Source organism: Lactuca serriola, chromosome 2, assembly GCF_051521515.1.
Source record: "Lactuca serriola cultivar US96UC23 chromosome 2, Lser_US96UC23_V15, whole genome shotgun sequence".
In the NCBI taxonomy this organism is placed as follows: domain Eukaryota; kingdom Viridiplantae; phylum Streptophyta; class Magnoliopsida; order Asterales; family Asteraceae; genus Lactuca; species Lactuca serriola.
Genome location: NC_136409.1, coordinates 185,547,292 through 185,619,380, shown reverse-complemented (window position 1 = coordinate 185,619,380; position 72,089 = coordinate 185,547,292). Strand labels below are relative to the sequence as shown.

The 72,089-nt window shown below is 35.9% G+C and overlaps 3 protein-coding genes across 10 annotated transcripts; 2 read left to right on the top strand and 1 right to left on the bottom strand.

Annotated features, from left to right (window-relative positions):
* Window positions 1-32,511: 32,511 nt before the first annotated feature.
* BARD1 (breast cancer associated RING 1) lies at window positions 32,512-36,060 on the top strand. The gene is made up of 12 exons (XM_079025760.1): window positions 32,512-32,795; window positions 32,896-32,949; window positions 33,043-33,113; window positions 33,435-33,530; window positions 33,610-34,118; window positions 34,218-34,318; window positions 34,418-34,604; window positions 34,693-34,775; window positions 34,883-34,973; window positions 35,054-35,219; window positions 35,306-35,424; window positions 35,497-36,060. Exons 1-12 carry the CDS (start codon window positions 32,716-32,718, stop codon window positions 35,848-35,850), a joined length of 1,911 nt encoding a protein of 636 aa, XP_078881886.1. The 5' UTR covers window positions 32,512-32,715; the 3' UTR covers window positions 35,851-36,060.
* A 16,798-nt stretch (window positions 36,061-52,858) lies between these two features.
* LOC145089852 (uncharacterized) lies at window positions 52,859-54,364 on the bottom strand. The gene is made up of 3 exons (XM_079028244.1): window positions 54,263-54,364; window positions 53,593-53,838; window positions 52,859-53,206 (listed from the first exon to the last, which is right to left on the bottom strand). Exons 1-3 carry the CDS (start codon window positions 54,362-54,364, stop codon window positions 52,859-52,861), a joined length of 696 nt encoding a protein of 231 aa, XP_078884370.1.
* A 2,013-nt stretch (window positions 54,365-56,377) lies between these two features.
* Window positions 56,378-64,518, top strand: LOC145087716 (BRCA1-associated RING domain protein 1-like). Of its 8 annotated transcripts, XR_013700863.1 has the most exons (13): window positions 56,378-56,530; window positions 56,703-56,770; window positions 57,222-57,375; window positions 57,480-57,668; window positions 57,965-58,288; window positions 58,380-58,480; window positions 58,563-58,746; window positions 58,822-58,913; window positions 58,980-59,070; window positions 59,163-59,328; window positions 59,398-59,516; window positions 61,401-63,710; window positions 63,925-64,056. XR_013700863.1 is itself a non-coding variant. In XM_079025753.1 (12 exons), the coding sequence occupies exons 4-12, from the start codon at window positions 57,495-57,497 to the stop codon at window positions 64,288-64,290; spliced, it is 1,617 nt and encodes a 538-aa protein (XP_078881879.1). In that variant the 5' UTR covers window positions 56,379-56,530; window positions 56,703-56,770; window positions 57,222-57,375; window positions 57,480-57,494; the 3' UTR covers window positions 64,291-64,518. The 8 variants fall into 8 exon arrangements, 7 of the variants coding, with proteins under 7 accessions (XP_078881879.1, XP_078881885.1, XP_078881884.1 ...); XM_079025753.1 differs by lacking the exon at window positions 61,401-63,710 and having other exon boundaries at window positions 56,379-56,530; window positions 63,925-64,518; XM_079025759.1 differs by lacking the exon at window positions 63,925-64,056 and having other exon boundaries at window positions 56,379-56,530; window positions 61,398-61,529.
* Window positions 64,519-72,089: the final 7,571 nt, after the last annotated feature.

Sequence of the window (72,089 nt, the reverse complement as noted above, 5' to 3'; positions counted from 1 at the left end):
GTGTAAAATAAACTTAATATATTTGATTAATGTTGTAGTAATTGAAACGAGTTTTCCGAATATATATAGAACGCCCAAATCTGACTTCGTATGAGGAAGTTATGATTTATCGAAGTTCCGGCTTAGCGATATACAGCCTGTTTTACTCGATTTGAGATCGAGCGGTTGTTAGCCGAAGCAATCTAAATGAGAATCGAAGATCTCATTGTTGGTATTGAAACGATAAAAAGTTAGGCGAGAACGGACGTCAAACGAAGAAGTTATGAATTTATAACGAAAATTTCTGTCCCGGCCTATTAAAAATAAATAATAAAAATAAAGTCAAAATTTGCCAACGAAGTCTAAACGAAAGTCGTAGAGCGTGGTCTCACCTTCGCGTGGATATAAAGAACGTCGAAAACGGAATTCGTATGAAGAAGTTATGAATTTCCGAAGTTTATTAATCATTTTGTATTTATATTTAAATCAAAATTCGGAAGCATTATCCGAAGGAGTCACCGATCTGATCCGAGGTACGCCCCGCGTACTCGAGTACGCCCCGCGTACTCCGAGGGATGTCGACACTAGCACTCGAGCACTTCGGATACGTAAGCAATGACGTTTTGGGCAGTACGCCCCGCGTAACGCAGTACGCCCCGCGTACTCCGAGGCTCCAGCCTCCTATAAATAGGAACCGAAGGCAGCCGACCCAATTGCCAATTTCTTCTCTTCTCTCTCCCGTTTTGCATCGTTTTGCGTGCCATAAATACCCCGAAGCCCCGGTATCATACTCTAGCCCCGAGGCAAGTCCCGAGATCCCAAAGATCCCGAAAAGTGCGATTCCCGAGTCGAAGCTCTGCCCGCGAGAAGTTCGATTTTTGAGAAGATCTTCCAGATCTGCTGTGGATTACTACTTCTATAAGCCGTAGTGCTGTCCGATCATCTTCTGATCAAGTGAGTGTGTAGTTATTTCTTCTAATACAATAATACGAAGTATTTTATATAAAAATACGTGCTATGTGTATATATTTGGTTGTGTTATGTGTGAATGTGTATTCACTCTCTTCTATCTTATAGATCTGCTTATTTCTTTATGAGATATGTGTTATGTGTGTGTGTGCCTCATCTGTTATGTGATATATGTGTTGATTAAAGCATGCTATACAGGTTTTCTTTAAACTATGTATACAAATGTATATTTTTATCTACTAATATGTTGGGTAGAACATGGGTAGACAGTTGGTGTGTAATAAACAGATGAGAGGCCTCGTTGTTGTTTGATTGAGTCATCTAGCGGAGTTTAGATGACGACCACTGGCTATTCTAGACAGTCTTGTGGAAACATTAGCAGGTTCGCCACCTGTAGGTGTTAATGGACTTGGGTGTTCATTCGCTGTACTCCATCCCCCTCATGGTTGCCTTATTTGACTTATATTGCTGAGGTACCCCCGAAGCATGTGTTGTCGCCCCGATGAAATATTCTTAGACTAGGTCCCTTATGTTAGTTGTTTTAGGGACATTAAAGTGAGAATAACGGGAATGGGTAATTGGGTTATTGTTGGTTGGTGAAAATTAAATATGATATTTATTGTGGGTTGAAAACCCTATATGCTCACCAGGCTCCCAAGCCTGACCCACTCAGTTTTAAATTGTATTACAGGTAGTGGCGGAAGGGCATGAGATGGATGAACCATCAAGTTGTTTTGTTTACAAGTCTGCATATGTTTATATTTGTTATATGACTTGTAATGTATTCGTTTATGCTTATTGGTCTGTATCGGAACATGACACCCCGAGTTTTGATTATAATGAAAATACATTTCTTTTATGAAATGCTTCGGTAAACAATGTTTTATCATGTTTTGTTTTTGGGAACAAATTCCGCAACCCTTTCAAATCAAAAGGATTTACTCTGAAAATATTTAAAAGCATAAATGAAAAATCGGTCTTTTCTGGCCGAGATTTTGGGGATGTCACAGTTGGTATCAGAGCATTAGTTTAAGCGAACTAGGAATTTGTTGGATTTCTAGACTTAAACTTAGAATGCTAAGTGAAGTTTTGAGATGCGTGTCTGTTATGTTTTAGACACGAGCACTAGTTTATTTTAGGAAAGTTGCCTAAAATGCTTTATGTGCTAAATGTTATATGTTGCCATATATGATATTATTTGTTCGGATCTATGGTCTGTTGCCGACCGGATCTAGAAACCTTATGTGTGTAGGATTCTAAGCGTACGTCTACGATATTAGAACTAGCATGTAAACGTTTCGGAGTGATAAGGATGATTTGAATATCTACCATGATTGAGGATCTAATTTCACCTTATTCGGTGTGTAGATCAAAATGGTGAGAACAAGAAGTGGAGTTGGAAATGCTGACGAAAACAGGAATCAACCACCAGTGATTGAGCCAATACCTGTCGTAGCAGCAGCACCTGAGCCAATAACCATGGCTGGTGTGCAATTGATGATTCAGACGATGTTGGATCGTCAGATGGATGAAACTAGACGGTTGCTTCAACAAAATCGTGAAGAACTGTCGATTCGTGTGGAAGAGCCTGAACTGAATGAAGGGCACTCAGAAGGTGGAAACTTCAGTGGGTCTGTTGGTCCAGCCAACCCACCGATAGTTAGGCAAGATAACCATGAAGGAAGGAATGATGGAATGGGATGCAAGTACAAGGACTTTTTGACTTGCAAACCATCGACCTTCAATGGAAAGGAGGATCCGATTGGGGTTATGGATTGGATCTCCGAAATGGAGTTAGCCTTTATGACATGTGGCTGTAGAGGCAAGTTGCAGACTATCTATGCCGTGCGACAATTCCGAGGTGGAGCCGTTCATTGGTGGAACACTCTAGGGAAGACCTTAAGCCCTAACGAGCCACTGCAATTGTCATGGGCAGAGTTCTTGGTGCAGTTCAAGCGCAAGTTCTGCTCGGCTCAAAATCTGTTGGAGTTGGAGAACAAGTTTTTGACATTGACGAAGGGTAGCATGTCAGTGGATGAGTACACCAATAACTTCACCGATAAGATGGAGTTTGCCTTGCGTATCGTTCCAGACGAGCTGACAAAGGTGGATCGGTATGCGAAGGGACTTCCATGGGAATACGAGGTGCCGGTACGTCAGGCACTTACTCTAGAGGCAGCTATCTGGGCTGCCAAGTCTGTGGAGAACATGATAAAGGGAAGAACCACCGACAAGGTTGAGGTTGGTGAGAAAAGAAAGTTTGAGGGAACATCTGGTTCCGGTAAAAGAAGCAAATTTTCGAAATCTGGTTCGAAAAAGTTTGGAGGAAAAGGAGGCGAAGCGAAGTGGTGTGATAAGTGTAAGAAAAAGCACTTTGGGAAATGTAGCGAGGATGTGACCTGCTACAAGTGTGGAAAGGTTGGACATTTTGCCAATGAATGTCCGAACAACAAAAGGATGTGTTTTGGTTGTAATGAAGAGGGGCATATTTTGAAAGACTGTCCGAAGAAGAAGGAGGCAGCTAGGCCCAACATTCCACCAAAGCCGAAGGCGAGAGCCTTCCAGATGACACTTGAGGCTGCTAAAGATGAAGCTGATGTCGCTTCAGGTACCTTTCTCGTAAACGAATTACCTGCTCATATATTGTTTGATTCTGGAGCCAACTACTCCTTTATTTCGCATGAGTTTGGTAGAAAGCTAGCTTTGCCTATTGATAGACTAGATGATGCTTTATTAGTCGAAGTAGCTAGTGGCAAGTTTGTACCTGTTAGCCATCGTATGAAAAAAAGTCTTGATCGACCTTAATGGGAATAAGTTTCTCGAGGAATTATTGCCTATCGAACTAAATGGTTTCGACATCGTCTTGGGAATGGATTGGCTTAGCGCCAATGATGCCGAAATTTTGTGCAAGAAGAAGATAGTTAAAGTAAACCCGCCTGGAAAAGATTCGTTTATGGTGTATGGGGACAAACGCAGAGTGAATTCTGGAATCATTTCTCTAATGAAAGCCAGAAAGTGTTTGACCAAGGGATGTACATCATATTTAGCATTTGTGATTGATGCTAAGAAGGAAAAGAAGGTGATGCAGAGCATTCCAGTGGTGTGTGATTTTCCGGAAGTGTTCCCCGAGGATCTTCCTGGATTACCACCTGATAGACAAGTGGAGTTCAGAATAGACTTGTTACCAGGAACCACGCCAATTGCAAAAGCACCTTATCGATTAGCACCGACGGAGATGAAGGAGCTGATGATGCAACTTCAGGAGTTGTTGGACAAAGGTTTCATTAGACCTAGTTCATCGCCCTGGGGAGCTCCGGTGTTATTTGTAAAGAAGAAAGATGGAAGTATGAGAATGTGCATCGATTACAGAGAGCTGAACAAGGCAACAATAAAGAATAGATATCCGTTGCCGAGGATTGATGACCTGTTTGATCAATTGCAAGGTTCGAGCTATTTCTCGAAGATCGATCTTAGGTCAGGATATCATCAGCTAAAAGTAAGAGAGCAAGATATCGAGAAGACTGCATTCAGAACTAGATATGGACACTACGAGTTCTTGGTTATGTCGTTTGGACTAACCAATGCTCCAGCAGCGTTCATGGATTTGATGAATAGGGTTTGTAATCCTTTCCTTGATAAATCCGTGATAGTGTTCATAGACGACATTCTGATCTACTCGAAAAGCCAGGAGGAGCATGGAAGGCACTTGCGAGAAGTGTTAGAAGTTTTGAAGAAGGAGAAGCTTTATGCGAAGTTCTCCAAATGTGATTTTTGGATTCGTGAGGTCCAATTCTTGGGTCACGTGGTCAACCAAGAAGGGATAATGGTTGATCCAGCGAAGATCGAAGCTGTGACGAAGTGGGAACAACCGAAAAGTCCCACAGAGATTCGAAGCTTTTTAGGATTAGCCGGATATTACCGAAGGTTTATCCAAGGTTTTTCTTCGATTGCTACTCCATTAACAGCATTGACCCACAAAGGAGCAACTTATGCTTGGAGTGAGAAGCATAAAGAAGCATTCGAGAAGTTAAAGAAGAAGCTATGCGAGGCACCGATACTTTCTCTACCCGATGGAGTTGAAGACTTCGCTGTTTATAGCGACGCGTCTGGTGTTGGATTGGGTTGTGTTTTGACCCAAAGAGAAAAGGTGATAGCATATGCGTCTCGACAGTTGAAAGAGCATGAAAAGAATTACCCGACTCATGATTTGGAGTTGGCAGCGGTAGTTTTCGCTCTGAAAATATGGAGGCATTACCTCTATGGCACGAAGTGCAAACTTTTCACTGATCATAAGAGTCTCCAATACCTCTTTAATCAGAAAGAATTGAATATGAGGCAGCGACGCTGGCTAGAATTACTTAAAGACTACGACTGCGAGATACTTTACCACCCCGGTAAAGCTAATGTTGTTGCTGATGCTCTCAGTCGGAAGGTCAATCTTGAAAGGAAGAGGCCAAGAGCGTTGAAAATTGAAGTTGTCTCGACTATTGTGGAAAGTATAAAGAAAGCTCAAGAGGAAGCTTCTGAGAAAAATGACCGAAAGGAGGAACGTTTGGGTAAAACGTTGGTGTTTGGTACTAACGGTCATGGACTGAAGGTATTCCAAGATCGTATTTGGGTACCTAAGTCAGGAGGAATTAGGGATCTTCTGATGGAAGAAGCTCACAAGACCATGTACTCGATTCATCCGGGTAGCACTAAAATGTATAGGGACCTAAAACCCTACTACTGGTGGCCGACGATGAAGCTTGATGTTGCAAAGTATGTGGCCGAGTGTGTGACTTGTGCGAGAGTCAAGACACAACATCAGAAACCGTACGGGAGTTTAGAACCTTTGCCTGTGCCTATGGGTAAGTGGGAAGACATTGCTATGGATTTTGTCACTAAACTGCCCAGAACAAAGAATGGTCACGACATGATTTGGGTGGTCGTTGATCGATTCACTAAGAGTGCGCATTTCATAGCGGCCAGGGAGAAATGGTCTATGGAGAAGCTTGCGAATTCTTACGTGAAGGAAATTGTGAGGCTTCACGGTGTTCCGTTAACGATTGTATCGGATCGTGATAGCCGTTTCACCTCAAGGTTTTGGAAAAGTCTACAAGAGGAAATGGGTACCAAGTTATGTTTAAGCACAGCTTACCATCCGCAGACTGATGGTCAGAGTGAAAGAACAATACAAACACTTGAAGATATGCTGAGAGCATGTACCTTGGAATTCCTAGGTAATTGGGATGAATATTTACCATTGGTAGAATTTTCCTATAATAATAGTTTTCACTCGAGCATTAAGATGGCACCTTATCAAGCTTTGTATGGACAGAAGTGTCGTACGCCGTCTTGTTGGCTTGAGGCTGGGGAAAAGCAGTTTATGGGACCGGAGATGGTTCATCAAACTGCTGAAAAGTTGAAAATAATTAGGGAAAGAATGTTAGCAGCTCAAGATCGTCAAAAGAGCTATGCTGACAAGAAGCGAAGACCGATGACTTTTGAGGTTGGAGATTCGGTTTTGCTTAAAGTCTCGCCGTGGAAGGGACTTATAAGATTTGGTAAAAGGGGAAAGTTGAGTCCAAGGTTTATTGGACCTTTTAAAGTCCTTCAGAGGATTGGGAATCAAGCTTACAAGCTCGAATTACCCGAAGAGCTGAATGGAATTCACAACACTTTTCATGTGTGTTATTTGAGGAAGTTCACGGGAGAAGTTCCCGATATAATTCCAATTTCTGAATTGAGAATTGATGAGAACAAAAGGTTGATTGAAGAACCAGAGGCAATTGTTGACCGAAAGACTAAGAAGTTGCGACGCAAAATGGTTGGGTTAGTGCTTGTCCGATGGAAACACACGAATGGGCCGAATCTCACCTGGGAGACGGAGAGTGACATGTTGAGTCGCTATCCGCATTTGTTTGTTGATGTGTGATTCCGGGGACGGAATCATTCTAAGGTGGAGAGAATTGTAACGCCTGTGTTTCCGGGCTTGCCATTTGTAGCAATGTAATAGTCTAGGTTGACCTTTGTAACCCATTTTGAAGTAATAAGATTGTATTATTTGAGTATTATGTGTTTTGTGCTTAATTGCTTAATTATATGGTTTGATTAATTAAGAATAAAAATAAGCGTCGAAATTTAAGTGTAAAATAAACTTAATATATTTGATTAATGTTGTAGTAATTGAAACGAGTTTTCCGAATATATATAGAACGCCCAAATCTGACTTCGTATGAGGAAGTTATGATTTATCGAAGTTCCGGCTTAGCGATATACAGCCTGTTTTACTCGATTTGAGATCGAGCGGTTGTTAGCCGAAGCAATCTAAATGAGAATCGAAGATCTCATTGTTGGTATTGAAACGATAAAAAGTTAGGCGAGAACGGACGTCAAACGAAGAAGTTATGAATTTATAACGAAAATTTCTGTCCCGGCCTATTAAAAATAAATAATAAAAATAAAGTCAAAATTTGCCAACGAAGTCTAAACGAAAGTCGTAGAGCGTGGTCTCACCTTCGCGTGGATATAAAGAACGTCGAAAACGGAATTCGTATGAAGAAGTTATGAATTTCCGAAGTTTATTAATCATTTTGTATTTATATTTAAATCAAAATTCGGAAGCATTATCCGAAGGAGTCACCGATCTGATCCGAGGTACGCCCCGCGTACTCGAGTACGCCCCGCGTACTCCGAGGGATGTCGACACTAGCACTCGAGCACTTCGGATACGTAAGCAATGACGTTTTGGGCAGTACGCCCCGCGTAACGCAGTACGCCCCGCGTACTCCGAGGCTCCAGCCTCCTATAAATAGGAACCGAAGGCAGCCGACCCAATTGCCAATTTCTTCTCTTCTCTCTCCCGTTTTGCATCGTTTTGCGTGCCATAAATACCCCGAAGCCCCGGTATCATACTCTAGCCCCGAGGCAAGTCCCGAGATCCCGAAGATCCCGAAAAGTGCGGTTCCCGAGTCGAAGCTCTGCCCGCGAGAAGTTCGATTTTTGAGAAGATCTTCCAGATCTGCTGTGGATTACTACTTCTATAAGCCGTAGTGTTGTCCGATCATCTTCTGATCAAGTGAGTGTGTAGTTATTTCTTCTAATACAATAATACGAAGTATTTTATATAAAAATACGTGCTATGTGTATATATTTGGTTGTGTTATGTGTGAATGTGTATTCACTCTCTTCTATCTTATAGATCTGCTTATTTCTTTATGAGATATGTGTTATGTGTGTGTGTGCCTCATCTGTTATGTGATATATGTGTTGATTAAAGCATGCTATACAGGTTTTCTTTAAACTATGTATACAAATGTATATTTTTATCTACTAATATGTTGGGTAGAACATGGGTAGACAGTTGGTGTGTAATAAACAGATGAGAGGCCTCGTTGTTGTTTGATTGAGTCATCTAGCGGAGTTTAGATGACGACCACTGGCTATTCTAGACAGTCTTGTGGAAACATTAGCAGGTTCGCCACCTGTAGGTGTTAATGGACTTGGGTGTTCATTCGCTGTACTCCATCCCCCTCATGGTTGCCTTATTTGACTTATATTGCTGAGGTACCCCCGAAGCATGTGTTGTCGCCCCGATGAAATATTCTTAGACTAGGTCCCTTATGTTAGTTGTTTTAGGGACATTAAAGTGAGAATAACGGGAATGGGTAATTGGGTTATTGTTGGTTGGTGAAAATTAAATATGATATTTATTGTGGGTTGAAAACCCTATATGCTCACCAGGCTCCCAAGCCTGACCCACTCAGTTTTAAATTGTATTACAGGTAGTGGCGGAAGGGCATGAGATGGATGAACCATCAAGTTGTTTTGTTTACAAGTCTGCATATGTTTATATTTGTTATATGACTTGTAATGTATTCGTTTATGCTTATTGGTCTGTATCGGAACATGACACCCCGAGTTTTGATTATAATGAAAATACATTTCTTTTATGAAATGCTTCGGTAAACAATGTTTTATCATGTTTTGTTTTTGGGAACAAATTCCGCAACTCTTTCAAATCAAAAGGATTTACTCTGAAAATATTTAAAAGCATAAATGAAAAATCGGTCTTTTCTGGCCGAGATTTTGGGGATGTCACAGTAACTACGCACTCACACATATAAACAACAATATACTTAATACACTCGAACCATACTTGTATTATTATCGTGTTTATGAAAGGTAGTATACACTAACTTGATCAGAAGATGATCGGACAACACTACGACTTGCAGAAGTAGTAATCCTCAGCAGATCTGGAAGATCTCTACAAAAATCGAACTTCTCGCGGGCAAAGCTTCGGCTCGGGAACCGCACTTCTCGGGATCTTCGGGATCTCGGGACTTGCTTCGGGGCTCGAGAATAATACCGGGGCTTCAGGGTATTTCTGGCACGCAAAACGATGCAAAACGGGAGAGAGAAGAGAGAAAAATAGCAAAGGAGTCGGCTGCCCTCGCATCCTATTTATAGGAGGCTGGAGCCTCGGAGTACGCGGGGCGTACTGCCTCAGAAACGTCACTGCTTACGCATCCGAAGTCCTCGAGTGCGAGTGTCGACATCCTCGATGTACGCGGGGCGTACTTCGGATCAGATCGGTGACTCCTTCGGATAATCATCCGAATTAAAGATTAAATTTAAATACAAATTATTTAATAAACTTCGGAAATTCATATCTTCTTCATACGAACTCCGTTTTCGACGTTCTTTATATCTACGCGAAGGTGAGACTACGCTCTACAACTTTCGTTTAGACTCCGTCGGCTAATTTTAACTTTATTTTTATTATTTGTTTTTAATAGGCCGGGACAGAAAAACTTCGTTATAAATTCATAACTTCTTCGTTTGACGTCCGTTCTCGCCTAACTTTTAATCGCTTCGATACCAACAACGAGACCTTCGATCCTCGTTTAGATTACTTCGGCTAAAAACTGCTCGATCTCAAATCGAGTATTTCAGGCTGCATACTACTAAGCCGAAACTTCAGAAAATCATAACTTCCTCATACGAAGTCAGATTTGGGCGTTCTATGTATATTCGGAAACCTCGTTTCAACTACTACAACATTGTCCAAAGATATTAAGTTTATTTTATACTTAAATTTTGACGCTTATTTTTATTCTTAATTAATCAAACCACATAATTAAGCAATTAAGCACAAAACACATAATACTCAAATAATACACCCTTATTATTTCAAAACGGGTTACAAAGGTTAACCTAGACTATTGCATTGCTAAAAATGGCAAGCCCGGAAACACAGGCGTTACATGATTTCCAGATCCCATGGCGTGGCAATCCTTTCTCCACGCCGTGGCGATCCTAAAACACATAAATCGAGCCGAAAATTAACCCTAATGACATATCTTTAACCCTAATTCGTTCCCTACTATTATATACCTTAGAAGAGCCGTTTTGAGAGTCTAAAAGGCGGGTGGAGGAGCGAAGATTTGAAGGATTCAAGAGCAAATTCACATTGGGAGTCATTCGATTTTCTTTTTTGGTCACAATTAGTATTCCAATTATGTTCCCTTTGTTTTTACTTTATGAATTTAGGTGTTAAAACCTTTTGCTTTCATTCATGGTTAGATGAATCATAATATTTTGGATTAATTGCATATTTGGTTTGTTTATTCTTATTTATTTATTTATTTTTGCAAGTTTAATTGAAGATCCATATGTGTTAAAGAGCGTTGCTTGATTACCTATTGATGAGTTTATTTGATTCGAAGAACAATCCAGTTATATATTCTTGAATCATAGTTGATTTATAACCATAAGATAATTGTGAGTAGTGTCGGATCAAAACCTAGGGTTAGGTTAATAAAGTTATGAACTTTAATGTGTGTGTAACATCCTTATGTCAAAGTAATTTCAGTTTCAACCCTATGGTGAATAATATTGCATTTTGACCATTGGGTTTAAGGAAGGTTGCTATATTGGCCCATTATAGCAATATGGTAATTTGGTCTAAGTGTAGTATGTTGAGTGTACATTGTGTACACTAGGCATACTAGATCACGCCCTAGTACGTTGGGCATACACCTCGTACTCGTACACGGGGCGTACGTGAAGAATGTGCAAACCCTAAATTTTAGGGTTTGGTCCATATTTAAACCCCATTATTGCCTCATGTCTTATTTCTTCATCAGCCTCACTCTGTGAAAAACTACCCCAAGAAAACCCTAAGTGAGAAGAGTGCATTTTGAGCCCATTGGAGTGTTTTGGAGGTGTTCTTGAAAAAGAAGAAGAAGGTGGTGATAAGAGCTTGGAGCTTGGAAGCATCTTGGATCTAGATTTCCTTCTTGTCAGTAACCTCTAGGAGGTATAAAGTTTGCAACTTAGTCACTCCATCTTGTAGATCAAGACATTTCTTCCTCTAAGACACTTTTTGTCCCAAATATGGTGATTCTTGTGACATCCCGAATTTCACGGCCAGAAAAGACCGATTTGTTTATGCTTTGTTTTTTAAAATCAGAGTAATCTTTTACATAAAGCAGTTGCAGAATTTGTTCCCAAAACAAAATATGATAAAACTTTATCAAAACATTTCTCAAAGAGAAAGTACTTTTCATTAAATAATAAAATCTCGGGATGTCATGTTCCGATACAGACCAAAAGCGTAAACAGTATAAAATAGACCTTACAACAGTTATTTATAACTACTAATCTATAATCCAAAATCTCTCATCAAGTCCACCAACTTATACTCTTGTGCCATTACCTATAATGCAAAGAAAACTGAGTGGGTTAGGCTTGAGACCCTGGTGAGCATATAGGGTTTTCAACCCTCAATAATATAATTTTTATATTTAATCATCAAACAATCAACCCAATTACCCATCCCCATTATCTTCTTTATTTCTTAAGGGTTTACCCTAAGAACCAATTATCCTTCATTCATTCATTCCTAAGGATTTACCTAAGGAATTGGCACGAAGTCCATTGCTGCCAAAGTTTATCTATACGGTACTAAATTCATAGCTACCAAGGTTCATCTATACGGTACTAAATCCATAGCTACCAAGGTTCTTCTATACGGTACTAAATCCATAGCTACCAAGGTTCTTCTATACGGTACTAAATCCATAGCTACCAGGGTTATTCTATACGGTACTAAATCCATAGCTACCAGGGTTCCTCTATGCGGTACTAAATCCATAGCTACCAAGGTTCTTCTATACGGTACTAAATCCATAGCTACCAAGGTTCTTTGTTAGGCACTAAGACAATAGCTGCCAGGGTTCTTTGCTAGGCTTTAAGACAATAGCTGCCAAGGTTCTTTATTAGGCACTAAGACAATAGCTGCCAAGGTTCACTCATACCATCTTTCACCACACACCAACTATATCATCTACCCATGTTCTACCCAACATATTTGTAGATATAAATACATATATAGTTTAACTCATTTAAAAAGTATATAAAACATCCATACCACACTCGTCTCAAATAAACAACAATATATAAACACATAGCACATATTTCATAGTAAATACTTCATATTTATGTGTTAGAAGAAAGTAACTACACACTCACACAAAACATACACTTAATACATTCAAACAATACTTGTATTAAAATCGTGTTTGTGAAAGGGACTATACACTCACTTGATTAGAAGATGATCAGACAACACTACGGCTTGAAAAGTAGTATTCTTCGGTAGATCTTCACAAAAATTGGGCTCCTCGCCGGCAGAGCTTCGGCTCGGGAATTGCACTTCTCGGGATCTTCGGGCTTCGGGACTCGCTTCGGGTCTCGGGATGATACCGGGGCTCCGAGGTACTTCTTTGCATGTAAATCAAGGTAAAACGGGAGAGAGAGAAGAGAAAATAGCAACCAAACTCGGTTGGCCCTTCAAATCTATTTATAGGGCAAAATCTGCCCTTGCCACGTCGTGGCACCTTTTTCCATGTCGTGGGCTTGGTCGTTACTGCATGCGTCATTGCAAGTTGCATCCGGGGGACTCCCGGAGGTGTCAGAAGACTGGTCACGTCCTGGCACTGCTTGTCATGTCGTGTTATCTGACACTTTTGGGGTTTCGCGCCCCGAACTTCAGAAATTCATAACTTTCGCATACGAACTCCGTTTTCGACGTTCTTTATATGTACGGAATCCTTGTAACATATACTATAACTTAGTTAATATTAATCCTTCTAAATAATCTTCCATCAAAAAGTCATTTTTTATGCTTATCGTCTCTAAATTGACTAGCCCTGATCTACGGGCGTTATAATTCTTGAGCATGACATGTTCTTGACCCAATATGTCGTTCTTTTAGACCTTTTGAGGAGACTTGAGTCATAAAAATGTGCTCTTGATGGTTAGTTTTTCTCCATGCATGCTATATAAGGTTTGAATGCATTAAGATGTTGAGGTTTTGTGTTTTAAGCACTTAATGGACATGCAAAGTCATAAAGCTGGAAACTTTATGATTCTTGAGGGTATTTTGGCTTTGGATCTGAATTTAGACGTGAAGATTTAGAGTATTAAGTTTTTAATAGGGAAAGGGATGAACTGGCACGTATGCTTGGACTAGCAAGTGGTACATTGCGCGTACGCAGTCAGCGCCGCTTAAGCTGGTCAACCACAAAGTACGCCCCGTATATAGAAGAGTACGTCCAGCATACTTTGATGAGTCACTCGGTCTTGTTGGCTTGGTTAGGTTGACTCGGCTAGGTGTTGACTTTGGCTTTGACTTTGATTTTGGCTAAGGTTGACCAAGTTTGACTTAAGGGTATTTTGGGTATTTTAGGATTGTGCTTGTGAATTGGCCATTTGGATGGATAAGTGACGGTTAGAGTTGAGATTCGGAGTCGGGACCTCATCAACTATTATTCATATTGAGAGGTGAGTCTTCCTCACTATACTTACGGGTCGAACGCACCAAGCTCGGCCCATTGGATTGATATTATGTAATACATTGATTTATGATATGCTAAGTATGGGAAAGACTTGTATGATTATATGATAGTTGCTAATATGCGTAGACCGGTAGATCTTTAGGACTACTTGTGATTTCTGGCTACATGATTATCTGTCTGTTGATTTTGTTTATTATTTGTTATATTTTGACATATTGTGTTGGGTTGAGACTTTATATCTTTGTGCGTGAGTCAACAGACCGGGGGTATTCCACCCCGATGGATGAGTGGACCCGAGGGTATTTATATGGCTTAAACCCCGATGGATGAATGGACCAGGGGTATACATATAACATTTGCCAAAACTTTATGTATGTGTGTATGTGTGTGTGTGTGTGTATATATATATATATATATATATATATATATATATATATATATATATAAGGGGCGGAGCTTGAACAATTAGTTAGGGGGGAGAAAGTATTATAAAATAAAATTAACTTTCTTACACAAAAAAAAATCACAAAAAATACCTAGAAAAAGAACTACAACTCAACAAATAATCAATGGTTCTCATCTTTCCAGTGATTGTATCTATAAAAATCAAAAATGGGGGAACAATTGATTCAATAAAAATTAACAAAAAATTGTTTATTCTAGACAAACATTAACAATAACTCATTTACCAGTGTGTGAAAAGTGAACACTGAAAACTAAAATAGAATTTCATTGCCAAGTTAGTGTCATCTAAAATTTGTAACAAACTAACATTCAACAATACATTTAATATATTGTGAAAAGTGAAAACTGAAATTGAAATTAGCTAGTTCCCAAGACCTAAATCAGTGAAATCACAATTCACAACAACAAGCGAAGAACGGGACTATAGGACTAACAAGAGCATTCTTAATTCCTAACTCAACCACTCAGGCACTTAGGACCAATCCAATCAATCAATAGAATTAGAAATCAAATGTTTGAGTCTTTAAGATGAATCTGAGAGAACTGAAGAACAAGAGAAGAAAGAACACGAGCATTCCATACCTGATTTCTAATGACCAATGACTGTGGACAGTTGTTGCGGTGGTAAATGGAGGTAGCTACTGAGGTCTGATCGAGGTACGGAGGTAGCGACCAGCGACAATGGTCGATGAAACAACCTAAAAATACGGTCCAAAAATTTCATTTTAAATTTAGAAATAAAATCATAGTAAACCAAATCATCTCATAAAAACATAAGTGATAGTATCTCAAAACATCATATCAAAACACTGTATCAAAATCACATGTCCAAACATCATAGTAAATCATCCCAGGCTAAACGTTGTGGTGTGTGCAACGCAGTCATCCCGAGCTTTTCCCTTTACTAGCGGAAGTACCTGAAACCAAAATTGAAAACTGTAAGCATGCAGCTTAGTGAGTCTCCCCAAACTACCACATACCATACACATAATCACATAAATACATAACACATAACTTGGGCTTATCACACTACATCGGGCCCCACCCGGCATCAAACCGAAGTCCGGAATCGGTACCCGCCCGACATCAAGCAAAGCTCGGTATACATAAGCATATCAACAAATGCATATAAACATAAACACATAACATAAACATATAAACATTCCTCGGGACCCGCCCGACATCGGACCGAAATCGGAAACATGTAACATAAACATATAAGCATTCCTCAAGCTTACCCCGACATCGGATCGAATCCCAGAAAATATAAACAAACACATGCAAGAATCACGAAGACATCAAGCATACTAACATTCCTCGAGCTTTCCCTGACATTGGAACGAAGTCCGAACACATATAAACCTACATCGGGCTATCCCCGACATCGGACCTTAGTCCGGCATATGCTAACATACATAAATAGGCCAACATTGGTGCCTTTGACCCGTTCCTACTGGAGGAAAACTCACCTCACAAAGCTGGCTGTTGAATCACTCGGTAAGGAATCTCTATCGGTTGCTCCCTCGACTCCCCGACTATCATTATCACAATAACACTTAGTTAAAATCCAATAATCCTTCTTAGGGTAAAATGACCATTTTACTCCCTGATCTAATTTGGACCATAACCTAGGCCCAATTCCATCTAATCTTTCCAAGCCCACTAAAGGCCCATTAATGGCCCAAATTTCTAAATTGGGCCCAACTCCTCAAATGGGACTTCCCTCAAGCCCAAACATGTTCTTGGTCCATTATCTGACTTATGATGGCTCATTAAGGCCCAATAACTGCTAAGTCCAAAGATTGGCCCAAACTGAGGCCCAAACGTCGCAAAGCCCAAAACTTGAGAGTATGTTGGGCGTACTCCTCTGTACGATAAGCGTACTGTTGCATGGCTTGTACGTTGCACGTACTGGCTTGTACGCCCAACGTACTACCCTGTTAAGCCGTAAAATTCAAAAATGCTTATTCCATTAAGACCTTAAGCCCATTTTACAAATATAAGTCCCTTAGCATGTCTTAACTCATAAAGTCGATTACTTGGTGGCTTGCAACCCACCAAATGGACCCAAACATGGAATATAGAAACTAACTTCCATGGAAATGGCTAGATCTCATGCATGGTCACAAAAGGACCTTAAAGATTGAAACTTTACTGATATTGGGACACATTTAGCACTAAGGGTGGCAACCCTAAGCCTAGAAACGAAGTTGAACCATAAAAATCCATTCTTGAGACCTAAAGAGGTCCAAAACTCCACAAACAAAGATCTAAGCATTCATGAGGCAAGATGGAAGGTTTATACCTCAAATAAGTGCCAAAATGTTGGGTAATCTCAGATCCTTGAGCTCAAGATACTTAAGTTCTTATTCTCCAACTTCTCCCTTCTTCTTCCAAGCTCCAAATCACCAAAGTAAGCTTCACAAGGCCAAAAACACACAAGGATAAAGTATGAAAGAGTTCTAGGGTTTCTGAGGTTGAGAGACTAGTAAGGAGGCTAGGGTTTGAGTCATAATGTTGTATTTATATGGCTTAAACCCTAAAAATTAGGGTTTGGAGTCTGCTCACGTACGTTGTGCGTACGTGCATACGCCCCCCGAATCCAATGTTCATCTATGCCCCGCGTACGCCAAGCTTACGCCCAGCGTACGTCTTTTGGGCAGCCTATCTACACAGCCCACTTACTGATGGTCCACTCAATAATCCATCTATTAAATTCTTAGCCCAACAATTAATTAAAGACATATTAAATGATTATTACCTCAAGTGACGGATGTTACAGTCGATGGAGACTGAATTGGGTAACGATCGATTTGACTTTTTATCATTATTCAGAAATCAGACTATTGGAATCAGGAGGGGCCACAACCCAATTTGGACACTTTCGGGCCTATAATTAAAAAAATTAGAAGTTATATAGGTTATTTCTAACCCAAAAATTAGGGGGGTCATAGCCCCTCATGACCCTATACAAGATCCGCCCTTTTATATATATATATATATATATATATATATATATATATATATATATATATATATATATATATATATATATATATATTATGTTTGAATAATTCTTATTCATTTATTTGCGATTATCCTAATCGGGGATTTTAATTATTCAATAAAAGGAATATTAATTATTATTATCTCTTAAACGTCTAGTCCGAACTAACAAATGTTAAAACTTTGATACTTTTTCTTCTTTCTTAAACGTTGTTTTCTTTTAAAGTGACACTTGCCATGATTTTAGACATTTTCTAACAAAAACGTGTCCATGTTCTTTGTTTATGAATTACAAGAATTATGTGACACTTGCTAATGATGTAGCAAACAGTCTGGATGAATTTTTTTTTTTTTTCATGTAATGCTAGTATAGGAGTATACGGACATGTATCAAAATCTAGAGTCGACACCTTTGATGTCTATATGCCAAGCGTATATTATTTGTTAGTAGATAGATGGAAAAGAAGAATAACAATTAACAAAGCTTGGTCATACTGATATATATGATTGGTGTCGACACTATCACATGTTGAGTTTATAATTTTATATATTACTTTCTTTAAGTTAGAATATGATATTTATACACACCCACAATGTCAGTTTTAAAAGAGAAATGTCCATTAACATCAATTAACATCAATTGTTGTTTGTTTTTTAGTGATTTAAGCTTATAAAGCAAGTGATCCCCAATACTAGATTAAGACAACATGAGTAACGTGACCTAAAAAAAGGAAAAAAAAAATGATAGGTTGGTTACAACTTATGACCTGCAATTATGTGGAGCATCCTCAACGCCGTAAGAAGCATCAACACCACCCCCCCCCCCCCCCCCCACCCCCACCCCCCTTCTTGTTGTATCTAGTTGTGTTGCTTCTTGTTGTGGTCATGACTAGATGCAACGTGATTTTCTATAGGTTGCCCAAATTCTCTCTCTCTATCTCTCTCCTCTTAACATGGTGTTATAACACCATGAACACCACCCCCTCTTCTTATTGCTTCTTGTCATAACATCACTTCAAGTTGCCCACATCGTATGCTCAAGTCTTGATACAATATCGGCATGATCAGCGTGATCTAATAAATGTGTTTATAGAAGTACATTTTAAACAAAAATTAAATGAAAATTCAATCTACGTTGTTTCTTAAAGGATATTAATTGCGATGAGAATATGCTTTTTTCGAAGGGATAAAAAGAGAAAGTAATTTTTTGAAGAAAACATAAAGAGAGCACTAATAATATATGGTGCTCCATTGCTCCCAAAAGTTCGTAATGGCTGGTGTTTTTCTGATTAGGAGTTCACTTTGTATATCTCTCCCTTTAATAATGTTCCATGTAATGTATGCATCCTTCCTCGTCGTTCATGCACCTATCATATTTTTCATTATTTTATATGTTTTCTTATATTTATAAATTGACCTATAAATCTGACACGTAAGATGACATAAGATTTGCACAACGATAATTGTTTCGCGAGAACATTGGATCAAGTACTAACACGTCAAATATAATCATATAGATGCACAAAATTACTACGTGAAGGATTCTATGTTGTGTGAGCAAGTAGTGTTAACGTATGGGGCAGCTTTAGGTGATATGTTAGCAAATTTTTAGGTCCTTGTATTTATAAATCGTATATGTATATAGTGGTTGAGCAGAAAAAAAATTGAAGCCAAAATAAAATGTTAAAAGAAGACTAAGGGCGTGTTTGACAAAAATAGCTATTAGCTGGAAGCGGGTAGCGGTTAGCTGGTAGCGTGTAGCTGATAGCCGGTAGCGAGAAACTGTAGCTTTTATTTGTTATATGAATGTTTGGCAAAAGTAGCTGGAAGTTTTTGAAATATATAAAATTACATAAAAGGGCAATTGATTATAAATAAAAAAAATATATAAATATATTTTTAAGGGTAATTATGGAAATTGATTTCAAAAGCTCCGAAGCGTTTTGTTAAAAGCTACATGAAGTAGCTTTTAAAACGGAGCGTTTTGTTAAAACTAAAAGTTAAACGCTCGTACTGCCAAACGAAACTTTTTGTTTAAACTAAAGCATTTTGTCAAAAGCTAAAGCTAGAAGCTCCCAAAAGCTCCGCGCCAAACACGCCATAAAGGTTTTGCATTTCTCTTTAAATAATCGTCGCATTGTGTCTCTCATCATCATTGATCGAAGAATTTTATGAATCAATTCTAATATTTTCAACAGCAACAAAATAATTGATTCAAAGTAAACAGATTATGGTTATTTCGCTCAACCTTCTAACTTTTGATCTTAATTTCTATTTTATGACTTCATTTTTTTAATACATCAATTATGATAATTTGATTTCATGTATGTGTGTTAATATGATTTCTGACAGCTTCACTAATTCTATTTCTTATTCGTATTAATCTATAAAATGATTCAAAAATTATTCTTCTTGTTGCTCAAAAACAATTCAATATCACAAATTCACGACTAAACATTTTCGTTTCTTTATTTGTTTTTGGGAGATCTCTAATAAAGTCTCAATATTTTAGGTTAGTTTACAGTTTAATCTCAACTTTATTTTTTAAACAGAAAAGTTCTGATTATTTTATGTTTTATCCAAATTAACGAAACAGTTCTTATTTTTTTTTTCAATAGAAAATGACATATTATTGTATAAAATTATATAATCGGGACTTTTCTATTCACAAAAAATAAATGTTGAGATTAAACCATAAAATGATCCAAAATATTATGACTTTTTCCGAAGATTTTCCCCTTTTTCTCATTGTTTTATAAGTTTAAAATAATAATATATTGTCTAGAAAACATGTATTTGTTAACGAAAAAAAAAACATCTAAAAATAAGTTGGTAACAACGGCCTATTAAGAAAACAAAAACAAAAATGTTACCTTTATTATTATTATTTTACTATAAGAGTCTTATTTATTTTATATTTTTTTTTTTACTGTAAGAGCCTTATTTATTTTATACTAGGTGTAAGATCAATGTATTATATGGGTTCATTTAAAAAAAACTATGACATTGTAAACATTTGAGAAGTTTGAATTTATAAGAAAAAATTAGAAAAATATTGAATTATTAAAATTAAAGTGTTTTTTTTTAAGTTTAAACAAATAATTTAGATAAATAAACAAAGGAAAGGGTTTTAATTTAGAAGTTTTAAAATTAAAAGGAAAGTCAATTAATGAAATTAATATGTATTTATTATTATATTTAATGCAATTAATACATTTAATTAAATATTATATGAAATTTAATAAAAATGAAAACAACCACAAAATGTTATGTGCAAAAGATTTAATTGAAAATAATCACAAAATGACATGTGGCGAAATCAATTGGAGTGTGACATATGGCAAAAAGATTTTCATTTATTAGAGTAGATTAATAGAAATGAAAACAACCACAAAATGTCATATAGAAAAAATTTAATTAAATATAACCACAAAATAACATGTGACGAAATCAATAAAAATGTGTCATATGAAAAGAAAAAAAAAAAATCATTTATTAAAGTATACAAGACCTAAATCGGTGGACCTTCTATATAACACTTTATATAATTCTTGAAATGTTCACTTCCAGTTCAAAATTTCCTCTTTTTGCTTTTTCCCCCTTTTTACCCCCTAGTTTTTTGCTAATTGTAAATTTCCTCTTTTTGCTTTTTCCCCTTTTTACCCTTAGTTTTTTGTTAATTCATTGCAATAAAATTTTATTTGTTCGTTCAAAAACAATCAAAATAACTACATCACTAAATTACATATAAAAGATAGATAAAATCACATAAATTATGTGTGCTTTCAATTTATTGGAAGATTGATTAATATCTCATATCAAATGAAGACGGTCCTTCTGAATTTAATTTTTCATGTAATTCTCTCTCTCTCTCTCTCTCTCCAACAATAACGAACACATAATATTTTTCATCAAGTATAATCTTTCACCATCCTTCTGAATGCAGTCTTTTCTTCCTTGAAGATTGATATTTTGAATTTCAATTATTATTATTATTATTGTTGTTGTCGTCGTCGTCGTCGCCATCGTTGTTGTTGTTATTATTTGTTGGTGTTGTTTGATGTTTGTTTTTTTTATGGTTAGCTAAGATTTTGCCCACCGCACATTACAACGATGTCAATCCATTTTGTAAATTGAGTTTTGATGACTGTATTGATAACAGTTAGGTACCGTTGCATTTGTTAGTAGATATAGAAAGTCGGTACCACATTTCATATAATGAAATATATTATATGTGACCAAACTCACACATATAAAATGTATATAAAAATAAGCACAAAAATATAAAGAACTACGATTTATACCGACATGTACATAAAAATAAAGTAAAATTTTTTTAAGTTAATGAATAGAAACTTAAAATATTAAAAAAAAAAAAAACGTATTACGTCGAAAGGTAGCCATGAAGCTTTATTATTGAGTTGTTGGGTATCACATCATCGCGACATTAGATTTTTCTCTGATTACGTCGAAACGTAGCCATGAAGTTTTATTATTGAGTTGTTGGGTATCATATCATCCCGACATTAGATTTTTCTCTTTTTCTCATTATTTTTATCATATCTCTAAACATATGGAAATGGTTAATTTTTCTTCCTCTCCATCCTTAGTAGATAAGTAAACTACATAAAACTTTACCCAACACCAAATTCTTCTCTCTCTTCTTTACTAGAACCCACAAGCTCGTGGTCCAGGTAGGACTGCCCTTCTCAAATCCGTTTTCCGATCATCATGAAGCGAGATTGTCCACCCTTTTTATTATTAGAGAACTGCTATTTGCTTCCCTCGCCAATATGTTTCACGTTTTCTTTCTTAAGCTCATGCCTAGCCCATGAAAGCAAAGCATGCATGCAAATTTGCATTGCCTTAAAGGTTGGAGCTTTTACTCTTCAAAAAGTCTAGGCTAATCGGATTCAAAAGTCCCTTACAAAATGACAAGTCCGCCGGACACGCACATACCCACGGATGATGGTCAACCCAATAGAATATCTTTATTTTGTGATGAAATCTAACTAGCTAAGTGATAGTCCTTTCTCATCCACATACATCAACAATACTTTAACTTTGTAATATTACGTACTATAATTTATATGTTAGTGACAACACTAACTGAATTCATGAAAAGTGCGTTCACGACACGCTAATCAATCACTTAAACCTCCACATTTACTCTTCAATAATGAATGCATGATTGCATTATCGATATTAGTATCATTTTTATAGCTTAAAATAAGTTTCTTTTCCCTAAATATAAGCATATATTTCGTTAGAATTTGGTCTATTCTATTGTGTATGATAGATAATTGATGTTGACATTATTTTGTTTTTTTTTTTCTTTCTTGTCCTTATGGTTTTTCTTTTAAAAAGTCACTTTATTCATCATTCAATAATTGTGTACGGTAATTCTAACAATGTCAATGGATGTACAGAGGTTACTAATCACGTAATTCTAGTTATTGTCGGTATATAAAGTTTAAAAAATAAATAAATAAATGAATAAAATAAACTAATCATATTTGTGATTTTCTAATATTTAGTCAAAAATTAGACATACACGACATGGACTCGACTCTTTGTGCAAATGTCATCTACGAAAATGGTGGGTGTCAAACCCATATTTGAAAAAAAAAAATTATCTACGAAAACCTTTGGAAGTTGATTCTTACACTACCTCCACGTGTGAATGGGCCATAGGTAAGGTGGTTTATGCTCGCATGACTAAAGATCTTTGAGCTATAGATATAAAAATCAAAGCTTTTGAGGCTAAAGGTGTAATCTCTACTACCCTTATAGTGGAGTATTCTTCAAATCTCAAAATATATGAACATTGGAAAAAAAATTGCTCATGACCTTTCCACTTGTACCACTCATGCTAGTTATATCGCCGCCCCAAAGTCGACCATGCCCACTTCAAAGGATATGAACAACGAAGGTTTCCAAATAGTTAAGAGGAAGACTAAGTTATTTCCTATCTCTAAGAAGAATAATCACGTCACAACCATAAAGGTAAAGGGTTCTCTAATAAAGTTACAAAGTCTACATGTCTGTTATACGGGACGAACCGAAGAAGAAGGCGTCATTAAACATGTTTGGCACTCTTTCACATCGAACACTAGAAAACATTAATGATGATATTTAGATCCCGCTTAATATCCATCTCATTGTGTCGAGATCTTCCCATGGTGTGTGTATCTCAGTTCTTATATATCACAGATGATGATGTTAAGTCATCGATCTTGTTTTAGTAATATTTTTTGTTTTAATATTTAGCTTTGGGGCATGTTCCTTAGCTTTTGCTTGTTTCTCAAGTGCCTTGATTCGTTGTAGGCCTTAATTCATTGGAGGATCTTCGATCTGTTCGGGTTCGTAGTATTGAGGAATGGTTTTTAGGGACCCACGGTGCAAGTATGTGAAATCTCGGTTCAAGGTTCGATCAAGGAATAAGTTTCAGAATTTGGTGCGTTCGGCCCCGCGGGTGTTTTGGTTCATTCGATTTAATGTCATGTGTTCGCGATTATTGGTCGCATCGTTTGTCTTTCAGCAAAGGGTCTTTAAAGGTTTTGAGTGTGGCAGTTGAAGTTCTCTGGATGCGTCATCTTATCATCAGATTTAGTATGTTTTAGGTTCCTTTAGTCTCTGGATATGCTTACCCTCACTGACGGTGTGGGATTTTGGTTCATAGCAGTCTTGGGTTAGGTGGCGATCAGAGTCGTTTTAGGATCCTTCTCGAGTCTGTTACGTGTTGGTGGAACCTGTTCAATCTCAATCAAGTATGGAATCTTGTTTTGATCAATCATAAAGATGTCTTCTGTTAAGATTTAGGTTCATTGTTCGATAGAACTTTGGTACTTCTGCCTTTTTTGGATGAGGTTATTGGTTCCTTGAGGATATGCATTGTGGTAACTCATTGTGTGTTTGGGGGCTGGACAAGATAGCATTGGGGCTTGGATCGAATTATTCGCTTGGTGGTGATAGCCTTGAAATTGGATCAAGGGTGCAACCGGTTATCCTATTCTTGGGTCGGGTGTGACCATGATTTTGTTGAGTTTTGCATGGGTAGCAGCTTGTTATGTGAAGGAATTAGGTGTGGTATATTTATGGCATTATTATGCTCGGTTAGCATTGAGATGGATGTTGTTTAGTTCCCTGCAAGGCAGTGGAAAGAGGTTGAGAGTCTTTTGGCCCGTAATGTGGGTCGCGAGTGCCAAGCAGAATATGTAATGTCGACAGGATCGGCGTGATAGCAAGAACATTCCAGTCGTAGGTTGCGGGCCTAGTGATCATGATTGTTTATTCCATTTGAGTGTGCTACATTCGGTATTGATGCATTAATGGAAGTCGGGAGACACACGATAATTTGGTTTAGATAAAGGGAACAATTAAAGGTTGTTGGGAGTATCGTCCGTGTATCAGAAAGTCTCTCGAAATGTTTGCATTATAATCCTGTTTGCTCGCAAGCTGTTATGGGGGGCTGATTATCAAGGTTAGGAACCGGTTTTGAAGTCTCAAATCAAAGTTCCTCGTTAATGTATCGGGTGCTTTGCTTAATAGGGGTACACATGAATTGTTAAGGATTGGAGGTAAATGTAGGATTCCTGAAATTTTCATCTTTACTTGTAGGAGTAGTGGTTGGAGTGGCGTATCTGGGAATCCCGGGTTAATTAAAGGATTTTGGTGCATCTTATGGGTTTTGGATTAGTGGAAAATTCTTGATTTATGTTCTCGGATATCTGTAATTCTTTCAGGTTGGATAGGTTTTTTGGATCAGGTTGTGAAGTTGAGTCCTTGTGGGGGCATTTTTGTTTGGTGCTATATGTGATGGAGTCCGACATTATTCAGGGTTGTCAAATTCCAGGTAAAGTGGTTGGGTATCTTCTATTTTGGATTTAGCATCAATAAGGGTGGGAGTTCTTCGGAGCAGGGTGACTTCCCTTGTCATTTTTGGGATTCAAGGAGTTCAGTCAGGATCGTCAGTTCGTAAGAGGAGATAGTAAGGATGATTTCGAGGACGAAATATAATTTAAGTGGGGGAGAGTTGTAACACCAGAAATCTTGAGGAATAATTATGGAAATAAATCCCTTTTTTAGGGTTAGACACTGTGTGTTGGAGGAACCAACACGACGTGTTTAGATTGAAGAAACATAACTTTCTTTAAGGTCAACACAGCATGTTTATGGAGCAACACGACGTGTTGGCGGCTGGTGGAGAAAACCCTAATTTTAGGGTGTTGTACCCTATATAAAGGCCTTAAGTCCTTATGGATGGCCTCTTTACCAACCTCTAATGTCACTAAACCCCTAAAATCGATCTTTAAGTCTCTTGTTGGTGTTCTTGAGCTAGCAATATGTAACGCCCCGATTCTCAGGTATTGATTTTATAAGAATTTTCTTGTTTTCAAGGTCTACTCAATGAGTTGGTTGCCCTACTTGTCGAGTAGCAGTGGGTTGGTCTGCGTGATTTAGTGACCTACTCGCCGAGTCCAAGAGGGGCTCGACGAGTAGGATCTGGCAGATGAAACTCTAAATTTTGTGGTATTGCACCCTATTTAAAGGATCATTGGCCTCCCCTTTACAGCTTCTTGGCACCCTTAAACCCTAAATTGTGTGTGTGTGTGTGTTTCTTTGGTGTGTTAAAGCTTAGAAGAGGAATCTTGGTGAAGGAACACTTGGGAAACAAGTAAATTGAAGCAAGGAAACTCGTGGGAAGCAGAGATCTACTCCAGTTGACACTCTTTTGAAGGTATTAGGCTATTACCTTGGCTCATTTCATTCTAGATATCTTTTGGGTGGATTTTAGGGCTTTCCTAGCATGTTTGGAAGCTTTGCTTGTGTGTAAGCTAAGATCTGAAGTTGTAACTTCATATTTGAACTCTCTTAGGTCTTTAAGTCCATAAAGCTTCCAACTTTTGCAAGGATGAGAATTTCCTTAAGTGCAAAACCTCCATTACAAGCTTAGTTTGTTATTTTAAGACTTTAGGGCCTTGCATGCACGTAAAGTTTGCAACTTTACATGATAAACATGCCTTGGGGGACTGAATCTACAATATAGAGCCTTAGCATGGCTTAAAAAGCCTCTATATGGATAAAAGACTAAATGGACTCGGCGAGTTCAATGGAGATTGCATTGGGCTCCACGAGTTAGTCGATGACTCGGTGAGTCAGCTAGGGTTTTCCCAACCTTTGGACACGTAAGAACGTGACGAGTTGTAAGGGGAAAACTCGTCGAGTTGGCCGAGGAGTTACGACCACTGACAGTATGAACTCAACGAGTCGCTCAAGTGACTCGGCGAGTTAGTGAGCATGTAAGGAATTTAGTGAATGGCTGGTTGTACTCGACGAGTTGAGGTCAACATGGACTGTTGACTTTGAAAATTGACTTGGAGCTTGACCAAGGGTTGACTTTTGGACTTCTGGGACATTTTGGGAAATTAGAAATTTACAAGCATGGTTCTACGATGCATTTAGGTGGTAGAGTTGTATAGGCAATCCAAGAGCTTGAGTTTTATCTTCGAGTCGACAGTACGAGGTGAGTTATCTTCACTATACCAATGGGGCTAATGCACCGAGGTCGGCCCTTTATATATTTGTATCTGGATTATGGCATGATATGTTTATTGATTACATCCTGGTAGTTAGGATGGTGGTATGCTTACGCTTGGTGACCTAGTTAGGTCAATGTCTTGGTTATAGGATGATGCTATGTTAGTGACTGGTTAGGTCTGTATCCCGATTATTGGGATATTGCTATGATTAGTGATATGTTAGATTGGTTTGACTGTTATATGATATGAGTTAGCGTATGATATTTATGTGCACATGTTTGTTTGATTGGGGGTTGGGTTGAGGCGCTCCTGCTTTGTGTTGTAGGCCAACATACCCGGTAAGCGGTCCGGATAGGCTGTACTCTACGAGGCGGTCCAATCATGTCGAAGGCTCGAGAGCGGTCCAGATAGGCTGTAGGCCTTGCGAGGCGGTCCAGTCAGGCTGAAGGCTCATTATGCATATTGTTCTGTAATTGTTATATGATGTGTTTATATTTGTATGGCGTTGGTATTTTAGGGGAACTCACTAAGCTTTCGGGCTTACAGTTTCAGTTTATTGTTTTAGGTACATCAGGGGGATCACGGCAAGGTGAAGGCATGATCGTACAACTCTTCATGATTTGTGTAACGCCCAAAATTTCAAAACAATTAAAACTTTTCAAAAACCACTCATTTAATAACGTTGTTACAAAAAGGTTTTCAATACATTATTTAACAGAGTATTTTCCCAGGTTCATATCATAAAACACCAACGCGAGGAACGGTACAATCACGCCTTTGCCGTGTCACAAACTCCTGAGAACCTGAAAACATAAAACCACAACTGTAAGCCCGAAAGCTTAGTGAGATACCCCCAATATACCAACCACATATACGCCCTTCCAGGCCACGACCTTCCGGTCCATACATATTGCCTTCCGGCCCATAACATATTGCCTTCCGGCCCATAACATAAAACGCATACATAACATAACAAATCATAGAACGACCCTGCATACCGGGTCACACCCCAGATCTAGCAATCATACGCATAACACATAATCATATAACAGTTCACAGTTAGCAATTGATCAACAGATCACATAACGTAGCATTACTCTAATCAAGATACCGGTCTAGTCGGTCACTAGCATAACATTACCCTACGAATCAGTCAACATACTGAATGCATACATACGCCTTTCCAGGCCATGACCTTCCGGTCCACATAGCAATGCCTTCCGACCCATAACTTGCAATGACAACTACCCGGATTTCCATCCGATAAAAGGGTCGGCCTTGGTGCCATAAACCCTAGCGATATAGTGAGGATAACTCACCTCGAAACTGCCGACTGAACAGATAGTTCAAGCTGCTCCGATCACTGATACGATCTCCACCTCTGGACAGTCACCAATGCACTGAACTCAAACAATAATAACAATTACCAAAATACCCCTGGAACCACTGGTAAATCCTTGGTCAAGGACAAGGTCAAAGTCAACCCCTGACTGACCCTGCTCGCCGAGTCAACCCTATGACTCGCCGAGTCCCCATACTCAGAACTTCACTTAACCCGCGACCTAACTCGCCGAGTCACCCCAAGACTCGCCGAGTTCAACGACTCTGAGTCCACTCGCCCTTGACTCGCCGATTCCTTAAGATTCCCTTCCTACACGTCGAGTATCCCCTTTTTACTCGACGAGTTCCTCCTGGAAAAATCGCGGGGCCACCCCGACTCAACTCGCCGAGTCTGAAGAACAACTCAACGAGTCCCAGTAAATCTTCAAGCTACTCGCCGAGTCTGTTCATCGGACTCGGCGAGTCCATGCCATGCAACCGCTCAAACTGCTTTCTAATGGCAGAAATGCTCCGACCATTCATAGGCCTGGCCTTCCTAGACTGGTCCATCACGTAAGGTCCTCATTTTGGTGCTCATGATACACCCCATGATTCATAACATACATATTGACCTAAGGCATAAGAATTCCAATCCAAAACCTTCATCAATTCCCGAAATGTACAGGCATGGGACATTCTGGACCTCCAAAGGTCCCAATACAAAGTCACAATCGTTTGGGGGACTAGGGTAGCATTCAATCTAATCACAAAAGGGTTCCACAAACCCTAATTCCATAAACACATCAACATAGCAGAGTATACTCGAATTCTTACCTGGATGATGTATTCTCTGTGTCCCCAATCCTCAGAATGTGACTCCCTTGCTGCTCCTTTAGCCAATCCCTTCTCTTCCTTGCACAACCACTCTTCTATAATCAACAATGACCTATAATCCTTGCTCCAGATGCACACAATCGATTTAGGGTTCTTCTCAGAAGGCTAAAACGAACAATGACGGCCAATAAGTGCCTCTTATACGTCCCAAACCTGAACGGTTAGGGTTTTCGCTAAACAGCGCAGACCCGCCGAGTCCATATCTGGACTCGTCGAGTCCAGTCGCGAACCCGCGACCCGGTCTGCGATCCTACTCGGCGAGTCTAGGCTCCAACTCGCCGAGTCCCCTCTTAAAATACCCCCGAAACATAATTATATCAATATATGGAATTTCGGGCTGTTACAATTTGTTTATGTTTCTGGAAAAACTCTGATATTAGATATTTTGAAAACAAACTTTTTGTAATGATGAATGGTTTTAAATGTTTTAAAAAAGTTTTAATTTGGCATGAAATTTTTGGGTGTTACATAATAAGTTATTGGTGCTCGTTTTTTGGTATTTGTGAAGGAAAAGGAGATCTTGAAGTTGCTTTGATTGGGAAAAAGGCTTTGTATTAAGAATCATCATCATGTGAGGAAGTTTTATGAGGTATCAAGTTTGCATATTGTCTTGTATATATTTAGATCTCTTCATAGTTAGTTTGTTGTGCTTTTGGTCCCTTTTTGGGTTAATGGATGACTTAGATCGTTTAAGGGCTTGTTCTTTTAGATATGAGTTTCTTTTGGTATCCTTGGGCATAAAGGTGCAATCTTTATGAGTGTTTTGGTGTCATGCATGCATTAAGTCAACTATTAAGTCCTTTTAAGCTTAAGAGCTTCATTTAGACATGCATGAACGTAAAGTTGACAAGTTTTCATGGTTTCCAACTCAATGAAGTCAAATCTATGTTTTGGGGCTAAGTCTTTACGGATTAAGTGCTTATTGGTCAAGCCCTTGTACTGTTAAGCTTATGGATGAAGTCTTGAACCTTTTTGGGTAGTCCCAGTGGACAAAGTTGGAAACTTTATCCTTCTGGACCAAATAAGAGGCTAGATCTGAGCTTTGGAGCTCTTAGTATCAGAGAAAACAACTTATTGTATTATGTTGTTTAATCTAAGGCAAACACGACGTGTTTGCAAGCCAACATGACGTGTTGGTTGGGGTTTTCCCCATAGTATGCTGTTATTTGTTGGTATATGTTATTTGTTCGTGTGTTGGTATTCTTGGGGAACTAACTAAGATTCGTTCTTGCAGTTTTGGTTAATAGTTTCAGGTACTTCAGTGGACCGTGACAAGGCAAAGGTGTGACCGTACACATCATTGGTTTACAACTGATTGGATCCTGGAAGACTCTTATTTTAATTAATGTTTTGGAAATAATAGTTTGTAAACACTTTTATTAATAAATGGTTCATTTCTGAAAGGTTTAAATTTGTTGAAATTTATGGGATGTTACATTAGCCTAATCTAGTCGTAGAAAAACTAAGTGACATACAAGATAAACTAGTCCCAAGAGTCATCCTGTGACACGTGGTATCAAAGGTGTCACAGACCAAGTTTTTGGAAGTCTCAACAACCATCTAGAAACGCTGGAACGATAGAGAATACTTCACGAGTCTCCAGAGAGATCAAGTATGCTCTACAAAATTTTGGAAGACGCAAGAATATTATAGAAGTCTCTGGAATACGATGGAACGATACATAGTCATCGGGAAGACGCTAGATGAAGCTATAATGACTTGGGTGAGTTTAGAACGATCTGGAACACAATATATCATGTTGGAACGTCCTTGAATTTTCTAGATCATTGAAGTTAGCCTAAATTAGTTGGAGAAAAGCTAAATGACACATGAGATAGACTCGTTGTAAGAGTTATATTGTAGCATTCATCTTAAAATTTGTCAAAATCCATTTTATTGTTATTTTCGCAAGTCAAAAACTACAATATTGAACTTTTTTTTTATTGTGAAAATGAATTTTGACCCAATAATTGATTCCTTATGGCCCACTAAGGCCCCAAAACTAAAGAGCCTAAAGTTTTGGCCCAAACTGAGGCCCAAAAGTCGTGAAGTCCAACTCAATGAGTACGCAGGGCGTACTCTTCGGTACGCTAAGCGTACAGGCTGTATGACTTGTACATTACACGTGCTGCTTGTACGCCCAATGTACTACCTTGTTAAGCCATATTCCTCAAAAGTGTCTAATCCTTCAAGACATTACGTCCAAATTACAAATTTGAGTCCAATAACATGTCTTAACTCATAATGTCGATTACTTGGTGACTTGCAACCCACCAAATGAGCCCAAACATGGAATATAACAACTAACTTCCATGGAAATGAACAAAACTCATGCATGGTCACAAAAGGATCATATAGATCGAAACTTTACTACTTATAGGACTCTTACATCACTAAGGCCTAAGGGTGACAACCCTAGGCCTAGAAACAAATTTGATTCATAAAGATCCATTATTGGGACTAAAATGGTCCAAAACATCACTACATTAGATATAAATATACCTGAGGAAAGTTGTGAACTTTATACCTTCAAGGAGTCCTAAATGATGATGCTATCCTGGATCTATAAGCTCAAGATACTCAAGTTCCCCTTCACTAGCTTCTCCTTTCTTCTTTCAAGCTTCTAAGCTCCAAAACAAGCTTCACAAGCCAAACACACACAGGAATGAGAAAAGAGAGGCTATCTAAGGTTTTTGAGGTTTAGGGGTTGGTAAGGAGGCTAGGGTTTGAGTCATAATGTTGTATTTATATGACTTAAACCTTAAAAATTAGGGTTTGGAGTATGCTTGCGTACGCACCTCCGCCTCCCTCCCCCCGCATCGAATGAAGCTCTACCCCCCCGCGTACACCAAGCTTACGCCCATCGTACGTCTTCGGGTAGCCCAATCCTATTAGCCCACTTGCTTAAGCCCACTCAATAATCCATTACTTATTCCATGGTCTAAACAAATAAACTGTAATTTTTTAAAAATAAATATTACCTCAAATGACGTGTGTTACAGATGGTCATTAGGAGAAACTGACCAATTTATTTATTAGTTTCCTACGATTTTTTTGTTAAAAATTATGGGACTAATTCGTTAACTTTTTTTAAAATATTGAAACATTTGTGTAGAAAACCTTAATAATAATAATATATAACTTAAAAAATCTTAAATGAATGTAATAAAAAGTTGAGAGAAGGATTCTTGAGGTTTCAAGGTAACATGATACAACAATGATAAGTTTTTTTGAATGAATTTATAAAAATAATTAAAATATTCAAATAATTACAAACATCGAAAAAAAAAGACAAAATAATATTTTCAAATTTAAAGACACAAAGTCACAAACCATTAAAGTTTCACTGTTTCAGGTTAAGGTGTAATTTGTTTGGATCGAATTTTGAAAAAAAAAAAAAAAAAAAACCATAAAAACCAAAATTCTGAATTATCAAGTTATTTTCTCAAAGTTGGACTTGGGAGTGCCTGGCGGGATTTTGGTCTCTAAAAAGATCGTGGAACAAAAACTTGAAAATAGGCGCCTCGTTTCAACCCCTCGGCGGCAGCTATCCCGCTATTTTTCACCCCCAAAAAACAGCTGATGCCACACCCTAAACCCCAATATATTTAAACTGCCCTAATTTTCTATCTCCTCTTCAAATCACATCACTATCATTACCTGCAGAAATTTACAGTAGGAGCTATAGCAAGATGGAAGAAGCTCAGAGGCTGCTCAATCCATGGGTGCTTCATCTCCAAAAACTCGGCCTCGAGCTCAAATGCCCCCTTTGGTCCGTTTCATTTCCGTATACCTTAGTTAGACCGATGTCTCTTTGAGCTACGGAATGCTGATTTTTGTTATTGCAATGTCTGTGACTGTTGTTTTTGCAGCCTTCAGTTGTTTAATCGACCGGTGTTATTACCTTGCAATCACATTTTCTGCAAGTAAGTTTACATTCTTTTTATTTTAGCACTTGTTCTCCTAACTTAAAGGACAAGACTACTAATTTCTTTGGCTCATCGTCGTTTTGAAAACAGTCTGTGTATGCCGAAAGCAGTGGAAACTGGGTCTGAGTGTCCATCTTGTAAACATCAGTATATCGATCGAGGTATGTAGGGAAAAAGGAAAACTTGGTTTGTCACGTGCCTATTTCTGTTTTCTTCTTTTTTCCGTTTTAATTCCAAAACATGGACTGCATTGTTCTTAGGAAAAACCTTGTTGTTTATACACAAATCGAAAGCTGGATGGAGATTCTAAATGGACATCTCTCAAAATGCTTCATTGAGACTGAACCGAATGCTGAATGTGCTAATTACTTTGATCTTTAAAAAGCAAATCACAAAAAGTCAGCGCATTTGTTAACATCAGGATGAAAAAATTTACTGCTTGTTTTCTGATTGGTTTAATATGTTTGTCCATCATCGTGCAGAGGTGAAGCCTGCGTCTTTCATGGAGAACATTGTAAACATCTATAGGGATATTGATCGTACCTTCAATGCAAATCTTTTTCGTCCTGTGCAATCTGGTAAGAAAAAAAACCTAGTAATTTACTTATTTTCGTTCATTCTTGGATTGGATTTACCTGATTTTTTTCTTTCCTGCAGATGTTACTCGGGTATCAGCACAGTCCCCTGCTTCTGTTAAGATCGATGTTAACAGTGATTCAAGAAATGAGAATGTTGAGATAGTACAATCTGGGAATTCTAGCAATGGGCAATCTACAACTTCACAAACTGTTAAACCCACTTTATTAAACACTCCTGCTGAAGAATTGGCCACTAGGGTTTTTAAAAAATGTGTTACCCCAGAAAGTGGACAGAAACAAAAGTTCAACATCACTGTTGATGATAAACCAAGTCTTTCTGATTCAACGGGACAGGTGGCGACTGAGAAGCAAATGGAGACTGAAAGACATTCACCAAAAAGACCAGTTGAAAATGATTCTTATGGGACAAATCTTGAGTCAAACACTAGATCCACCTCAGGAGCTAAAAGTCAAACTATTGAAGTCAAAAGACAAAAGAAAACAAGTGATGGGCTAAATGACACATCTGTTGTTTTGGATTCGAAAAGAAGTCCTTGTGCCTTTTGTAATTCTTCTGAAGAAACAGATGTGAGCTCTCAAGCAAAACTATTCACTTTTTCTAAAAGAGATAAAATCAAAATCTTGAAAGGTAAAACTTATGTTATTTTTTTTTTATATTTTGTGTAGGGGAGTGGACCATTGGTGTCTTATGCCCGAGGGAAGGAAGTAGTGGGTAATGTGGCTAACTTCTCTAAGGTTACACATGTTCATGAAAATTGTATTCAATGGTATGTCATTGACTTTTGAGTACTATAATCTCTACAATCTTCAACTAAATATTTTCAGTGGGAAGATTATGTACTTACATTTGATCTTTACAATTTCAGGGCTCCTAGGATTTACTTTAAGGATGGAATTATTCATAATTTAGAATCAGAAGTGGCAAGGGCTAGCAAACTGAAATGCTACAGCTGTGGTAAAAAAGGAGCTGTTCTTGGATGCTATATGAAGTCATGTAAAAAAACTTATCATGTGCCATGTGCATATTACAATTTTGAATGCAGATGGGATCAGGTAAGCTACCATTTATCCACATTTGGTTAAACTTGAATATCGTGTTATAAATTTTATCACAAGTTTTTTTAATTTATTCATTTTCTAGATTGCCTTTTTGATGCTTTGTCCAAATCATACACATATCAAATTTCCACATGAGAAGAAAATGAAGAAAAACACTGAAAAAGGGTATTAGTTTTATATTTTTATTGTTACTATGTTGTAACTACTCACATGGATATGTAGTATTCAGTATTCTCACTCCTTTTTATCTACTTTTTTTATTCTGATTGCAGAACATCTACACATATGAATCCTTGCACGACACAAGTGAAAGCTAAACAGAATTTGGTATTTTGTGGTTCAGCTCTATCTCCAGAAGAAAAGGTTGGTATAAAAAGCTGCTTTATTTTTGCCAAAGATGTATTTTTTTTATTATTTACTAATCTACAACTTTGAAAATGCAGTCATCTTTGATTGAATTTGCAAGAAGTAATGATTCAATAGTGTTGAGATACTGGAGACCTAATGTGACTCATGTCATTGCTGCCATAGATTCAAATGGTGCATGTACAAGAACATTGAAAGTCCTTATGGCCATTTTGAATGGGAAATGGATTGTTACAGTAGAATGTAAGGTTTCCAATCTTGACCATTTTACCCCTGGTGGTTGATGTTCTTGCTCTTGTGGTTTTATTGGTATCTTGTTATGTTTTCAGGGGTAAAAGCATGTGTGGAAGCTGGATGTCTTGTGAATGAAGAACCATATGAAGTCCATCTAGACACCCATGGATGTTCTGGTGGGCCCAAAGCTGGAAGGCTAAGAGTAAAAAATAATGTAAGACCACTTTTACGGTTTTACCCTTTTACATTCATGGTGTAAGGAGCTGAATATGATATCTTGTTGCAGGGTCCAATGCTTTTCAACAACTTGAAGTTCTACTTTGTTGGGGATTTTGTAAAAGCTTTCAAGAGTGATCTTTTAAACTTGGTGGCAACTGCTGGTGGCACAGTGGTTGAGGCAAAGGATCAGTTATTGTCAGGTAGTAATGGTGGAGATGAAGATGTGAAGTGGGAATGTGTGGTTGTTTACAATGCTGACCTTTCAGATCACTCTGAGTTTGATGATGAGGATTCTGTTAAGTTTCAAAGAATAGCTGTAGCTCAAGACATTGCTCAAGAATCTTGTTCTCAAATTGTTGGGCATACTTGGATTTTGGAGTCAATTGCTGGATGCTGTTTATTGCCTTTTACAAAGGTCTAATTTAGTTTTTTTGAGGTGTTTAAAAGTCATTTGCATACATGTTTTGTGGCCTATGTTTTTTGGCCACTATTTATTGTGTAGCATAGACTAGAGTTAAAATTATAAAAAACCCAATTTTTTTAAAATTATGTTTGAGGTTTTTAACCCTTTGGTTTGTTGGATGAAATGAAGCAATAAAGGAATAAAATGAAAAAACAAAGGATTATGCTATTATCTTTCTTGCAACTTGTTTTGCCATTTGGTTGAACGGCTGATTATGTTTAGCTAGTTTGCCATTGAATGTTTTGTGCATTATATTTGAATGGACTCCATACTTCAAACTATAAATATTTCACAGATTAATCTAAGAGCATTGGTGTTTGATTCATTGTTTTAAGTAGGGTTTTGTTTCAGCTATGTTGAAGATTATTTATGTTGAACCAAATGGCAAAACTATAAATATATATCAGGGAGGTGGTTTCTCATCATGGGGTTCTAGTTTCAGTGGTCTCTGACCGTGATGTCTGTTTCACCTCCAGTTTTTGGAGAAAGTTTCATGAGGAGTTGGGTACTCAGTTACATTTCAGGACAACATATCACCCCAAGACAGAGCGAGCGGACTATTAAGATGCTTGAGGATATGCTCAGGGCATGTGTGTTATATTTTGGCGGGATTTAGGACACTTATCTTCCATTGACCAAGTTTTCTTACAACAAAAATTATCATGCCAATACTGATCGACATCCCTTCGAGATGTTTTACGGGAGGAAGTGTCAGATCTGGGTTTGTTGGGGAGAGGTCGGACATCGACTTATGGGGAGTACTCAAGACTAATGAGTTGATACAACAAGTGCACAATCGATTGCAGACCATACAGGGTTGCCAGAAGAGTTATGCCGATCGGCGATGTTCGGACCTCGAGTTCCAGGTGATAGACCTTATACTTCTGAAGGTGTCACATAGAAGGGTGTCATCTATTGGATTTTATTTCAAAGTTAGTTTCATAAATTAGTAAAATGGCAAACGAAAGACTTGTGATTTTCGAAAATAACATAACAAGTTACACCGACTAAGGATCATCTTGCAAGTTGTAGAAAGATTAATCAAGCACCAAAGAAGAACATGAAGAAATAACAACCTTTGCAGTTCTTTGGGTCCTCTTGGGGGGCTTGGAAGTTGATGAAGAATGTAAAACCTTTGAGACACTAACAAGTTGCTAACTTGATTTAAGATGCTAGTCTTCTATAAAACTCTTAACCTCTTAAGCTTTATGTTCTTATCAAAATAAGGACTTAAAGAGAGAAAAGGAGATGCAAATAATCTTCAAATGGGATGAACAAATGGAGAGAGTATCCAACCTCTTTCCATGTTATGGTTTTAGCATGTATCATATAAGAAAGTGTAACACCATAAATTTCAAAACAATTTTTCGCATTTTATACAAAACACAATTCATTCAATATTCATAAAAAGATCATTGTTTTTAAACTCGAATTAGTAGCATATAAAAATCCCAAGATCTCATAACATAAAAATCCCATGTGTGTACTGATCAGGCCGGCGCCTTCCTGCGATCCTCACCAGTACCTGAAACAAATAACACTAAACACTGTAACACAAAGCTTAGTGAGTTCCCCAAAATACCACACATAACACATATTAGCCACTCGAGGCTATAACTCTGTGGGTCCGTGGACCCTACTCTGTGAACCCTCTGGTTCTAACTTTGTGAACCTTCCGGTTCCAACTCTATAAACATGCACAACATAAATCACATAGAAATAATGCAGTACAACACATAACATACATATAGCATACAAATACTCTGTCACATAACTCTGATTAGCTACTCAAGGTAAGGTATAGTGAGAAGACTCACCTTGCGTATCTCGGTAACTCGTAAATCCCTGAAATCACTAGTGCTCGATCTCCCGAGCTATAGTCCTCCTATAACACAATACATCTCTAATTAACACTTTCCCAACTAAGGTTGACTAACCCTATCAAGTCAACACCGGTCAACTCTGGTCAATGGTTAACGGTCAACTCAACTCGCCGAGTCTCTACGGGGACCCGATTCCTCTGAGTCCCTTCTGACTCACCGAGTCACTCACCCAACTCGGTTACTCAACCCCTGGTTCGAAATCATTGAACAACCCGCACCAACTCGTCGAGTCTGGAAATGGACTCGGCGAGTGCATTCCATGCACAACCCCAAACGACCTTCTAAGGTCAGATCTGCTCCACTAACTCATAGATCCAGTCCTTCCAAGCTTATTTATCACTTAAAGTTCATGTCTTGGCGCTCATAACACACCTAATGACTCGTAAATGGTGTTTTGACCTCAAGCACCAAGATCCCAAACCAAAACCTCCATGGATTCATAAAAAGCTTGGACAAAGGGACACTCTGGACCTCCAAGGGTCCAGATCCAGAACCTAACTCGCTTAAGGGACCAAGGAAGCACTAGATCTAACCACAAAAGGGCTCAATAAGCCCTAAATCAACATGAACGCCACCTTAAGAGAAAATGGTTCGAAAATAGTACCTCAAACGTGATGATCTGGACCTCAGATCTTCAGGAAGTTGATCCTCTTGTTTCCCCTTGGCTATAGCTTCCTTTCCATTGCTAGATAACACCTCCAAGGTCAACAATGGCTCCTTCTCTCACTCTAAACGCTCAAGCTCACTAGGGTTTCGCTCTGGGGACTGGTGAACACAAATGACGACCATAAGGCCCTTTAAATAGGCCCCAAACCCGAGAAATTAGGGTTTCATTAAACAGCGCAGACTCGCCGAGTCCACCAATGCGACTCGTCGAGTCCGGTCATTAATCCGGGTGAGAAATCGCGTCTCTACTCGGCGAGTCTACGCACCAACTCGCCGAGTTATTCCACAAAACTCAAAATAAAATGAATAAATATAATACCTGAAATTCTGGATGTTACAGAAAGTTTAAATCCTCACTTAATAAAGCTAATCCTTGGACCATAAGTCCTTAACACTTTAAGAACCCATGCACCTAAGCCTAAGTGTTCCCCATGCTTTAAGCCATACCATACTTTTTGAATAAACAAGTCAAAAGACCATCCTCCTTGTCTCTTAAAGGAGTTTCAGCCATAGGACACAAAAAGAAGACAAAACCTTCATATATATTATAAACCAAATTTATAAAATATAAAATTTAACTTCTTGGTAAAAGACAAAAGAATTTATCTAGTCCAAAATGTTGTACATGACTTATTAATTCATACCATAGGAATTATGTAACGTTACTTGCTAATGAAAATTATTATTTTCTTGATATAAATAATTTCCAATTTAATTATAAGAGTTTATTGAATACTTATTAAAACCAATTTCTAATAAATAATCAATTATATAAAGTTGTTAGTGTGACCCATTAGTATCATATGTTAATTTGAAATATCACTTTAATACGATTCTTGAGCATACTAGAACTTTCAATCTCCTACTTGCGCAAGATTCATATTAGACTGATATAGATAGTGGTTAACATCTAGCAACATTTCACTGCCCCCATCAACATACAACTTTGTGTCATTCTATTAACACCCAATTTCCAAAAATCTCAAAGATATAATTGGTGTATAAGGTAAGTATATCAGTTATCCCTTTGTCACAGACATCATGTTGAACATGAGATACATATCACAATCAATCTCATCTGGTATTCAACTTTTGGTAAGACGCCTTAGATGTTTAACTCTCAACACATAAAAGGAGCTAATCCTATCTTTACTACATAAACCTCTTGCATAGTTCACACCATATCGGAAAATGGATTTTATAACTTCTCGGTTAAGGACCAACATTTGACCATATCAAAGCACAACACTCCCTATACTTAGGTCCCACTATGTATCTCAGGTGTTAAGGATACAAAGATACTACCTTTTAATCAAGTATCACTCATGATAGCGATCCATGAAATGATCTTGATACGGGTCAGTTCAATACTGGTTCTTTGACATGTATCTATGAAATTTGGTTACAACTGCTTGCCTACTTTCATCCGGTGAGAGTTAAATAATCCAATTTATATTAGTCTTACTTCATAATTGCTCCCACAATTATAACCAACTATTAACTTTTAGAATAATAACGTTATTCATTGATTAAACATGTTAATGTAGAACAAAACAAGCATTGATTTTATGATCATATCCCGGTATATCAAAATGTTATATAATAGCTGTTGTCACAATGTTTCAATATCCAAATACTGAATCCAAATCAAAATCTCATTTCTAGAATAATAAAGTTTACAGCTAAAGTGTAACCATTCATACTTAGCTCAAAATAAGGACTTTATTAATGTGTCGACTAAACTTAATTTGTGTGAATTCTACGAATACTATCATCTCCATATCATAATTTACTCTGGGTATAGATAAATATCTTGAAGAATATGATTAATGTTATTTCATGACATAGAGTCTCTTAGCTTGATTAAGTATACTCTCGAAGCCACAAAGATTTCTATGTGATTGGTGGTTGTCGAGGCCAACAAAATTAATAACCCTAAATCTTGCACACTAAAATAGTGTATAGCGGTAAAAGGGATCGTATCCACGAAGATTGGTTCAATTTTATAACTCTATGAAAATATCTTTGTAAAAATACTTGTAAAAGTAACAATAAATTAAAAATGGGGGGTTTGGTCTTTTGAAATACTTGAAATAAACTAGGATTAAACTAAGGTTTAACTAGACAATTTCAACAAAAACAAGAGTTTGATGTAAAATCAATAAGAGAAAGATGGTTGACTTAAGATTTCCTCATTTTGACTTTTTGATGAACATATCATTAGAATCCAATGGTAGAATACTTGTTTTAAATCCTTAATTTGGCTATAGTAATCCAAGAGGCTTGAGATTACCTAGACTTTTCTTAGTTTTTGAAATGGTTAGAGAAGCTCATAACAATTTCCTTAGTCAAAGTCACAATTTCTATTAAGCATGTAATTCGTGAAAGTCAACTAGCATTAAGAACTAAAAAGTCACCAAATCCAAAAGGAGTCAAATGCTTTCACTACCATGTTGGAGGAAATGTTTTCATGATTGTGTGAAGCAAAACTAACACAAAAATCATATGTTGCTTGCTATTTTGAGGATCTTTTACTTAATCAAGAAATTAGCCAACTATCACCACAATCACATTTAAACTCATGAATAAAAACATATAAGTAGTGATAATATGTTAAAACACAAAACATTCGATAAAGATTCAAGAACAAGTTTATGGATTCTTCAACATTCAACAACTAGTCAAAAGATTTCACCAAAGTCAACCAATTTTGGCTTAGCCTAACATGGCTAAACACAAGAAAACAAAGTTAGAAAAGATTGTACCAAACATTTAACAAGAATCAAGAGGTGAAAAGATGATGTTATTGAAGTGTTCTTGGCCTTCAAAAGTCTTCCAAACTCCACAGAAAATGCTCCAAAATCGGATGTCCAATATAATGCTAAAGTGGCACACCAACCTTCCGAATATAGAGCTCCAAACAAAATCCCGAAAATGCCCCTGCAGGAATCCACGTGGGCCGCATGGAAACCTTACGCGGTCTGTGTAAGATGACGGGGTTTTGGCCTTCTACAAGTGTTGGGCCTTCACAACTTAGCCTATTTGCCCAGCTTGAGCCCGATCAGTTCCTAGCCCATTTTTCTTCAAGATTTCTTCAGTTTGAGCCCAATTTGTCTTCTCCAAATCACTCATAGCTTCTGTAAACGTCCGATTATCAATCTCCGCACACTCGAAAATTCTCCTGCATCTTGCAAATTTAAAGTTCAATTCTTCCATGCATTCAAGTAATTGACAAGCCTACTCCATGATTCACCTCCATAGCCATCAAGCCCAAAATCCTTGTTGTCCTCCAAGTCCAATCGCCTCCCAAAGATTCCGCTCCGCTAGTCTCCAAAAATCTTCAATTATGCCTAGGAAACTAGAAAGTATCCGAAATGGTCATAAAATAACAAAAAGAAAATATGCATGGAAATTAACTAAAATGCGAATGAAATGTGCTAAAATAAACTATAAAAAAGAAGTAAATAAAATTTTGCAGAACAAGGAAATACCTTTGGTGAAGGTGCAGTGGGAACATCAGAGGGGATCCAAGTGGACATGGGAGCCGGAGGCAGAGATGCGCGAGCACTACCCAACGTTGTTTATTCCAGAGGACTTCGAGGGCGAAGTCTAGTTCAAGTGGGGGAGAATTGTAATGCCCCGATTCTCAGGTATGGATCTAAATAAAGAATTTCTTTAGTTTTAAGTCATACTCTACGAGTTAAGGCTTCCCTACTCGTCGAGTAGCAGCGAAGTGGGATCGCGAATTTAGTGACCTACTCGCCGAGTCCACAAAGGGACTCAATGAGTAGGAGCTGGCAGATGAAACCTTAAATTTCAGGGCATTTCACCCTATTTAAAGGATCATTGGCCATCCCCTAGCCTCCCCTTCATTGCCTCTTGTCCTTCTAAAGCCCTAATCGTGTGTGAGCTCATCTTGTGCATTCTTAAGCTTGAAGGAGGATTTTCTTGGAGAGAAAAGAGCTTGGAGATCAAGCATTCAGAAGCAAGGAGCTTGAAGGACCTAAGATCTATTATAGTTAGCATCTTCTGGAAGGTATAAATCGTTACCCTAACCTCATTCATTATATTGGGCAACTTCTAGGGTTTTCATAATATGTTTGGAAGCTACTCTTCTTTGCAATCTTATATCTGAAGTTGTAACTTCAGAACTGAGCTCCTTTGGGCTTCTTAGTACATAAAGTTTCCAGCTTGTGCAAGGATGAGACTCTCCCAAGGTGTAAAACTCCATTGGAAGCTTAGATTGGTCATTTAAAGCCTTTAGAACCTTGCATGTGCGTAAAGTTTGCAACTTTACGTGATAAACATGCCTTAGAAGCTTGGATCTGTAATTTGGAGCCTTGCCATGGCTTAAAAAGCGTCTGCATGGATGGAGGTCTGCGAGGACTCGACGAGTTGGATGAACAACTCGACGAGCCCGATGAATTTGGCCGTGAACTCGACGAGTTGATGAACAAATCGACGAGTCCGTTGAAGTTTGCCTTGAACTCGAGGAGTCGTTAGTAAACTCGGCGAGTCGACTAAGGTTCCCCCGATTCTTGGACACATATGAGCTCGGCGAGTTAAAGGAGAACTCGACGAGCCAGTCAAGGATTTCACGACTTCTCGAGTTCAGGAAGGACTCGACGAGCCGGTGAACTGCACTCGATGAGTCGAGTCAACATGGATGTTGACTTTGACTGTGGGCGTTGACTTTGACCAAGAGTTGACCAGATGACTTCTGAGGGTATTCTGATAATTTGGAAACTTATGAAAAAGGGTCTTTATGGCATTTATAGGTAGTGAAGTTCGTGTTGGTGATTCGGGAGTTGAAGCTTTCTAGTTTCTGACGTTAGTTGCGAGGTGAGTTATCCTCACTATACTAAGGGGTCTAAGGCACCAAGGCCAGCCCATTGGATTTGATATCCTAGTAGTTATTGATATGTTGAGTTTGAGTTAGTGATGTATGCCAGTTGATATTGATGGGTTTTGGTCATAAGACATCCTAAGTGCTCATACGAACCCTAAAGCTTGGATCTAGGTTTCTCTATTGTACATACTTTGAATCCAAGACTTGAACCCTAATTCTAGCATATGGAAATCAGAATTCACATGTAAATAGGTTTAAGAACATACCTTGATTGTTATGTAGCAATAACAATCCAATTCCTCCTTGAATTGACCTTGGAAAGCAGAGAGTCACAAGTGTCACTCCTCTAATGGCTTACAAACACCATAAGCAAGTGGAGAAGGTATAAGGAGAGAGGAGGGAGGTTAGAATTCGTATTTGGGACTTCTTGGGAAGGGATACACGAATTCATGACCTTGGGGTTGTTTATATAGGTGTAGAGATAGGGTTTCAGTCATTATCCTTATCTAGTTGATTATCCATTAAGCAACCAATAAGATAATCCTTGAATCCTTATCATACTCAAATTCTAAGGCTTTCCAACCTTAAATTCGTTCACCACCCTTATAAGATAATCCTTACCTTATTTTGTAACTATCTCATAATTACAAATCAGCCCCTCAAGTTTAATTAATTACACTTGATCACAAAATTAATTCTCAATTAATTATTGACCAATATTAATTAAACAAATATGATTTCTCCTTTAATATATTATTCTTATAACATATTAATAAATCATATTATCCTCTCTTTCTTTATTCATTTCTCCAATCAAGTTGCTTTGGTGAAGGCAACCCAAAAGGACCATGCACCATCGGGTCAAGTACATACCAAAATAGTTATGGACTTAGACACTAATCCAACAGTCTCCCACTTGGATAAGTCTAATAACTATTCTGCGTATGACTTCGGATCCCAATCTGCAATCGTAGCTTTCCAAAGCCGCTGTCAACTCTGATCATATCAAATACGCGTGTCCTTAGATAAGGGATCATATATTCCTCCATTCTAGATATCATATGAGAAATGATTTCAAATCGTTCTCTTTGTACTCTATCTCGATTCCGATTTATGACGACTGACTAATTGAACAAATCAAATTAGCCCTAGCCCGGCCGAGCATTTACGTTTGTCATCACTAAACCATCGAGGGGCCCAAAGATATCGCTTTTATCCTACTTTGGATAAAAGGAACGGATAAACTTTGATACAATGCTTGCTTGTACTCACGCACCGAATCACACACAACAATATGTTTTATAACACCAAGTTACTGGTGCGTTTACATATTATCAATGTGTAACCGATTTGCAAGATACAACTCACACATCTCGGTTTCAAGAATATAAGATGTTATCGTCTCACTAATCACTCGTGATACAATTCATGGAGTGATCCAAGTGAGCGTGGGTCTAATCCAATGCTCAAATCACATTCATAAGCACTCATGAACGTTGCAGCAAACATTTGCTTATGTCTAATACTCTTTTAGACAATCCACACACCAATTCACGACAGTCTTCATTCATACCTACTTCCAACATATGAATGACTGTGGCCCGTTTGAATAATTCGATTATTCTTAATAAACTCAATTATTCTGGAAGTCAAAACATGCAAATGTGAAACACAAGAATAATACTAATCCCATATGGCCTCAACCCTTTGAGCATAAATAAAACACCTTTTATTTATCACCATATTGATTACTCATTATTTGTAGTTTCGGGTAATCAACTTCTTACTTGAATTATAACACTTGTCCCATGCTCCCAGCATGCACACAATGTTTACCTATGGTTCTTACTTTGTGAAATAGATCACATTGAATACATTTCCAATCATTCTCATTTCACAACTCCAAATCCTTTTCATAAGTGAAAGAATATCAAATTCTTGCTACTTATAGAATATGCTAGATTCTAACATTTTATGCAATGATCTCTTTTGTAATGTCACTGCACCAAAGTCACAAAGACTATTGCCAATGATATTACAAAGTCTTCTATCGGAGATTGTTACAAGACAATTCCATAGATGTGATGTTTCTAATCTAGTCATAGATTTCTCAATATTCAATTCCCAATATGGACACACTTCCATATGTTCCATATGACAACTCATTCTTAATAGAATCTTATCTATTCGTAATGATGTCGATATGGTCCATCCAATATGGAAACATTTCCATATTTTCCAATACTATACTTCCAACTACTCACAAGCGACCAATCCTCGTCGAACTTGGATTGTCCTTTGATAGTTGTTTAATTATTTTAGTCAAAACCAATTCTAGTCCCTTTTCCCTCTAAATGCGCTCGACATTTGGAAAATTTTAGAATGGTCAAACATTAAAGCACTTGCAATCGATCCTATACCCAAAGTGTATGGGACACGACGCATAATGTTTTATTTGCTATGTTCTCAAAATTCGAATTGTGAAGAGGGATGCCGTAATCATAATCGAAATTTTAAGAACACACTTTGTACCTTTGACTAAATTTTATTAACATTTCTCAACCTAAACCTTTAGATTTGAAATGAAGCATAATATTCTCTCCCTTAATTATAGCAAAACAACTCTTCAACTATTGCGACTTTGCAAAGTATGACTCTTGTTTTCTATAATTAATATTGTTAACCTTGCAATACTTTCCTTAATAATCATGCAATCATAACTTTTATGCTCCCACTATCTTGATGATTATTATAAAACATAACACTTATGCTCCCACTAGCTTCGACATGTATTCATAAACATCTTAACTTTCAGAAAAACAATGCTTATTGAATTTCTTAAGTTCATGTTTCTAATACTTAGTGCTTTGATAATCTTTTATCAACGTTTCTTGAACTTATACACATTTGCCTTCGATAGTTCATATGTGTGTCTAATTAAGACTAATTGCCAAACCTCACAATTCAAATTATGGAAAGGGATGCCATAACCATAATTGAATTCGAGAATGCAATTTTACAATCACTATCTTCTTAAAATCTGTCTTAGTGAAAGCATTTCCTCACAATCATTTTCATGAAGGAGGAAATCTTATGACACTTAGATTTAAACAGTGTATTTGTTCCTATTCATGTGAATTTGTTAAAACCAAAGTTTATGACAAATTCAAACTCATATGGATCGAACTTTCTTAATCTCGATTTCTTACCTTATGGTAGCACAGCTGCCCACCATGTCTTCCAAGTAGTTAAGTGGCTCATCTTTTCTTATCAATGTACCTTTCATTGATTAAGGTGCTTTGCCTTTTATGCGTTCAAAATGAGAACTCATAGAACTCACATGCATAATTAACTCGATTGGATTGGCACAGAATCAAAATAATGTCAACACGATAGGTTGTAAACCTCAACTCGTGTGCTAGTGATGATCGATAAGGTTTATTTGATTTGTTCTTGAAACTTTTCAAGACCATTAAGACTCCCACTGACTCCTTGACATATAAGATTCTCTTGTCAAAACATTTCTTGATAAACAAATATTCAAGAGTTAGTGTAGCTTTTATCAAAACTCTTCATAAATTGGTCCTAGTTGGTCTTTGTCTTATCCAAGACATCACAACTTTCCACATTTGATGAATGTTTCAAACCTTCTTAAGACTTTTCACTCAATGTCACAATCTTAACTTTAAGATTTATCATTGGAACGAAGTATGATTGACTTCTTGATTTAACCATTTCTTCAATTCTTGATTCCTCTTCTCAGACATACAATTGTACTAAGACTCACTTAGAGGATCAATTGAGATATGGTTCTTAATCATTAAGACCTATCATAAAGCATAAAAGGTACTCTCCCATCTTCTTAGAATGGAGAAACTTTTATCTTTCTGCCTACTTGATTCTTCTTATTCGTTCTGCTATTGATCTAAACCCTTTAATCAATTCAGAATTACACTTAATCTTGTAAGTATAATCATATTTACTAAACCTTTAGTAAATCATGACGAATGTCTTTGTTACTCTTATGGTGGTCTTGATCAACACGCAACTTTGTGTACTCGATCTTCTAGTCCTTCACTTGACACTTTGTCAACGAATTGGTCTAATTTCCAAATATGAAATTTCTCATTCATCGTGCAACCAAGTTGCACGATTCCAAATTTCTGTCCAATTGAAACTTGGGCGATGAGAAAACTCTCCCTATTTGGTAAATTCTTGACTTTTCCATAAACACCATAAATAAGAATCATATCCATTTGTTGTAGAAATATGCAAACACCAATTTTCATAACGATTTCATTGCAAGGAAATAGATAAATAAATAAGTCAAACAAAAAAATTTTATTTTATTTATAAAAGCAGCGGAAACATTTGTCCTTACAATGCAAAAATCCATTGAAAACTATGTACAAAAGGAAATTTCTAACAACTCTATCATAACTATCTAAGCTCAAAATCTAATCTTCAAGTCAATGCGATCAAGATCCATTCCTTGTGATTAGATTCATCTTGTTCTTTCACCAAGTTTCCTTTCTTTTCACCGATCCTGTAAAACATTCAAATGCAATCTTATTACATTATGTATTAAGAATTAATGAATAGGAACTTAATGGAGTTAGATAGTGGAATTTACCTGAAGCGCAGCCATACTCTTTGACTCTCCCATCTTCTGGACTCTTCAGGATCTTTGGGCAGACTTGTATCCAACGCCCTCTCTTTTGGCAGCAAACGCAGGTCGGTTCTCCTAGAACGTCCTTGGAAGCATGGTTGGTTGACTTTTCCAACAAATACGCTCCATTGCTTCGCCAAATCATTTCTGATTCAGCAGCAATGAGCATGTAAGTTAGGTCAATGAGGTTGTCGTCATGATTCATCATATAATACTTTCTTTTGAACTCATTATATGATTCAGGAAGTGACTGCAAAACCCAATTCACAGCCAACTCATCTGGGAATGACACACCCAACATTATCAACCTATCAATGTGTGATTTCATTCCTAGAACGTGGGCACACACGGATTTACCATCTTCATGTTTCATTTCCAATAGGGCTTTAGTGATATTGAACCTTTCAATTCTTCGATCTTGTGGGTTGGGGAGAACAATAGGAACCAATCATAGTGGAGGGAGAGAATAATAGGAGGAGGAGGAGGAAGTGAAGCATGATTTCTTGTTCCTCGATTGAATCGTGGAATACCATCTTCATGTGGAATGTTTGTTCCACGGGATTTGGGAAAACCATAGTTGTCGAACTTTGACATCTACAATACGGGAGAAAACGAATTCAAGTTAGTTGATTGATTGAGTCCTTGGTAAATCACCCAAATGAAATTCCAAGGCTAGGACCCAACACAATATTCTACAACTCGGGAGAGGGATGCCGTAACCCTAATTGCAGAATATTTGAAGGTAAGTGAATGACGATTCACTAATTTCCACCACGAAAAACGAAAAAGAAATTTAAGTTTTAAATCTATGAAAACTCCTAGATCCTTTGAGATACATTGAACTTTCAATGGCATGTTTATATCTCGATATGCCCCTCTAGTTTGTGACTGGGATGCCGAGGATCACAAAGCGGGTGTGAATAACCATGCAAACTTACATGGTTCCCTCACATGTTACAGTCACCTATTCGATGTGCCGGTAAACCACACACGCTCCACCAAACTATGACAAACATTGAGTCACCCTTTGCTACCTTTGCTAAGACCCATTTAGTGTGCCGGTTAACCACACACGCTCCACTAACGTCTTCGCAAGGGCACAAAGTGTAATTTCATGGAATTGCATCAATTCACTTTTGCCTAAGTAACTAAGATTGGGAATTTTATAAAACATTTAGTTACTTGATAATTCATTATACTTATAATGGAAGGTTTCGTCCTATCCTACCCGTTCGGCTAACGACCCTCCACTAGTCAAGAGTGCGGTGGGTAAGAGTGGATACCCATTCAATCGCCATTTTATAGGCAATTTCCTTAAACACCCCTTATAGACCAGCTTCGTGAATGAGGCCTACTAACGGTAAGACTGACTTTTAGTTATACATATATATAATGTTAGACTTTTAATGTTATATATAGTATAGGGTGTATTTTATAACTTTTAAAATACTATGTGGTTAACTTTAACAATTACACTTTTAATTATATTAAATGGTTAACCTAAACTTTAATGGATTTATTAAATCTCTTTTAATTATACACCTTAATTAATTAATAAAACCATAAGGGTGTGATTTGAACCTTTTTTCAAAATTACTTAGATGTTTTAGAATTTAACATTCCTAATTAAACTTTTAATCAACTTTTAAATTCCAAAACTTAAGGGCAAGTTTTGAAACATTTCAAACCATAAGGGTTTAGAATTTAAATATACATCAAAATTAAACCATTTAATCAAAATTTAAATTCCAAAACTTGAGGGCAAGTTTTGAAATCTTTTTCAAAACATTAGGGTTTCAACTATTTAAATTTCAAAACAACAAAACTTTTGGGGTTCAAATTTAAACTATAAAACCTAAAGGGCCAAATATGAAACTTTTCACAACAACAAGGATCAAATAACAAATAATTCAAATTAACATTTAATCACATAATTATCCATATTTGATGATTTCTTGCAAAATAATTTATCAATTTACTTAAAATAATTAATCAATTATCTTATAAGGAAACAATTATCCAATTAATTGATAAATATCTTCAATTAGATTAAAAATATAGTCAAATATATCATATAATCGGATTAATATTAATCTAACATGATAAGGTAATTATCCATAAGCAAAAACAGCAAGAAATCCCGAAGTACCCTCCTTCTGACGAGTTGACTCGTCGAGTCAGGCTTGGACTCGTCGAGTCACCTTGGACTCGGCGAGTTCAGCCATGGACTCGGCGAGTCCAGCCTCCAGAATGCAAAAAATCGAATTTTTTCAGTTACAACAAGCATCAATACAATAGAAACCAATCATGGCTCTGATACCACTGATGGGTTTTGGTCATAAGACATCCTATGTGCTCATACGAACCCTAAAGCTTGGATCTAGGTTTCTCTATTGTACATACTTTGAATCCAAGACTTGAACCCTAATTCTAGCATATGGAAATCAGAATTCACATGTAAATAGGTTTAAGAACATACCTTGATTGTTATGTAGCAATAACAATCCAATTCCTCCTTGAATTGACCTTGGAAAGCAGAGAGTCACAAGTGTCACTCCTCTAATGGCTTACAAACACCATAAGCAAGTGGAGAAGGTATAAGGAGAGAGGAGGGAGGTTAGAATTCGTATTTGGGACTTCTTGGGAAGGGATACACGAATTCATGACCTTGGGGTTGTTTATATAGGTGTAGAGATAGGGTTTCAGTCATTATCCTTATCTAGTTGATTATCCATTAAGCAACCAATAAGATAATCCTTGAATCCTTATCATACTCAAATTCTAAGGCTTTCCAACCTTAAATTCGTTCACCACCCTTATAAGATAATCCTTACCTTATTTTGTAACTATCTCATAATTACAAATCAGCCCCTCAAGTTTAATTAATTACACTTGATCACAAAATTAATTCTCAATTAATTATTGACCAATATTAATTAAACAAATATGATTTCTCCTTTAATATATTATTCTTATAACATATTAATAAATCATATTATCCTCTCTTTCTTTATTCATTTCTCCAATCAAGTTGCTTTGGTGAAGGCAACCCAAAAGGACCATGCACCATCGGGTCAAGTACATACCAAAATAGTTATGGACTTAGACACTAATCCAACAGATATGCTAGTCGGGTAGACCTGTAGGAATACCTGTGATACTGTATGATTATATGTATGTGCATTAGTTATGATACATGTCGACATGTTATGTGGGATGGGTTGAGGTTGTACTGCTCCGTGCGGTAGCCAACAAACCCTAGAGTATTCCAGATATGAGCTGAGGGCCCTGTAGGCATTCTAGACTCGTACTGAGGACTCGGGAGCATTCCAGATACGAGCTGAGGGCCCGGTAGGCATTCCAGACTCTTACTGAGGGCTTGATGGCATTCCAGATACGAGCTGAGGGCCTGTTAGGCATTCCGGACTCGTACTGAGGGCCCAGGGGTAGTCCAGCTTGTGAAGATGTGGACCCAGTACATGCTGTTCTGTTTTGATTGATATGATATGTTAATGTTGATATTGCTATGTGGACTGTATGTGTATCGGTATTTTGGGGGTAACTCACTAAGCTTTTGGGCTTACAGTTTCAGTTTATTGTTTTAGGTACATCAGGGGGTCGAGGCAAGGCCAAGGCTTGATTGTACAGCTCCTCCTATTATGTTTATGTTTATGGGAAAAGACTCTGATAATCAATATTTTGAAAACAAACTTGTAATGTTTTGATGAACTTGACATGTTTTAAAAAGTTTAAATTGGTTTGAAATTTTGGATGTTACATGGGAATAATGGCTTAACAGGGGAGTACGCTTAGTGTACAGCTGGGTACGCCCCGCGTACTCAATTTGTAGGCTTTGCGATTTTAGGCTTCAAGTTTGGGCCACCTTTTTGGGCTTGGATGCTTGGGCTATCTTAGTGTTGATGTTAAAGGCTAAGTGAAGGATTGGACTTTAGGATAAGGCCCAGGTAGGATTTGGGCCCAATTTGGAAAATTAGGCCAATTATGGGCCTTGGATGGTTATTTAGGGATTGGGCCTTTGGATTAAGATTTGGGCCTGGGTCTTAGCCCAACTAAGGAAAGGGCAAAGTGGCCATTTACCCTAATAATGGACTATCAGCTTAGATTGTAATCCAAGTATTAATTGGATGATTATTATGTTGTGATAGTGCATGGATTTTAGTGAGCCAATAGTCAGAGACGTTCAATGGGATTCAACTGTGTGAGGTGAGTTTTCCTCACTGTACTTACAGGTCAAAGGCACCAAGGCCGACCCTTTGGATTTGATATCCTGTTATGTATGATTTTGCGATATAGTGATCTGTTAGATCGATATCCTGGTATATAGGATAATGGTATTCTTAGTGATCTATAGATATGTTTGACTGACTGTAGACTGTTATATGATTATCTGTTATATGTGCACATGTTTGGTCGGTGGCTAAGGCTTCACTACTTTTTGTGTAAGCCAAAGGGCATTCCAACCCGATGGTTGGATGGGCTCGAGGGTATTCCATCCCGAGGATGATTGGACCCATAGAACGTTGGCATTCCAACCCGATGGTTGAGGGGCCTGGGGTATTTGAACCCGGCGGTTGATTGGACCCAAAGTATGTTGTTTTAGTTTATGTGTTATTTGTATGTTTGTTGGTACTTTGGGGGAAACTCACTATGCTTTGGGCTTACAGTTTTGGGTTAGGTTTCAAGTACCTCCGATGATCACGGGAAGGCAAATGCGTGATCGTGCACCTCCTCATGTTTTGTTTTATGATCTTTGGGAAAACTCTGATAATAAATATGTTTTGGAAACTATTTTGTAATCAATGTTGGTTTGTGGAATTATTTTAAAAGTTTAAAATTTTCATGAATTTTATGGATGTTACAACCATTTTGCAACGTCTTCTATAGATTTTTGCAACTTGCCTTTAACTCACTAGTATTCACTGACTTCAACTTTTCTGCTGTGAATAAGAAACCAAAAATGGCTTCATATTGTTTGTATTGTTCAAAACTTCGCTCCAATGAAGCAATAGCTTGATCAACTATGTACAAAAAATATTGAATCCTAAATGACTCTTGAGGTGAAAGTTCATGTACCGACTCAGATGACCCAACGTTATTCTCATCAAAATGTCTTTTTTGAGCAACTCTTCTTTTATTGCTTTTTTCAACAAACACCGGATCAATTTCCAAATCAGAAGCTATAGCTTGCACAATCCAAAGCCATCTCAAACCTATTCTCTCGATAGTCTTTGAAAAACTCAATAAATGCTCCCACACTACTCATTACCTCATTAATACGCATAGTCTCATACTGAATTTGTTTGTTCAGGTTATTTACTTTAGCCAAGATATGATACCATATAACCATACCTGTTATAAAGTCAAATATTCCAAGTTCATACTCTGCTAGACAAGTAGCTTCATTTATATGATTTTTATGTATGTCTCTTCTTCAACAAGTTTATGCAGAGCTTTTATTATCTTAGGAGCTTGAGTAACTATTGCTTTCACACTTTCGATCCTACTTTCCCACCTTGTAGTTGACAATGATTTTAAAGTGAGACTTCGTTTCGGTAAAGTGTCTTTTAAAAATTTCCACCTTTTTGTCGAATCAACAAACAATGTATAAATACGTTGAACAACTCCAAAAAAAACTTTACTGCTTTTTCACAAAAGTTTGCCATATATGATAATGTCAAGTTAAGAGAACGTGAAGCACATGGGGTGTAAAATGCTTTAGGATTAATGTCCAAAAGTTTCCTTTGTACACCCTTATGTTTTCCCTTCATGTTGGATCCATTGTCATAACTTTGGCCTCTGATATTATCGATGTCAAGATCAAGATCTTGTAGTAAGTTTTGAAATGAGTCAAATAGCCCCTGCCATGTGGTGTCACAAGCAATTTAAAATTGCAAAAATATTCTTCAACCTTTATAGGAGTGGAAGACACAACAACACACCTTAATATCAATGTCATTTGTTATTGTTTGCTATTATAGTGCAATCCAATATTACTGCATAATACTTTGCTTCCTTAACTTTTTTCACGATTGTATCTTTAATGTTAGAAGCGAGCAAAAAAATTAACTTGTTTTGTATCTTGTAACTCAAATAATGATAATGAATCTCATCATTTTGTATCCTTCGAATTTGCTCAACCAATACTGAATCCTACTCTGCGATCATTTCAACTAAAGCCATAAAGTTGCCATTATTTTCATCATATAAATTCTCATTACTTCCATGGAATACCAAACCTTGTTTCGATAAAAAATTCACTAATGCAATCAATATTCTTTATACCTTCCTCCAGTGTTGCGTCTCTTTCTTGATTTCGTATTGAAAAGTTTTATCAATAACATTGTTAGTTTCTAGCCTTGCACGCAAGTCAAACCAAAGAGACATATAATGGATATGCTCTGCACTACTTTCATGCATCTTCAAAGTACGGGAAAGACCCCCAATCGTTTATCCCATCATGTGCTAGATTACTTGCTTGTGGTTTCTTCTTAAACAACTTACAAGAGAAATAAACTACTTTATCAAGATCCTTAGATTACACAAGCCAATCTCTATGATGCTTCTCCCCGTTTAGTAAGTATTTATCGTAAAAATCCGCACAAAAACGTATGTTTCTTCCATCTTTACGAAAACGTATGTTTCTTCCATCTTTACGACCTTTACTTGTTAATATATCTCTTATAGGACCATTTTTCACTAGTAAATCTCTCCACTTAGTATCAAGAGTGTCCCCATTTCTAGGATCATAAATGTTCATTGTAATATCTTTTTTGTCATCATCATTGTCGTTCAAATTGTCTATGTCTTCATCTACACAAGACATATTTTCTGGCACTTGCAATTCAACTTCTTCTTTTCTAGGTTCTTCCATAATATCATGAAGTTCTTCTTTAGGTTCTTCTACAGTTTCATGTCATCCATATTTTCTGGCACATGCAATTCGGCTTCTTCTTTTTCTTTATGTTCTTCCACAACTGATTATTCATTGCGACGATATTCTGACACTTTTTTGATAATAAATGGATCCATAGATCCTCTTTGACTATCAATAAATTGTGCTTCTTTTTATTTTCTTTTACGTTTAGAAAAATCCGATTAAATTTTTTTAGTTGGAGCCATGTTTTTCTTAAACAAAAAAATCTATATTAATAACTCTACAATATATGTTTGTAATATTTATTAAAATTTTAATGTTTAAAACAATCGTTAGTATTAATAATCTTTCCACTAATATGATTTAAATACTCAAACCTATAAGTCTATGATATTCAAAGGATTCAATTCAAATATACAAATTCACAATCCGTAATGCTCAAATGAAATATGCTACTAGTAAAAGCAAATAACAGTGGAATTAAAAAATACTCAAAATTCTTGTTTTTCATATATTATAATAATATATTAAAAGCCATGCCCCAACCATCCTCAAATTCGTCCATACCATTACCACCTATTGCCCTAAATATTGAAAAGCTAAAAAGCCTAAAATAATAAACAATAAAATATAGATAGATCATAGATCGAGAAACCCTAGCCAACCAATACATAAAATAACAAACCAATAACATTTAGTTTCTCAGTTTCATTATTCATTGATTAACTTTGTGGAGCATTAAAGATAGAGAGAAAGAAGAAAGCACTGAAGAGCATTAAACATAGAGAGAAAGCCAGAAAGCACTAAGAGTGTGTTTGGTTGTGAAATTTTTTCTAGTTTTTTAGGAAAATTTTCCAAGAAACGTGGAAATTTTGAAAATACGTTTGGTTTGTTCAATTTTCTAAAGTTTTCTAAGAAAATGAAAATTTTAAGTTTTCCAAATTGCATGTAAATTAGAAAAACTAATTTTATAGTTTTCCAAAGTTTCTAAGATAAAAAATGAAAACTCCACCGTTTCAAACCAAATATCGTTTTTTAAAATTTTCATTAAGAACTGAAAATAAAAACTCAATTCTATTTTCTAAAAACATTTTCTTAGAAAATGAAAACAATTTTCCACCACAAAATACACCTAAACAATTAAGCAACAAGCATGATTAGAAAACTAAAGGAAATGAGATACTAAAGACGAGAGACTAGCAATACAATTATTAGGTTTCTTAGAGTTTGATTTTTTATTTACTTTTGATGGTTTTATAAAAATAAAAAATGTTTGCTAAAATTTATATAAAAATAGATTTGCATTTTTCGGATAAAGATGTTTTCCTTAAATTGTTGATGAATTTTCAATTTATGAATATATTTTGATTTTTGTTGATTCTTTTAATAATTAAAATACATTTAAAATTGAAACTAAACTTTACCCGGCTAATTTTATTTAATGATAAAATATAAAAATGTAATTTTTTAGACAACGGCGACCTGCCTGGTAAATTACGAAGTCCGGTCCAAACAACGGCAGACCTGTCTGGTAATTGGTATGGTAGCTTCCCTAGCCCATAGACCAAGCCCCAAGGATCCAGTCTTTAATCTTTGTTTATCCTTTTAGACAATTATGCGACAAAAAATGAGCAGCAGACCAGGACTCTCCTCCGATTTCGACAAGAAAGCCCAAGGTAATTCGCTAAATTCAATTCTATTTCGATTTTGATCTTCCTCTTTAGGTTAGATGTCCTGCTTTCCTAATCCTCGTTATATGTATGATCGGTTCACTATAATTTGTATATAGAAGTTTTGATTGGTGTGCCTGAGCAAATTTGCATCTGTTTTACTGTTACTGTTCTGTAGATCTGTTAACGAGAAAGAACCTAAAGGATCAGAAAGTCTCTGTTTTAGCGAGCAGTGTTACGGAATTTGTAAGTATCATCTGCACTCTTTTCGTTACCCTAGATGCTGTGTGTTCATGCAAATTTGGTTCAATCGTTAGCGATTGCTTATGAAAAATTGACCATTGTTGTTTTAAGTTTTGAATTCCAGCAACTTGCATTGCTAAATATTTTAAGATACATACCTTTCATTTCAGTAATCTCATTCTGCTGTTTATTAAGATGAAAGTTCACATTTGACTACATCTATACACGTATTTCCCCTTTCTTTGCCCATTGTGGTCTGTGTAGAATCATACTTCACTCCAGACGCTTATAGTAAATGTTTCTTGCGTGTTTACTTATTTAGTTATAAGGTTACAGTGATTCTAGTTTACACTTTACAAGCATACCTCTAATAAGTTTGGAGCAAAATGTAGTAACCACTACTTGTATTTACACCTTAGTTATCTTTTAATTCTGTCTTTCATTCTTTATCCAGTAAGGCAAAATGTTATGCCTCTTCCGCACACAGTGGGGTCCTACCTGGCAATGGTGGCCCCACACGGGAACACCCTGCCACCTAGTGAGGCCACACAACATCACGGGAACAACTCTCTCTTTTCTCTTCTATTTCTTTTTTGACAGTTAAAAAGGTTTTTTTCTTTTTCAATTACTATAAATACTCATTACCCCTCCAAATTTGTTACAGAAACATAATTTAACTCTCTGTTTCTAAAAAAATTGTTTATCATATAAGTTTAAGAATTGAAAGATGGAATCTTCATCATCATCATCGGATGATTGGTCGAAGGATTGTAGCACAATTTTTCTCACAACAATCGTAGGAGCAGCAAGCCTCATTTTGGCTGCTGAAGCTGAAAGTTCACTTTCAAGAACAGGAAGAGCTGCTTTAAACAGAGATCGTGAAGCTGCACAGGATAGTCTCGTAAGAATGCAGCTTTAGTAAGTTAAATGTTTTAAAATGAATAATTATTATTTCTATTAAAAAATAAAAAAAACAGGGATAAGTTATAAAACAAACCGTGACACATTGAAAGATGGGAATAAATAACACATAGCCTAGGTCATATTCTTGATTTGAATGTATAATATGTATATGTACTTTTGCATAAGATCAATTTTGATTGAAATATAATCATTGTTTTTATGAATCATAGTGATACATGTTTTTGTATAGTCGTCATAATATTGTAACAAACATTAGTTGGTCATCCCTTTCAGAATACTGTAAGATATTCACCAAAGAGACCAGTTGAGAATGATGTTAATGGGATGAATCTAGTGTCAAACACTAGATCCACCTCAGGAGCTAAAAGTCAAACCATTGGAGCCAAAAGGCAAAAGAAAACAAACGAAGGCTTAAAAGATACGGGTTTGCAAATAAATGGTCATCCTCAGACAAATGCTTTGGCTTCTGAAAATGTAGCTACAACCAATTCTAAATTGGAGACTGAGATTGAAAAATCTCTTTCTAGCGGGCAGCAGGATGCGTTGAATTCAAAAAAACGTCCTTGTGCCTTTTGTCATTCTTCTAGTCAGACAGAGGTGAGTTTTAGAGACAAATTTTTTCGTCTGTGTAAAAAAAGATGACATAAGAATCTTGATAGGTTATTTTATATATATATATATTGTATAGGGAAGTGGACCATTTGTGTCTTTTGCCCAAGGGAAGGAAGTAGTGGGGTCTTTGGCCAACTTCTCTAAGGTTACACATGTTCACAGAAATTGTATTCAGTGGTATGTTATATTGTTATTGAGCTTACAACATTGAAAGAATTCTTTGTTGTGTGAAGATTACAAGTGATATTTACAATCACAGGGCTCCTCGGATTTACTTTAAGGATGGAATTATTCAGAATTTAGAATCAGAAGTGACAAGGGCTAACAAGCTTAAATGCAGCAGCTGTGGTAAAAAGGGAGCTGGTCTTGGCTGCTATATGGAGACATGCCAAAGAAGTTACCATGTGCCTTGTGCATATTACATTCCTGAGTGCAGATGGGATGTAAGCCATTATTTATGCACACTTATTGCTGTTATATTTCTTATTACAAGGTTTCTAATTTTATGCCTTTTATAGGACACCTATTTAATGTTATGTCCAAAGCATAGAAAAATGAAATTTCCAAGCGAAATGGAGGCGGATGATGTGAAGCAAGACACTGAGAAAAGGTATCAGTTTTTTTTTTATATAACTTTTCTGTGTAGTTTTGTTTATTTTTGTCATTCTGATTACAGAACATCTACACATCTGAATCCCTGCACAACACCGTTGGATGCCAGACAGAATTTGGTGTTTTGTGGCTCGGATCTTTCTACAGAAGAAAAGGTTGGTATTAAAAGCTGTTCTTGTTACTTGTTAGAATTAATGTGTGTTCATCAAGGGTCCCTCCCTTTTAATCCACAGCTTTGAAATTGCAGTGCTCTGTGGTTGAATTTGCAAGCAATAATGAGGCAGTAGTGTTCAGATACTGGAAACCTAATGTTACCCATGTCATTGCTGCCACAGATTCAAATGGTGCATGCACAAGGACATATAAAGTTCTGATGGCTATTTTGAATGGAGTATGGATTGTTAGTGTTGAATGTAAGGTTTCTGATATTGGCCCAGTGGTTGATGGTTTTTAGTTTTTAATGATATTTGTAATGTTTTCAGGGGTAAATGCTTGTATGGAAGCTGGGTGTCTTGTGAATGAAGAACCATATGAAGTTCATCTAGATACCCATGGCTGTACTGGTGGTCCCAAAGCTGGGAGGCTAAGAGTTCTAAATAATGTAAGACCAATCTTTTCCCCTTTAAAATAAAAGGATGATCATCCTCCAATTTTTTTAGGAAATCAACATTAGTAATCAATGCTGCAAAGGTCACCAGGCTTGGCTTGGATCTGGTTGGTAAACTAGGGACTAGTGACTAGTTGGCGTTCCTAAGTTGTATCACAATTAATTTTAGAAGATTTGAATACAACCAATACATTAGCAAAATAAGTTGATAATAAGCTAAAAATAAAACCTAATCAAGTGTACAACACCATAGTAGTGTAATCAATTATGTTACAAAAGATAAAGGGAAGTTTGCCTAAAAGTCCCTATATTTTGGTTCAATATACAATAGTCACCCTTGATTTTAAAATTTTTTTTTTAATGTTTTTTGTATTTAACCATTGGAACTGGCTATTTTCAGGTAACCGCTAACAATAGCAAGTTTTGATGGGTAAATTGTAAACAAAAAATATCAAGGGTGACATTTTTGTTAATAGGCCAAAATATAAGTACTTTTTTGTCGATGCATAATAATTTTTAACCTCAACTCTTATATATTTTAAAAATTAAATTATAATCTATTTTTGCTGACATAGCCATCATAATTTGTTTGATTTTTAATATATGATAATAAATAAATATGATTTTTTTTTAATTATAATTCTATTTAATAAAATCTTAAAACCAATTAAAATGTAAAAATATATTGTTATGAAATGTATCGTCACTTTTTTTTATGATGGAACTAAATCAAAATTTGATATGAAATATATCCACATACCAAATACTTTGTTGAAAAATCTTCATATGGGTTGCTAGGTATCAAAATCATGATTAAAAGGAAGATGATTTGTAAATGAAAATTTCTTACGAGTTGCATAAATAAGTTTTTAAACAAGTATGAAACCACTATTGACATTGGTAACCATTATAAAAATCCAAGAGAGAAAGAAGACTGTATGACGTTTGTTTTTTGTATTTTTAAAATCGTAGGCATATTGGTATAAACATTGTATATTGTAATATTTTATATTCTATATAAATTAAGAATATTTATTGCTGAGTTGTCGCAAGAATAGAGCTTCAATGTCATGCAAACAAGACTATTATGTATTTCTTTATCGATGAATTATATGCATTGTTTTCAACCAAGTACTTGGTATGTGGATGCATATTTCGTATCAAATTTTTATTTAATTTCATCATCTAAAAGTGACATACATTTCTTGGATTTTTATAATGGTTACCAATGTCAACAATGATTTCATACTTTTCTAAAAACCTATTTATGCAATTGGCAATAAATTTTTATCTACGGATCATCTTTTTTTTTTTTAATCGTGATTTTGGTACACACCAACCCATATGAAGATTTTTCAACAAAGTACTTGGTATGTAGACGTATTTTGTATCAAATTTTGATTTAGCTCCATAAAAAAATGACGATATATTTCATAACAATATATTTTTACATTTTAATTGGTTTTAAGATTTTATTAAATAGAATTATTATAAAATCGTATTTATTTATTATCATATATTAAAAATCAAATAAATTGTAATGGTTATGTTGGCAAAAATATATTATAATTTAATCTTAAAATATATAAGAGTTGAGGTTAAAAATTATTATGCATTAACAAAAAAATACCTATATTTTGGCCTCTTAACAAAAAAGCCACCCTTGATATTTTTTGTTTACAATTTAACCATCGCAACTTGCTATTGTTACCTGGAAATAGCCGGTTCCAATGGTTTAATTGCAAGTGATAGCCGGTTCCAATGGTTCAAATGCAAAAAAAAAAAAAAACCAAGGGTGACTTTATTGTCACTAGAGCCAAAATATAAGGATTTTTATGCATATTTTACAAAAGTAAAATACTCATGTTTAAATAGTAGGTTGGTTCCTCTGGACTCGGTTCTTTCCTCAAAAAGTACTCTCAGTATAGAACTTCTACGAGGATTTCGATTTTCATCAGCTTTTACGGCTTCACTAACCCTTCAGACTCATTTAAAAGTAGTGTCATTGAGATGCCTCATGGACCGCTAAAAACACCCGCTACCTGAGACACTTCTCAAACACAGCTAAGACATTGACATGAGATTTTTTCCAGCCATGCCCAACAAAATACCCAAAATGCCCTTGAATTGTTCCAGCGTCCATATTGCGTCTGAGATGCTCATGCGTCTAACTTGGCTTTAGAGGGCGTTTTAAGATTTATTTGACCACTTTTCACTTTTTCTCTCACAAAAAGGCAGTCACCCCACCAAAATTTTTGCAACTTCAGAGCTAAAAAAATCACCATTTTTCATTGTTATTATTGTTATTATTTTTGCAAAATCGTCTAATCAAACACCAAAATCATCTATATTTAAAAATAAATAAATAAAAGAATACCACATTTGGGGCCGATGTTGAAGTGTAGAAAACTTGGGGTTTCGAATTTTTGGAGTTTTCTTTCAAGTCTTGTACTTCCTTAACTATATCCATCATCAATTTCATATGGCACCTAAAAGAGGTAAAAATCGACAATGATTGCATCACGAGCATCAAGTAGTCGGGAATCGCGTGTCGATTGAGGATGTGAGATATGAGCACTTCTATTTGCATTTAGATTGTGTTGGCCCGACGCTTTAAGAGTCGACACACCCGCCCGATAGAGCATATGTTGGTTGAGTATGGTGTGGAGCGGGTTAGCTTTCTGGGGTATAATGCTGTGGAGGCTTTTGAGCGATACGGTTAGGGAGACGTCATATATTTTGATCTTACATGCATATACGTCGAGTTAGAGTGAGAGTGGATGCGGATGCTCTACAAGGATGATTTAGAGGGCGGATTAGAGGGAATGAGACTAAACGGTGTAGTCAGAGACCATGAGATAGCTATGACCGTCCCAATGATTAGGGAGTATTTCCATGTTGACATTGGGTTCACTCCCACAATTTAGAAAACCTGCCCACAGAGTACTTTTGCATAGATACTAAGGGGGGCTGCAATGACACATGACGTTTTGGTGCCCGACTCTGTTCTTATTTCTTTTGTTTAGGATGCCCTATGCAATATTTGGTGTAAATGCGCCATCAAGGATCGGGTGACAACTCCGTATATTTGCCTCATTTCAACGTTTGTGGTCTGTGAGCCAAGACACAGGATCCATCACTTCAATGGCCTTTCTTTTTCAACACTATTCTTAGACCCACTATCGAATGAAATCTGTCCGAACGCGACGGGAGTGGGCCTGAGAATAGTGTTGAACGAGAAAGCCCATGAAAGTTCCCGAATCCTATGTCCTAGTTCGTGGACCAGGAATGCTGAAATGAGGCACGTATGTAGAGTGGTCACCCGACCTTGGTGTCAAATGTACACCAAATGTTGCATAAGCATAAGACATTGTATATAAAAGAAATAAAGATAGAACTGCTCATCTAAGCATACAATACCACATTGTCTTGTGTCCTCACTGCTCCGACATCCTTGTCTTGCGGGTTGACGTTTAGAAAGACTATATGCCATAGTGCCTATGCCAACCACACCTAATCAACCAATTGATCCGCCCTTCGAGTTTGTTCCGTTTAAATATCACGTCTAATATTATCCTAATTTTCACTCGTGCATCCCTCTCAAGTGTCTATGTAACGGTACTCCATGGGTAGATCATAACAATCTCATGACCTCTAACTGGACCACTCATTCTCATCCCCTCTGGTCCACCCTCTAAATCATCCATGCGGAGCGTCTACATCCATTCTCACATTAACTAGACACACATGCATGTATTTTCAAAATCTTAGTCTCCTCCCCAACTATATCGTTCAAAAGTCTCCACAACGTTATATACTCGAAAGCTAACCCACTCCACATCATACTCAACTAGTATATGCTCTATTGGGTGTGTTGATTCCCAAAGTGTTGGGCAACCACGATCTGAATGCTTGTGGAGGTGCCCATCCCAGGTCGGTGCATACCGGTGGTGCCCGACTACTCGATGCTTTTGTGGTATTTTCATGTGTATCCTTGAAAATGTGGGTGATTTTGGTGTTTGAAAGATTTTGCAAAAATATTGGTGGTTTTGAGCTCCAAAATTGCAAAAATGGTGGTGGGGTGGCTGCCTTCTCATGAGAAAGAAAGTGGGGGAGGAGTGGTAAAATAAATCCTAAAACGCGCTCTAAAGCTAAGTCAGACGCCGGTACAATTCAAGGGCCTTTCAGGTATTTTGCTGGGCAGGGCGTAGTAGATTAGCTGTCAAATGTAGTTGAATATCTAGTATATCTTTCATCTTTGATGAACGATCACTTGTTTAAAATTTGCAGTGTAAACTAAGGAGCTGATTATGATATATATATATATATATATATATATATATATATATATATATATATATATATATATATATATATATATATATATATGTATTTGTTGCAGGGTCCAAAACTTTTCAAGAATTTGGAATTTTACTTTGTTGGGGATTATATAGAAGCTCACAAGAGTGATCTCAAAGAGTTGGTTACAACTGCTGGAGGCACAATTATCGAGGCCAGGGGTCAATTACTGTCATCAAGTAATGATGCAGATGGAGATGAAGATGTGAAGCGGGTATCTTTGGTTGTTTACAATGCTGACCTTTCGGATCACTCTGAGTTTTACGATGAAGATTCTATAAGATTCCAAAGATTAGCTGCAGCTGAGGACATTGCTCAACAATCTCGGTCTCAAATTATCCAACATACTTGGATTTTGGAATCAGTTGCTGCATGCCGTTTACTGCCTTTTACATCAGGGGTCCAGTAATGTCTCTTATAAACTCCCATCTTGTGTGCCTGTTATGTTATGTGGCTGCTGTTTTTTGTCCCTCTAGTAATGTGTAGCATATTACAACGCTTCTGAGAAAACTATTACATGGGTTTTGGTTGATTTCTTGTGTTGTGGTTATGCTTGAACCATTTAACCCGTCCATCAGTTGTATATATTGAAGCTATAGTGGAATAGAATGAAAAAGGGCAGCGGATTATGCGATTATTTTTCTAGCAACAAGTTTTATTAGTTGGCTACAAATAGAATACAGTATGTGTTTTTCTGTTTTGGACAATATTCACAAAAATGGCAAGATTAATTTGTAAAAGCATTTCGAACTTATGCATAGTTTTTGGGTTTGGCGCATAAATATTTTATAGAACCAATATAACTTTGTTATTTTTAAGCATATGTAATATTCAAAAACATATAAAGTAATGAACAATAACATTTGATAAAAAAGAATGCTACGTTAATACCCTTAAGGGTTTTTTTTTTTTTTTTTTTTTTTTTTAATAAATGACTATTTCTTAAAAATCAAAACCACTTTTTTTAAAACCCAATTTGAGATGACATATTATATATTCTTACATTGTATTTTATATACTATTTGAATAAAAACTATGTTATTTATGTTTTTCTTTTACCTTTTTACCTTTTTCTTGAATATATATATATTTTTATTTTAAACACGTTTTGTTTTACTTTTGATTTTTCTAGCGCGCGCGCGCGCACACATATATATATATATATATATATATATATATATATATATATATATATATATATATATAATTTAATGTATTTTTTCATTTTTTGAATATAAACAAACAAAATATGATATTTTTCGAAAATATATAACCATGTTAGGCAAAACTAATAGGTTTTAAATGAATATACTAAAAATAACTTATTAAAAAGTTTTCAAGTTTTTTTAGAACGGCAAACATACACGTGTCATAATATTACATATTTTATTGTTAATATAAGCGCCTTGATAATAAAATTAAAATATGACTATGTTTTACGATCAAATAAAAATAATATAACTACGTGTATATTTATAGTTCTTTAAGTTACTCCATATTAATATTACATGTTTTATTGTTAATATTAACATATCTCTAATATAAATTAAAATATGATTGTGTTTGACAAAAAAATGGTAAATAAAGACAAACTTTTATTGATTGTAGTTGCTTTTTATTAAAAATAATTATAATTATGTTTTGTTAGTTATAAACATATGACAATTTAAATGATTTAATTTTGATCTTACAAAACTTATTGGAACTCGAAGTTGTACCGTGATTTCATTTATGATAGTAATATAAATAAATATAAAATATATTGGTGGATTTACATTTATGGTTCTTTAATTATCATACATTTACAATACATAGCATATCTTTATGGTGTAAATAAATACCACGATCATCAAAATAATATAATTATATTTACATTTATGATCATTTAATTATCCTATATTTACAATAAATACTACGATCAAATCATAATAATATAACTATATTTATATTTATGGTAATTTAACTTACCCTACATTTACAATAAATATTATATCTTTATTTCAGTGCTGTATAAATGGATACCAATAGGATCAAATCAAAATAATGTAACTATTTTTTTATTTATGGTCTTTTAACTTGCCCTGTATTTACAGTAAACACCCTATATTTATTTCAATGTGTTGTAAATGAATATAATAGGATTAAATCAAAATAATATAAATATATTTATATTTATAGTCCTTTAACTTACCATGCATTTATAATAAATATCATATCTTTATTTCAGTGCAGTGTAAATGAATAATCAGATCAAAATAGTACTAGTATAACTATAATTTACATTTATTATCCTTCAAGTTACCCTACATTTACAATAAATACTACGGTCAAATCATAATAATATAACTATATTTATATTTATGGTCCTTTAACTTACCATATATTTACAATAATATCTTATCTTTACTTAAGTGTCGTGTAAATGAATACTAATATGATCAAATCAAAATAATGTAAATAAATACCAATGCAATATTTACATTTATGGTAACTTAAAGGACCATAAATATAAATACTATATTTATATTTATGGTCCTTTAACTTATCATACATTTACTGTAAATACCCTATATTTATTTCAGTGCGGGGTAAATAAATACCAATGTGATGAAATCAAAATAATATAACTATATTACATTTATGGTCATTTAACTTACCATGCATCTACAATAAATACCATATCTTTATTTCAGTGCATGTAAATGAATATCCCTACGATCAAATCAAAATAATATAACTATATTTACATTTACGGTCCTTTAATTTACCCTACATTTACAATAAATATCCTATCTTTATTTCATTGCGGTGTAAATGAATACAAATACAATCAAATCAAAATAATATAAATATATTTACATTTATGGTCCTTTAACTTACTCTGCATTTATAATAAATACCCTATCTTTATTTTAGTGCGGTGTAAATGAATACCACTACGATCAAATCAAAATAATATGACTATATTTACATTTATGGTCCTTTAATTTACCCTACATTTACAATAAATACTCTATCTTTATTTCAGTACGGTGTAAATGAATACCAATACCATCAAATCAAAATAATATAACTATATTTACATTTATGGGCCTTTAACTTACCCAATATTTATAATAAATACCTTATCTTTATTTCGATGCGATGTAAATGAATACCACTATGATCAAATCAAAATAATATAAGTATATTTACATATATGGTTCTTTAACTTACCGTATAATTTATATAGTATTCTTTTTCATGCCTAAAGTTTTACTATAAATGTATGTTTCCCAAACTTCATTTTCATTGTATGATATTTCTAAAAACGATAGGTTAAGTAAAAAATGAGTTGGGCAGAATATGTTCCATCGTTTGACGAGTTAAATTACGAGGTATGTTCGTTTATTATTATTCATATATTTATGTTTTTATAAATCACATATTTATATTTGTATGTATTGATTAGGCTAATGATATTTACACAAACAATGCATCTCAAGATGACGAGAATGAAAATACTTACTTCATGTGACGCATCAAAATTTGAAACTAGCATGGTATAAAGTTTTAGATTTATGAATATGGTTATTAATTAATAAGTTTACTTGTATCTAATCAAAAAATATATTTAGGTATTTAATTCTCGTTAACAACTAATAAACTGATCACCCATATCCAAGGTGTTTTTTTGAAGATGAAACTCGATTAGTGGAAGATTTGATAAGAAAAAATGTGAAACCAAAAGATATATTATCTACATTAAAGAAGGAAAATGCAGAAAATTTATCCATTCTTTCAACTATATATAATGCACGTAAAAAATTCAGGATGAAGGAGAATAGTGGCAAAACTCAAATGCAAGTTGTTATGTCTTTCTTGGCTGAGAATGACTATATCTACTATAGTCATGCTGATACATTAACCAACGAGCTTCAACATTTGTTTTTTGCTCACCAAAGATCATTAGAGATGTGGCGTGCATTCCCACATGTCATGTTGATGGATGCGGCATACAAAAAAAACAGGTACGAGATTCCCCTCCTTGAAATAGTTGGTGTAACTCCAACTAATCAGACCTTTTTCGTAACATTTGTCTACATGCATAAGGAAATAGAATCCAACTACACCTGGGCACTACCGTGTTTAAAATCAACAATAGATAGATGCATGTTTCCACGTGTAATTGTCACAGATAGAGACATGGTTTGCATGAACGCATGCAATAATGTATTTCCAGAAGCTAAAGGATTACTTTGTAGATGACATGTCAATACAAGCATTAATATAAAATACAAAACGTTTTTAGTGCATCGTCATTGTTGGACCTCCTTTTATAAAGGTTGGAAAAAATTAGTTGCATTTGAAAATGAGGAAGCATACAATTCCAATCTCTTACAAGTCAAAAACATTCTGATGCTATAAAGGTATTTATTTAACATATCTTTTAGATTTGTTGGTTTATATATATATATATATATATATATATATATATATATATATATATATATATATATATATATTTCAAAATTGATATAAGTGTATTATGTTTCAGAAGTTATTACTCGAAGAGAATGTGGTTGACACAATATAAAGAAAAGTTTGTATCTATTTGGACCGACCAATTTCTCCATTTTGGGAATTACACAACCAATAGAGTGGAGAGTTAGCATGCCAAGGTAAAACAATACTTGGACTCATCACAATCAGATTTAGCGACAATATAACCAAGAATTCATGATGCTCTTCAATCACGAGACTATGCTATCAAAGCAAGTTTAGGACGGAGCATGATTATTGCTCGACATCATTTTGTCCATCCAATTTTCAAATATTTGGTTGGTAATATTTCAATTCATGCATTTGAAATAATTTTCAAGGAATTTGAACAAATCAAATTCCTTGAAATTTGTGGATGTCAAATGCGTACTAGTCACGGGCTATCATGTGCGCACGAACAAGTGGTATATTTAAAAAACGAAACACAATACCACTTGATTCCATTAATAACTTTTAGAAAAAATTTATTTAGATCCATTCATCCAACTAGAAGATGATGATGTTGTTGTTGAAGGCCAAATGTCTAACACACAGTTGAAAAAACAATCAAGATCTAGTAAGTTCAGTTATGTGCAAAAGTTAAAAGATATATTTTCACCATCAACAACTTTGCTTTGGGAACCTACTTCTCACAAAAACAAAGCACCAAGTGGACGTATGCGGTTGAGTACACAAACAAGACCTCATGTTCCGCCTATTCAAGATCCACCAACTCAATATCCTTGTAGACATAGTTTTACGATGTCTATGTCAGATTATAATGGGTCTAATCAGTTTAATTTAAACCAGGAACCAGAGAGGCAAAATACATTTTCGTTTCAACAAGCTTCAACATTTTATACAAATTCACTTATGAGTGAAATTCCAAATGAATTCCATCCATACGTTACAAACATTGAAGATGTGGACGAAGATGGAAATTGTGGATTTCAAGCAATAGTTGTCTCCCTTGGGTATAGTCAAGATTATGGGGGTTAAATCCGGTCAGAATTATACAACGAGTTATTAGAAAATTGGGGACGATATGCAATGAAATGTTGATTGTTTACGCCGAGTACTGGATTCCTCATTGCTAATAAGTATGGGGTAATCGTCTATTTTTTAGACAAATAAGGTTCGTCGACCTGTTTTCAGCTTTGACATGGTCGCAAGACATCTCATATCATAGATCTATTGTTATCGCCTTCGTTCATAATGACCATTACGTAAAAGTTGATTTACATGAATCACATCCAATGTCTACAGTTTTGTCACTTTGGTGTCACAACAGATCAGAACGTTTTGCAGGATGAAAAATATTGTATAATGCTTGACTTAATGCATATATTCCACAAAATGCACCACGTAATAATTGTAATATTCATGTAGTTGATGTCTCTGGTAATTAATAAAATTAAAACATGACAGTGTTTGACAAAACGGTGGTAAATAAAAATGATAATTTTATTTATTATAATTGTGAAAAATATCATATTATGTTTTTTTATTGTTCATTTAATTGTTCGTGATCGTTATTTATCGTTTAAGGTTAAATGAACTAATATGAGTAAATCTCTATTCATGTTCGTAAGGTTCGTTGACCAGTTGATATCGCTAATATTAAAACTTAAATAATATTTTAAAGTTAGAAATATTATATGAAAATCCCTATAATAAAACTGAGATATTATAATTGATTATGTAATGATGAAAAATAAATTGGATTATGTAAGTACACAAAATAAAATTGAGATATTATATGACAATTTCAATCCTTCCTAATAAATGAAAATAATTTTGCCAAATGTCACTTTCTCATTAACTTGGACACATGTCATTTTTTAGTATTTTTGATTAAATGTTTTTTCCATTTGTCATTTTCTTATTTTTTTTTTTTATCTTTTCTTAATTAACACATCATATTTACACCTCAATTAATAATTACATTAATTGAAAATAACCAATAAATTACAATATTAATACTCATGTAGTATTTAATATGTTTCCTTTTAAATTCAATTTTAAATTTTAAATTTTAAATTTCAAATCTAAAATTTCAAATTTAAATAAAATTTTGTTTAAACTTCTATATTTAATTTTTGTTTTATCAGACTCGTATAATATACGGGTCTCACACCTAGTATTTAATAGTTGAAGATATAAACTAAAAGTTAAATATACGATTAGAGGGTCATAAATAAAAAATTTAATAAATTTATAACCAGATAAGTTATATATTTTATTTATTTATTTAGCTGCAATAAAGAGAGGCATTTAATGCCAATCTTATTAGTGTGTAAATTAATCATCATCTCATGTGAAAGGCGTAGCCACATTGAGGCAAAAGTGGATCTTTACCTACCCTACAAAAATTTAAGTGTATATATATATATATATATATATATATATATATATATATATATATATATATATATATATATATATATATATATATATATATAGTTTTGTTAAATAAAAGGTACCAAGGTTATGATATTATCCATCCCATTAAAAACTCTAGATTTCATATCTCGTTTGTGTTTTGTAAATTTTTTGGCCTATTCTAAAATTAAATCCTAACTACGCCACTGTCTCATGTCCCATCAAATTGGATTAAGACAAGTCAAAACCATTTTGACTCTTAAAATGGTTTTTAATCGGGTGTATTTAGAATTGAATGGTTTTTAGATTTTTTTTTTCATATATGCCATTTTGGAGGTTGTGAACTCTATAGCCGGTTATCATACCATATGGTTGCTATGTTAGATAAAAAGGGGATGAATAGATTGCTTGGAATCTCTGAAAATCGTGATTCACTATCAAATTGAAGTATTTCGATGGTACAGATCGAACATTCAATTCGATAAAATTCAGAGAATGAAATCTGAGAATGTATATGAAAAATGTTCTTCAAGATGTACCAGAAAATTGACCAAAAAACGGGTATATAATTCCTGTCTGAAAACTGTCAAACGACAGTTACAAACTGTCATAAAACTACCAAACTGTCATTAAACGGATCTCAAAGAAAAAAAGGTCAGCTCGATCCCAGCCAGGGGCTCTGCCCCTTGGACCCCGTCAGGGGCTGCCGCCCCTGGGACCCCGCTCCCAGGGGCGCTGCCCCCGGACCCCCGTTCGTTTAGGGGCTTCGCCCCTAAATAACAATGTACTTTGAATCTTGAAAAACTTGAACAAGTGTGCACTCCTACACCATCCTAACTTGTTCAATATTCAACAAGATCACTTTTTGTCAGCAAATTTAATGCTATTACACTTAAATAACATTTGATGATATAAAATCACCAACATGCTATGTTGGCAGTTGTTTAATCTTAATGTTTGACGTTGTGCAACATTCAATTGAGAGAAGTAACAGGGCTGACGGGGGATGATATTTTCTCATTCATGAAGCAACACAAGACAATTATCTCATGTTTCTTTGTGTGAGGTCTTTAAACCATAAAGAAAGAGAGACAACAAAGGGAAGAAGGTTTGACATGTCAATATGGTTGCCTGACATGATTTTTTTAGTTTGCATTTAGCTCCAATATTTTTTGTTCTCTATTTGCCATTATTTTTTGGAATTTTTTCTGTTTTAGCCACTAGTCGATCACCACCCACCAATATATATATATATATATATATATATATATATATATATATATATATATATATATATTTAAAACG

Excerpts from the sequence above, each read along its gene's own strand:
- LOC145087716 (XM_079025754.1), top strand. The coding sequence starts at position 57,495 with ATGGAATCTTCATCATCATCATCGGATGATTGGTCGAAGGATTGTAGC. Across the intron at positions 58,914-58,979 it reads AAGCAAGACACTGAGAAAAG|AACATCTACACATCTGAATC; the intron begins GTATCAGTTTTT and ends TTCTGATTACAG. Across the intron at positions 59,071-59,162 it reads ATCTTTCTACAGAAGAAAAG|TGCTCTGTGGTTGAATTTGC; the intron begins GTTGGTATTAAA and ends TTGAAATTGCAG.
- LOC145089852 (XM_079028244.1), bottom strand. The coding sequence starts at position 54,364 with ATGTCTCTTTGGTTTGACTTGCGTGCAAGGCTAGAAACTAACAATGTT. Across the intron at positions 53,839-54,262 it reads AGACGCAACACTGGAGGAAG|GGGCTATTTGACTCATTTCA; the intron begins GTATAAAGAATA and ends ACCACATGGCAG. Across the intron at positions 53,207-53,592 it reads TTTTTTTGGAGTTGTTCAAC|ACTATCGAGAGAATAGGTTT; the intron begins GTATTTATACAT and ends AGTTTTTCAAAG.
- BARD1 (XM_079025760.1), top strand. The coding sequence starts at position 32,716 with ATGGAAGAAGCTCAGAGGCTGCTCAATCCATGGGTGCTTCATCTCCAA. Across the intron at positions 32,950-33,042 it reads TGCAATCACATTTTCTGCAA|TCTGTGTATGCCGAAAGCAG; the intron begins GTAAGTTTACAT and ends TTTTGAAAACAG. Across the intron at positions 34,605-34,692 it reads TTGAATGCAGATGGGATCAG|ATTGCCTTTTTGATGCTTTG; the intron begins GTAAGCTACCAT and ends TTCATTTTCTAG.